Source organism: Achroia grisella, unplaced genomic scaffold, assembly GCF_030625045.1.
Source record: "Achroia grisella isolate CSIRO2021 unplaced genomic scaffold, CSIRO_AGI_Agris_v1 utg3481, whole genome shotgun sequence".
In the NCBI taxonomy this organism is placed as follows: domain Eukaryota; kingdom Metazoa; phylum Arthropoda; class Insecta; order Lepidoptera; family Pyralidae; genus Achroia; species Achroia grisella.
Window position 1 is genome coordinate 46,175 of NW_026712807.1, and position 72,089 is coordinate 118,263.

The 72,089-nt window shown below is 39.8% G+C and overlaps 4 protein-coding genes across 4 annotated transcripts; all 4 read right to left on the reverse strand.

Annotated features, from left to right (window-relative positions):
* Positions 1–24,744: 24,744 nt before the first annotated feature.
* Positions 24,745–25,559, reverse strand: LOC131843815 (uncharacterized). Its single transcript, XM_059192568.1, has one exon. It carries the CDS (start codon positions 25,492–25,494, stop codon positions 24,745–24,747), a length of 750 nt encoding a protein of 249 aa, XP_059048551.1. The 5' UTR covers positions 25,495–25,559.
* A 9,412-nt stretch (positions 25,560–34,971) lies between these two features.
* LOC131843816 (uncharacterized) lies at positions 34,972–39,438 on the reverse strand. Its single transcript, XM_059192569.1, has 2 exons — positions 38,883–39,438; positions 34,972–35,400 (listed from the first exon to the last, which is right to left on the reverse strand). Exons 1-2 carry the CDS (start codon positions 39,057–39,059, stop codon positions 34,972–34,974), a joined length of 606 nt encoding a protein of 201 aa, XP_059048552.1. The 5' UTR covers positions 39,060–39,438.
* A 20-nt stretch (positions 39,439–39,458) lies between these two features.
* On the reverse strand, positions 39,459–40,373 carry LOC131843817 (uncharacterized). The gene has a single exon (XM_059192571.1). The coding sequence runs from the start codon at positions 40,371–40,373 to the stop codon at positions 39,459–39,461; it is 915 nt and encodes a 304-aa protein (XP_059048554.1).
* A 7,537-nt stretch (positions 40,374–47,910) lies between these two features.
* Positions 47,911–53,484, reverse strand: LOC131843818 (uncharacterized). The gene is made up of 3 exons (XM_059192572.1): positions 52,373–53,484; positions 49,889–50,568; positions 47,911–49,763 (listed from the first exon to the last, which is right to left on the reverse strand). Exons 1-3 carry the CDS (start codon positions 53,482–53,484, stop codon positions 47,911–47,913), a joined length of 3,645 nt encoding a protein of 1,214 aa, XP_059048555.1.
* Between the last annotated feature and the right edge of the window lie 18,605 nt (positions 53,485–72,089).

Consider the following 72,089-nt stretch of genomic DNA (forward strand, 5'->3'; position numbering starts at 1 on the left):
TGGAGTGCTTTTTCTCGCCGAACGTGACCCTTAAGAAATCTTTCAATTCTAACCAGTTTTTAAATGTCTTAAGATTACAAGCCGTTTGGGCTTTGCTTTCTAATTGTGATATTATATATTTGCATAATATATTCTGTTGCTCAGGGGCAGCTAAAGAAATTGCACTCTCACAATTTGTGAGGAAAGCAGGGAGGGACTCACGATCGCCGCTGTAGGCCTTTATGAATTTCGTTAATACGCTCAGTGTCACCCTCTCTGCTTTCTCACTGGCCTCCGATTTAGTGGCCATTTTATAAGGTTATATTAGATAAATGTTTCAGTTATATAGAACCTAGTATTAATAATAGTAATGTTCGGTTTGAATTACGTGATTATCACTAAACTGGCACTTCACTGATATAGAAATAGTACATAGTGTCACAAAGCACTTACAGGAGGGTTATGATGATTATCATATCTTCTGATCTGGTGACACGTGGAGTCCGTCACACGTGGTATTGTATGGCTCTGGGTACACGAACACGATGTTGCAATGGACCTGGCAGCCGGTGATCGATGTGGTCCCAGGTTTTGGTAAACAGGGTGTAATGCTGAACTTCTGAAGCGTTGGGGTGCAGGCTCAGATTTTATGATCTGAGGCTTACTGTTGACCCGGGTGACGTGGTTGCGGGGCGCTGGCTCACATACGAGGGGTGGAGACTAACAGTCGGCCAAATTCGTTACGGGGTATCAGTCCGATTGATGCTGTGAATCTCTGCCTGAGATCTTTTCACAGCATCCCACTTCTGACACCAATGTTAGGCGGCTGACCCCGTTTGGTTTTTTAAAAAAAACCTTTTTAAAACACAACACAAAAGTCACTTGATTTCAGATAGTTTATTTCGAAAATGTGGTTTCACAAGTTATTATATTAACAAACTTATCCCAAACTATGTAGGTGCAAGTGCAATGAGTTATCGACGCGGACTCAATTTACTGTCTAAACTGTTTTTATATAACGATGTTAAGCGATAATTATTCAGGCTCAGCATTTTCTTTGTACTGGGCTCGGGCATAACACACCGTACAATAACAATACACGTTAAACATCATACCACAGAGTCATACGCAAGTTAAAAACAAACTGCTATGATATTAATGAGAAAGGAAAATCAACTTTATGGTATTCGAGTTAGGGTCGATTTCTCTCTTTTTTTAAATACTATTTTAATCTTACCAGTTGCCAGTATTCGAAGACAGCTACGATTCGTACTCGATATTTTAAATTATTATGTAATCGATTTTTCAGTACAAATGTAAATAACCAACGACACTAATAATGTACTACTATATTCCGTTCTTTGAAACGGAACACTGCTATAATACAAAATAATGAAAATTTACTGTTCACAACGACACATTAAAAGCATCATCGAATAATGCGCTGTAATAAAATCCTGTTATCGATTATTCAAAAAAATCGATAATACATGTATTTATTTTTAATATGACAACACTTCATACATAAGTATTATTGGAAATAGTATTACTTGCTTGTTCGGCTATTTTTAATTTACTTAAACTTTTTTTATATGTTTAATTTACAATAATAATATATTAAGTGCTTATTATTGGAAAATATAAAAAAGATATTTAATTAAGCCGATACAAATGACAACAATGCCATCTATGAAAGCATTTTGAAAACACTGATTAAAGTGTAATTAAGTACTGGAAAATAACAAAATGAGTAAATATATGAAAATTACTTTTCTAAACGCATTATTTCATTTTAACATGTATATATAACTTTTTAAAAATTGATTAAACATTTTTGAAAACACAGTTTTGTTTTTTAAAACGTTTGCAAAACTATGAAGAATTCCATCGATACCAATCACGCCATCTATATGCAACTTTTAGCAATAATAATGGCTATTTCCTCACGAAGTGCCACTGATAATACAAAAAAAAAAATTCAGGGTAGGCCACCCCTATGACTTAGGGGTATAAAAAATAGATAACAACCCTACCTCAGACCTAGCAAGTATACATATCAAATTTCATCAAAATGTGGGAGAAATATGGCAACTAACACTGTGATACGAAATTTATATATAAGATATAGCGGAATTCTCATTAGGGAAAAGAGGGGTACATCGTAGAATACATGAGGTATATACCAGTAAATTAATTGTAGCTAAAACCAGTCTCTTACACATAACGATTGAAATAAAAAATCATATAGCCCGATTTTGATACGTACGAGTATAAACGTATCAAAATCGGGCTATACGTATAGCGCAGACGCGTTACAACATATCTTCGTCGAGAGAAAAAAATAGGCATGGAATGTAGAATAAACTATAACATAATATATACATTGGCACATAAGCCATATCTGCAGGGTGTCGGCTAACGATATTATACCTACACATTTACATTGAATCTTGAATCGTCCCTAATGAGGTACACGATACAGTTACCTACATATCTATTATATACCTATCTTTGCAAAACAGATGTCATGTAGACTGAATTGACTGCCATCTATTTTCGTGCTTTGTTACTAAGCACCCACTAGTAATCCGAACTGCTTCAGATCTAGAGACGTCTAGCAGCTACGGCGGCGAAATAAAATAGCCCGAAGAATAGCCCGAGTTAGGAAGGAACCATTTTATTGTATGGGATGGGGTATCTGTATGTAATATTATGTTATCTGTGCTATGACCAAATAAGAAATAATCCTTCCGCAGGGCAGTTCAATAGCCAGGTCGGTCAATAGTGTCGGGTGTTTTATATATTAATTATGTGGGGTATATCAATCAATGTAAAAAGAAATACAGTTAGTCTAAAACCTGATCTTGTGCTTCATTGACGTATTCACCTCCCTCACAAAACATAACATGGCACAGCCGGTAGTCGTTTATTTTTAGAAAATATTCAAGTAAATACGTAGTTTGTGCATTAAGTTAATCATTGTGAGAAATAATTATAATATCCAGTAAAGAATACATCGGATGTGCGCGGATTTAACATGGAATCTGTGCTACCACCACTGCCGCCATTTGCTTTCATCAATAATTTGGAAAACGTCACATCTGGAAACATATCGAAAGAATGGGAAAAATGGAAAAAGTCTTTCCTAATTTATTTTGAGGCTTGTGAATTGTCGAATAAAAATCCAAAAGTGCAGGTTAGCATTTTTCTACACATAATAGGAGAACAATGCCGTGAAGTATCGGAGCAGTTTCAAGAGGGTTCACAACAGAATATCACATCAATCTTAAAAGAATTTGATAATTTTTTTTATTGAAGAAAAACATAACCGTACAGCGGCATCGTTTTTCATTAGAAACCAGTTAGAGGGCGAGTCAATTGAACAATATTCTTTTGAACGAAGGAAATTAGCCTCAGAATGTGAATTTAAGGATCTTTGTGATGATTTGATACGAGATCGTTTAATTTGCGGAATAGAAGAAAATGCACTACGTGAAAGATTACTACGAAAACCGGATTTAACATTACAGAAATCATTAGATATATGCAACGTGGCACAATTATCAAAAATGCATGCGGGTAGTATCAAGAAGGAATGCGTTGAACATCGTGCTTATTTTATAGAGAAGGAAGACAAGAGGTTTTGTGACTGTAATGAAGAAGAATGCAGAGTAGACTGGGTGGCATCACACAGGCAAGGGTCCAGACGTGGTCGTGCAGTAGGTCAAGGTTGCCCGACGCAGCGCGGTGCGGCTAGATTCTCGAACTCGAGAATATCACATAATGAAGCTACTACGTCACAATTATACGATAGGACAGTGCAGTTAAGACGCAGTGGTTGTAACAAGTGTGGTGCGGTACATCGGAAATATCAGTGTCCGGCTTATGGAAAGCGGTGTTCGAAATGCAATAAACTGAACCACTTTTCCCGAGTATGTAATGAATATGAGATGAAAACCGAGTCGACCGATGAAGAGTCTCCCGAGGTAATTTATTATCTTAATAAATTCAATAGTGAGTGGTGTGTTAAACTGAAAATAAACAGTAAAGAAATTTCATTTAAAATCGATACGGGTGCAGATGCGAATGTTTTACCGCGTAGCTATTTAAAACAAATAGATATAAATGAAAATGAGCTTATTTCGACAACAGTTAGATTGCAGGGTTATTCAGGTGGTGATATTAAAGTAATTGGCAGATGCAATTTAAAAATTCAGTATAAAGACTATGAATATTTTTTGAACTTTTTAATAGCAGATGTTTCCTCTCCTCCTATATTAGGTAGACAATCCTGTCAAGAATTAAATTTAATACAATTAATTCATGCTGTTACTGCATCAGGAAATAATAATTTAAATAATTATATATTTGATGAGTATTCTGATGTCTTTGAAGGAATAGGTTGCATGCCGGGAGTACATAAAATATGTATTAATGAAAGTGTTCATCCGACTGTTCATCCTCCCAGAAAGTTACCTGTAGCTTTAAGAGAAAGTGTTAAAAATAAATTAGATGAAATGGAAAAAAATAAGATAATAGCCAAAGTGGAGGGACCGACAGATTGGGTTAACAGTATGACAGTTGTTAGGAAACCAAATGGTGAACTTAGAATTTGTTTGGATCCACGCGATTTAAATAAAGCCATAAAACGAGAGCATTTCAATTTGCCAACGTTAGATGAAATCACGGTTAAACTATCGGGTGCTAAATATTTCAGTACACTAGATGCAAAAAACGGATTTTGGCAACAAAAACTACATAATGACAGTACCAACGATTGCCATACGGTATAAGTTCGGCTTCGGAAGTATTTCATAAAAAAATGTACGAATATTTTGATGACATACATGGTGTATGTCTGTTCGTTGATGATTTGTTAATTTTTGGTAAAACTTTACAGGAACATAATAAAGTACTTAAAAAGGTATTAGATAGATGCCGCGAGATAAACCTGAAATTAAATCAAAATAAATGTAAAATAGGTTTAAATAAGATTAAATATTTAGGGCATAAAATTACTGTTTATTACTAATTACTGATTTATCCTGATGTCACATACGTCGGCAATTTTAAATATGAAAAAGCCAAATAATACTAAGGAATTAGAGAGATTTCTTGGTTTAATTAATTATGTAGGCAAATTCGTAGCAAACTTGTCAGAAAAAACATATAATTTGAGACAGTTACTAAAGAAAGATGTAGATTGGCATTGGGTGTCCATACATCAGGCATCATTTGATAATCTCAAAAAATGTTTAACTAGCAAACCAGTTTTACAATACTATGTGTTAAACAAACCAGTGGTGGTATCGGTAGATGCCAGTAAAAAAGGTTTGGGTGCGTGTTTGTTGCAGAATAACCTTCCCGTCAGTTATGCGTCTCGATCACTTACAAAGGCAGAGCAAAATTACGCACAAATAGAAAAAGAATTATTAGCCTGTGTTTACGCATGCGAAAAATTTTATACATATTTATATGGTAGAAATGACGTGATTATAGAAACTGATCATAAACCTCTCGTCAGTATCATTGAAAAACCGATAGCTAATGCACCGGCGAGATTACAAAGAATGTTACTACGTTTACAATTGTATACATTCAAATTGGTATACAAACCCGGTAAGTACCTATTTATCGCAGATACATTGTCTCGAGCGGCGGAACCGGTTTCTTATAGTGAGTTGCAATCGTACGAGCGCGATCATTATGATGCGCAAGATCAGGTGTGCACTATTACGGTATGCAACCCACTGACCGATACACATTTTTTACGTTTGCAAAAGGAAACACAAAATGATTATGAATTAAAAATGGTCATATCCTATATAAAAGAGGGATGGCCCGAACATAAACAGTTGGTTTGTGATGAAATTAAACCGTACTGGTGCTATAGACAAGAATTATCGAGTTCGCATGGTCTTGTATGGAAAGGAAATCGTGTAGTAATTCCAAAAAATATGCGTAGTGAAATGCTTTTGAAAATACACGTTGGTCATTTAGGGTTAGATAAATGTAAGCTTAGGGCATGTGACACAATGTTCTGGCCAAACTTAAATAGTCAATTAGAGGATTATATTGGCAAATGCCAAGTCTGTCTAACGTATAAGAACCAAAATACTAAAGAAACTATGATCCCACACGATATACCAAATAGGGCATGGTCCAAGATAGGGACCGATATCTTTCATTTGAAAGGTAATATATATTTAATAATAATAGACTATTACAGTAAATACATAGAAGTAATTCAATTACAAAATTCAACTTCGGATGAGGTAATCAAACAATTAAAAATTGTGTTCTCTAGACAAGGTATTCCGGATATTGTCATGTCAGATAATGGTCCAGAGTATAACTCTCACGCATTTCAAACATTTGCACGGCAGTGGTGTTTTAGTCACATAACGTCATCACCTTGTTACCCACAGTCGAACGGTCAAAGTGAAAGAGCTGTACAAATAGTAAAAAAGATGTTAAAAAAGACACAGCATGATAAAACAATTTAGACTTGCTCTTTTGGAATACTTAAATACTCCTGTTAGTTCCAACTTAGCTTCACCCACGGAACTGCTAAATAACAGACGTTTAAGAAGCATAATTCCATGTTGTCCAAAATTATTAAAACCAAAAATTCAAAAGCATGTAAAAAGAGAACTAAGTATTCGACAAAGCGCACAACGTAAACATTACGATAAAGGTGCGAGAGCTTTATTACCATTGGTACCGGGACAAAATATTAAAGTTAGAATATATAAAACTTGGAGCAGCGGTGTTGTTGAGTCCTTGGTAGGGAAACGTTCATATCAAGTGAAACTAAAACATGGCGGTACATTAATTAGAAATCGCCGACATTTAATTATCGATAAGTCATCGCAACAGTCACCCGACTGTGATGAACAATTGCATCTGCCATACGATGACGTCACCACCAAATGTACCACACTCAGTAATGAAGGTTCTATACAACATTCTAACACAACGTCATGCACCAATGATATTCTGTCTAACGAAAATGAACCTTATGTTACTCGTTTTGGCAGGACAATAAGACTACCTGATCGGTGGGGCTACTCTTCATCGGTATGAATTTTATTAATTTTAGTTATTTTTTTTTATATATACGATAGTTTGAATCAATAATATGTAATTACATATAATATAATAAAAATAATGTAAAATATATAGATAATAATTTTCCGGAAAACAAAACCAAATAAATAATAATTGTGAATTAATTGTACAAATTTTCCACTAAGTAAATTTTAACTACCATATGTAGGTTTGTGATAATACCTAAATAGTATATATATATATATATAACTAGTCTTCTTGTATTTCTGCCTGGTGCTAATCTAGACATGCGATAGCGTGTCAAGCCGAGTTTCAAGTAAACTGGCCTGCAGCACCGTGTGTATATTTACACGAACCATTTGGAGCCACTTTTGACCCCCTCATAACTTCAAAAACTCTTTCACATAAACCTGTCAAATTTGGTTCATATATTGAGACTTGCGAGATAAATATGTGTTCCAAATTTCATAAACATATCTCAAACGGTTATTTAGATATTAACGTCCAAATATCGTCATTTTTATCACTGATCAACTATAGATCAAAATTATAACCCACTTCCAGATGACCTAGGAAGTTCAAATTTGGCATGCAGATAGGTAATTAGGTGAATATAAAGTGAAAAATCTGAAACTGATAAATTGTTATCATTTTATTATAATTTTTCACTTTAATTGATTCTATTTCAACTTATATTAGACGATTCCTAAAATTCTATGAAAACGTCGATAGCCACCAATTAACTTTGATCCATCACTGGCTACCAGGTAGCTCATCTTGTACTGGACGAGTAATATTGTATGAAAACGTCGATCATTACCAATATACGTTAACCCCTTCACATCAGTGTCGATAACTAGCAAACGTCAAATATTGCATTGAGCGGTAAACACTAGTTGCTATAATTTAGATTCTGTCTAAAATATACTCGTACTTATAACTAAGAGTATAGTCGAATTTCGTATTTATTATGTTATTAACTGAGATTTGGTATTATTTCAATATTTGGTATTGTTTCAATATTTAGCGCACATCGATATTCAAACATTTAAAAGTTACAAGAAAATATAGAAAATGACACAAAAAAAGACAATTATACCCCGTAAACATACAAAATACAGTAATTTATCAAAAATAATTTGGTATTAATTTAGTTATAAATAAGTACCTCGTATAATTTATGTACAAAAAGTAATGATATCCCATCAAAAACATAAATGTGAAATGATAGCCGAGTTTAATATTATGATATATGCCTTGATTGTTGACTTCTACGACAAAAGAGGTGAGATCTAAATGGGTGCCAAGTTCAATGGTCTGTCCTGAAATGTATTTATAACAATATAAAATATCATTTCTTCTTATAACTTAGGATAATATACTGTAGCCTAAGGTCTAACTTGGCTAGTTTTCATATACGAAATATACTGTAGGCTTCGCAAGTTCTAAACATGTTATTTGTAGGTTCTATTTTATTATTAGTAGTAACTAGCAATCGAAAGTAATCATTGGTATATGAGAACTGGCCAAGTCAGACCTTAGGTTTAGTTAGGATTTCCCCCGCTACCCCTGCGGTAATTAGTCGGCTTGAAAGACGCTCTGTGGTTTTTATTTAATTTTGTTGATAAAAATGTCGAAATTGTCTATATCGGATATTGAAGAAGTAGTTCAACGATGTCTACAACCTTTAGTGATAAAGGTTAACGAAATTTCCGAAACACTGGACAAGCTACAAACGAAAATTTGTGTATTGGAAAAAGTGCAATCCGCCATAACATCATCAGAGCAAGAGGGTACATCACAAATGTCAACTGGAATGAAGGTACAACTACAACGTACTCCATTCCCATCAACATCACGAGGTATAACGGTGGGAACTAAGCGACCAATAGTGGCAAGCGAGCGACCAATGATGACGCGAAAGCAACGGGCGAAGACTACGACTGCAACGTCTGTGCTACCCCCCACCCCCGCGCAGCCACCACTATCATCCACGGACTCGTCATTCGGACGCCCCACTACTGATGTCGAACCAGGCCCTGTCGTATTTGTATGGGGCGTAAAGAATACCTAAGGGGGGCAGACTTATGTTGCCATTATTAGAGATTTTATTATCCAGTTATGATATTATTTCAAAGGGCAACTTAGTAACATTTTAAGAATATCATATTGGTATAATTACTTATCATTTAGAAATTATACCAGAGCGTTTCTCCTAGTCCATCAAAAATAAAACAAATGTATATTAAGGGCGGTATACCGAAAAAATAGGCTAAAAATTATAACTAAATCTTTTGTTTTATTACTGGATATTTCACCATCTTTTACAGTTTTACCCTTACATTCAGTTGAGTCTTTATAGATTCCTCCGTAATTGTTAGATACATGTATTTAGTTTGTGTTTATCCTGGTAATAAACTATAATTCGTGACTTTCTTGTTATTTCGTTTAAATTATCAAGTTAGTAACTCTGTAATTGGTTGGACCGTTGTTTTACAGTGAAGGAGAACAAGAGGAAGTGCCTTAAGTGTGGTTCATCGCCTGCCGATAATCCTGAGACAGTATTATTTAGGTTTCCAAAACGACAATATCTCTTAATTATTATAATACACTTTTGATAATATAATTTAATTTGTGTCTTTATGGTCCTTACAATCATTTAAAAAATCAAAATTTATTTGTTATTTATTACATAATGTCTCTGTACACCTGTTCACACTACTGATGTATTTTATATGTTTGAATGAAAATCTAACAATAAATATACACTTTATTCTAATCGTGATTTTTATTATCCGTATTACAGATATAAACTCAAGTCATAAACGGCTTGAATTTATATCTGTAATACAGTAGGCTCCTTTATTTTCTTATTGACGTTTGAGTTTTCCCACTAAGCCATGATCTATGAATGTTGCCTGGGGGACACCGTAAGAGGTCAGCACTATCGTTAATTTTTATGCCATTTTTTTTGTATGGAGTTGACATTCTTTCCGTTAGGATATTGGTGTTCTGTGTGTCGAACAGTTTGCTAATGTGCAACAAACTGAACAAATATCGGCGCACCGTACACTGGACGGTGAAGACGCTCTAAACGACGACTCAAATGAGTGGAATACAGTACGACGTCGGCAACGCCGTCGTCGACCTGTGATCAGAGGCACTGGAGAGGTAGACATTGAAGTATCTGCAGTAGAAAGAACTAGGCAAATACATCTATGGTCAATGCGATGTAGTATAACAGTTGAGCAAATAAAAAAGTACATGGATAAAAAAAATCCAATGCACGAACTGAATGAATATAAAGTTGAGAAACTCAATTTAAAACACAGTGACTACGCATCTTTTGTTGTCACTGTACCAGAGAGTAAATTCAACTTCTTCATGTCCCCAGAGAATTGGCCTCCAAACACAGAATTCAATGAGTGGTTTCGAAGGCGAGAAAATAGGCGGAAATTATAATAAGAAACAAAAAACATCGAATTCAAAAAATAATATAAGATTCATATCTCTTTATTATCAAAATGTCCGAGTAACCCTCGGACGTACTTCGTACGAAACTTCATAACATTTCATCAGCTATGGCAGCAGCGACGGCAGATGTATTCCTGATAACTGAAACATTTTTTTTTTATACTACTATGGTGGCAATCAAGCATACGGCCCATCTGATGGTAAATGGTTACCGTAGCCTATGAACGCCTGAAACCCCAGGGGTATCACTTGCGCGTTGCCGACCCTTAAGAAGCCTTAATATACGCTTCTTGAAAAACCCCATGGCTGTAGTCTCGTGGGAAAACCTCGGCAGGAAGTTCATTCCACAATCTAAGTGTACGCGGGAGGAAACTCCTCTGAAACCGCACTGTTCGGGACCACTTAGGTTCCAGTGTGTGGGGATGAATTCCCTGTCGATGGCGAGCGGTGCGGTGGTAAAAGGTGGCTGTCGGCATCATGTCGAACAATTCCTCAGAACACAGTCCGTTGTATAATCGGTAGAACACACATAGCGAGGCGAAGTCTCGCCTCAAGCTGAGTGGCTCGATACCGTCAGAGAGATTGGGATCATCGACAACACTTATAGCACGTCTCTGAACCGAGTCAAAAGGACCGAGCTGGTATCCAGGTGCTCCCGCCCAAAGATGAGAGCAGTACTCCATGTGCGGCCGAACCTGTGACTTATATAAGAGAAGTCTCTGGTCCGCAGTGAAGTACCGCCTCGCTCTATTGAGCACACCGAGCTTCTTGGACGCCAGCTTTACCTTTTCTTCCAGGTGACTGCGGAACTCAACAGTACTAGAGATGTCGACACCGAGAATCCCAATACTCTTAGAGATGGTAACGGACGTGTTCTGGAATTGAGGAGCCACAGCAAAAGGGGTTTTCTTAGCGGTGAACGCGCAGGCTTGTGTCTTAGTAGGATTGAATTGAACTTAGTTCAGTCGCCCCCAATCGGAGACTCTTGTAAGAATACTCTCGATTTCAGACACAAGCTGTTCGCGTTTTGCCTCCACAATGGAAAGAGGGATATTAGCACGGCCCGTGTAATATGCGTCCCCGGTACTGTCATCCGCATAGCAATGAAGGTTAACTGTGGTTAACAGATCATTGATATGCAGCAAAAACAGTGTTGGGGAGAGAACAGAGCCTTGCGGGACGCCAGCGTTAATGTCCATGCTATCGGAGCAATCACCGTCTACCACGGTTTTGATGCATCTGCCAGACAAAAAACTAGCGACCCATTTGCATAATCCCTCTGGTATTCCGTACGAAGGCAATTTCGATAGAAGATCTTGATGCCAAACCCGATCGAATGCCTTCGCTATGTCAAGGCCGACTGCCAACGCCTCACCTTTACTCTCTATGGCAAGAGCCCAGCGGTGTGTGAGATACGCTAAAAGATCACCAGTTGAGCGATTATGGCGAAAACGATATTGACGATCGCTCAATAGATCGTGATCTTCTAGGTATCACCTTGGAAAGTAGAGATGCAATAGCGATAGGCCTGTAGTTCGATGGGTTTGATCTGTCGCCCTTTTTTGTGCACCCACAAGGGTGGTCTTCCATGATTGCGGAAATTGCCCAGAGGAGTATGAAAACGCGAAGAGGCGCGTGAGTACGGGACACAACTCAGGAGCACACTTCTTTAACACCAATGCCGGTATGCCGTCTGGCCCATTCGACTTGTTGACATCAAGAGACAGTAACTCTCGCCGGACTCTCCGTTGCGTTACGGATATTTCCGGCATAGAGCTACCACACCATGGGATGGTAGTAGGTATGGTGTCCCTAGCGTCTAGAGTCGAATTTGAGGCAAAAAGAGCGCACAACAAATCGGCCTTCTCTTTTGCACTGAGTGCCAAGTTATCATCCTGCTTCCGTAGTGGTGGTAAGGACGACTGACAAAAGTTACCTTCGGCAGCTTTGGCAAGCGACCAAAAGGCACGACTTCCAGAAGGATGTCGTGCTAGTCGCTCTCCAATTTTGCTGACGAAGTAGAATTTGGCGCTAGCAATTATCTTCTTACTAAACCTAGATGCAGCATTTAAATTCCGCCTCGCATCAGATACGCCAATATCTTTGTTAGAACGAGCCGTGGTCCAAGCCTGAAAAGCAGTTTGTTTAGCCTGTCTGGCTTGTCTGCAAGACCTATTAAACCACGGTCGCTTTTTCGCCCCTGAAGCAACAAGAAAGTTTGGAATAAAGTATTCCATACCCGCAAGTATAACTTCAGTGATGGTGGCTGTACAGATATTGACGTCTTCTGATGCAAAGCAGTACTGCTTCCATGGGTACGATGCGTAGAATTCTCGCAATCTATCCCAATCTGCTGACTTGTAATGCCACATGCGACGTTGACACGGAGGTCGGGATGTGGCAGGACTTGTGCACGGTACCTGGGATCGGATAAGACAGTGATCTGAAGAACCAAGTAGTGTCTCCACGGTCGCTGAATATCCGTCCGGATGTGTAGCCAGCAGAAGGTCAAGTAAGGAGCTCGTATGGGTCTCAATATCTGGTATTCTCGTTGGAGAAGGCACCAGTTGAGAGAATCCATATGCCAGAGCAAACTCGTGAGCAGTTCTCCCCGCGCGGTCGGTGAGCCGAGAACGGAGCCACTCGGTGTGATGGGCATTGAAGTCTCCAAGTATCACTAACCTCGCGGAGGGATACTGCTCAAGAACTTTATCAGACGTCAATTGAAGGTGCTCAAACAGTCGAGTCGTATCCTCGTCACCGCTATGAGACCTGTACAAGCACGCATAGATGCCGGTGTTCTCACCGTGATCTACACGTACCCATAGAACAGACAGGTCTTTGTCTTCTAGACCAAGAAGGCGGCGACAGCAGATATCCCCCCGGACATTTTTTTTTTATTGGGTTGTTTGGGCTATTGTCAGATGTGTAGCACCTGTAGCACTGCGACCTACATAGATCTATCGTGCTCGCCCTTTTCAGAGTTCGCTACCTAGACCCGTCAGGGACAAGAATTGAAGGATATTCTTAGGAGCGATCGTTTTTATCTCCTCGGGAAAGAGTGTAAACTTTCCAAAGGAGATATTTCGTTTATGCATGAGTGGGCTACAACCACATAGGATGTGAAGCGGCGTTTCCTCTTCAGTTTGGCAGAATCTGCAGATACTTGTCGTGCATAGGCCTAGCTTAGCCATATGCTTGTTCAATTTGCAGTGTCCTGTGAGGGCCCTAGTCATCATGCATATGTTGTTTTTACTCAATAGCAGTAATCTATTGGAGTATTTGGTCGAGAAGCCCGATATTAGGTCTTTTGAATGTATTAATCCTGGCATTTCTTGCCAGTGATTCAGTGCTTCTCGTTTGGTTATTAATTTGAGATGTCCCAGTTTTAGGCACACCACAGAAGGGTTTGGGGCCCAGTTGGACGGTTTTTGCCCCTAACTTTGCCAGATGGTCGGCATTCTCATTGCCTTCAATATTTGAATGCCCGGGGACCCATCTCAGTATAATATTATTTCTGCTTCCTACTTCATTTAGTAGCAGGATACAGTTTCTAATAAGTTTAGAACGGATTTTGTACGAGTTAAGTGCTAGTAGAGCAGCTTGACTGTCCGAATAAATGTATATGTTCTGATTGATGTAGTTGAGGCTTAGGATTACTTCCAGACATCTAATTAAGGCGTAAGTCTCTGCCTGAAAGATTGAGGCGTATTTTCCTAAGCCTATATAGTTGCAGATTTTGGGTTTTACACCACATATTCCACATCCTACATCATCTCCTATTTTGGACCCGTCTGTAAACCAGACTAGGTCATGCTCTGAGTGAGACGGTGTATGGTTATTTTGCCATTCGTCTCTTCCAGATATTTCGATTTTGTAATATTGTACAAAGTTACACTCTGGTGCCATGTTGTCTTCAGGCATTCAGAATAGGATCACTCATAATCGAGTCTTGTATAGTTTTTATGGCCAGGGAATGCCAAGATATCCTCCTTTGGGAACTTATTCTGAGCATATTGGCTTTCGCCTTTTCCTGTATAAATAAAGGAAGGGGCGTCAAGTCCAATAATGCGTCTAGAGCTGCTCCCGGCGTGGTGCTCATGGCTCCTGTAATAATCAGACAAGCAATTCTCTGTAGGCTGTTTAGCTTGGTGGCAGCTGTAGATTGGAGGGTTTTCCTCCACCAGATTGCGCAGGCATAGGTGGTAAGCGGTCTCACCACTGCTGTGTAAAGCCATAGGGCAATTTTGGGGTTGATTCCCCATCTGGGACCCGCTACCCGTCGGCTTATTCCTAGGGATGTTTTCGCCTTTTGAGTTATGTTGTCCATGTGTGTGTTCCATGTCAGTTTTTGGTCGAAGGTTACGCCCATGTACTTGACTTCTTTGGAGCACTCTAATATTCTTCCATTTACTTTAGGCATGACAAGTTTGTCAAGTTTCTTCCTTTTTGTAAACGGAACAATTACTGTTTTATCAGGATTTACTGATAATTCATTTTCCTTACACCATTTAACTATGATGTTTAGTGCTCTTTGGATGCGGTCTGATATTGTTGTTGCACAGAACCCTCTGACCATGACTACTAAATCGTCTGCGTAGCCTTGTACCTCAAATTGGTTTTTGGTCATAACATCTAAGAGCTGGTCTACCGTTAGTAGCCACAGCAGTGGCGATAAAACGCCTCCTTGAGGGCATCCTTTGGTAGGTCGGATTTCTAACGTACTGTTGTGAAGAGTAGTTTTAATGGTTCGATTTGAGAGCATTGCTTTGATCCATTGAGTGGTGGTTTCATCCACTTTCTTGCGGATGAGTCCCTGTGAGATGGTCTCTATGGGCGTGTTATCAAAAGCACCCTCAATATCGAGAAATGCACATAGAGCTATTTGTTTGTCCTCAAAGGCCTTCTCGACCTTGTCGGTGAGTTCGAGCAAGGCGGTCTCTGTGGAATGTCGCTTGCGGTAGGCATGTTGATTCCTGTGCAGGGGAGCATTTTCGAGGATTGTAGCTCTAATGTGTTGGTCCAGAACCTTTTCCATGGTTTTTATTATGAAAGAGGTTAGGCTTATAGGTCTGTGAGACTTTGGCTGCGAGTAGTCTCTTCGACCGGTTTTCGGTACGTAGGTAACTTTGACCTTCGTTAATGGTTCTGGTATAAAACCCCAGGCAAAGCTGGCTCTAAATATTCTTACCACATAGGGAGATAGGATGTCAAGCCCTTGTTGTAACAGGGCCGGGAAAATTCCATCTTCTCCCGATGATTTATATGGCTTGAAAGATTTTATAGCCCATATAATGACATACAAACATACCCCGGCACGACGTACAAATTTGTGCTCGAGTTTATACCCGGGGTATAGTAGGTATGAAGTATCAGCCGGAGAGGATATCTGGGTCTCCGTAAGGAATAAAAGGGTCGGCTTGGCGGTCTCAAGGTGTTGGTGGACCGCATTGATGTTTCCGTTAAGTCCCCTGATGTTACAGAAATACTGAAAGTGGATTGGGGTGCCGCTGATGTACCAAACTTTCTTCCTTTGCTTCTGGTCATTTTTTTTTGGGTGTTTTTTTTTAAAGGTTAAAAAGGGAACGGTTGTGCTGGTATTAAAAAGGACAAAAAGATTCGTCAACACACCCCAGCATTGCACAGGTTGAGCGATTTGGTGGCACGGCGGCCAGAAGGGCCCTCGGTCCCCCCACTGGTGTAGCAGCCGGGTCCACTCCGGTCTCCTCCTCCGGCACGACTACTACACCAGGGATTATGCGCAGGCGGTGGCTCAGCCTCCCAAGGCGGAGATTACGTAATCCCTGGGTTCGGGAACCCAACAACCTGCGGGCGGCCAGCGGTCAGCCGTTTCACCGGGTCTCCCTGAACGCCGCGCCACCACGTCGCCATTGCAATCCCGCTGCACTGTTGAACACACAGGTCCTCCAATACCAGCACAACCAATCTCCATGGGGCTCTGGTCACATTACTCACAGGAACACAGTGCTGTTGTAACATGGTTAACTTCAAGCATTCACGATTCGGAAGTTGTACAAGTCGGTTTTACAATGTTACGAACGGATCGCGCAGGTGTGCGGCGAGGCGGCGGAGTGGCTGTCACGGCTAGTCCACGATATCAACTGCATAGAATTGACGTGACGTCATCGCTTGCCGACTCGGGCTGTGAACTCGTTTGCGCGGGACTGTACCACAACAATAATTTATTGTTGGTAGTTCTATGTGTTTATATTCCGCCCAATGCCAAGGACGAAATGTATGAAACAGTTTTTACCGAAATAGAAAGTGTATTACCCAAATATGACAGGTTTTTAATATGTGGTGATTTTAATTTGAATTCTGCAAATACTAATATACGTATTAGATTTGAATATTAACTGTCATTCTGCGATCTTCAGCATATAAATGGTGTGTGTAACAGTGCAGGTGGTATGTTGGATTTGGTACTTGTGAATGCATCATTGAGTTAGATCACAGTGCGGAAAGAGGAGGATTGGTTGGTACCACTTGATGACTATCATCCACCGTTGAGCATACAGGTAAGTGACATGTTTGTTCATAATAAGTGCGTGGGCTCGAATGTGGATTCTGCTGTTTTTACCGGTTGGAACTTCAAAAAAGCAGATTTCTGCAATTTATATCGTATTTTTGAGAATACATGCTGGGATTCTATATATGAAATATCTGACCCAGATGAAGCCGTGTCTGTTTTTTATGAGATTATTAAAGATTGTATAAATAATTGCGTGCCGATTAAATCGCGTTTATCAGAGCCACCTCGATACATATATCCTGTGTGGTACTCCGATTGTACTAAACGCAACATTAAGTTGAAAGCATATCATCATCGTTGTTATAAAAAAAATGGCAATGTACATAATAGGCAAGAATTTATGAGGCTTAGGGCAATGGTGAAATTGAACATCAAGGAGGATTTTCAGATTTACAAAAACAAAGTCGAAAGTAACTTAAGGCGAGATCTGTCGACCTTTTGGCGTTATATAACGTTTTGGACGTTATATCTATATATATATATGACGTCGAGTTAAAAAGTCTGAAGTGATATTGTCAGAAGGAAAACCTTTATCTGATGAGGATGGAGCACAATTGTTTGCTCAATACTTTCGATCTGTGTATGCAAACAATTCACCTATTTTGAACGCAGACGAAGCAATTGCGGTGGCAAGTTCAGAAAGTTTGCGCGTTCATATCGACGTCATTAGTCTCGATGATGTGGAGCTGGCATTCAGACGACTAAAAGCAAAATGTTCAGCCGGTCCTGACGGCATTCCTCCTTATATCGTAAAAGACTGTAAGTCAGTATTTTTAAAACCAATATGTTATCTTTTTAACTTGTGTCTCAGTAAATGTATTTACCCGGAAGTGTGGAAAATTTCACGCGTGGTTCCCATTCCTAAAGGTAATTCTAAGTCGGATGTAAGCGATTTTAGACCAGTGGCAATATTGTCTGCCTTCGGTAAAGTATTCGAGAGTATATTACATTTTCGAATTAGTAAACAACTACAGAACCGACTTACTGACTGCCAACATGGTTTCCGGCCTGGCCGTTCCACGGCTACCAACTTACTGTCCTTTTGGACATATGTCACGGATGCAGTGGACTGTGGCAGCCAGGTTGACGCAGCATATTTCGATATAAAAAAGCATTCGATAGGCATAATTATCAGTTAGGTAATACATATTATGTTATCTGTGGTAATACACTGCTAAATAGGGTAAAGTCTATAAGAGACCTGGGGGTTTTGATGAGCGATGATCTTACTTTCCGAAGTCATATTACTGCACTATGTACTCAGGCGTACAGGACTCTTGGATTTGTATTGCGACAGGCACACCAGTTAGACAACATACTTAGTATTAAAATACTATATAATGTCTTCGTACGCAGTAAATTAGAAAGTAACGCAATTATCTGGAACCCACATGAGTCAAAATACATACTCATGGTGGAGAAACTCCAAAAAAAGTTTATACGATATGTATATCAAAGGCAGTACGGTTATAGAGTCACATACCCTAATATATATCCTACTATGTTTTTGTTGGGGATGGTGGGATATGACACACTCGAAGTAAGACGGAAGATTGCATTAATGGAATATGTAGTCAAAGTCATGAAAGGTGAAAAATGTAACCAAGCGGTATTAACATCGGTGTCCATAAGAGCGCCCAATAATTACGTACAAGCAAGAAGACGAAACTTGCTTCATATTCCATGGAGAAGAACAGAGCTGGCCAAACAGGCTCCTATTTCTCTGGCATTGAGTCTACTCAACGGTGTAGTTAGTCGCTTTCCAGATCTAGACATATTTACTTGTAATTTGCTGGAGTTTCGTAGGATGGCAGTAGATTATTTAGGTAGTATGATAAATGGAGATTAGGTATTATTATTATTATTTTTTTTTTTTCTCTTTTGTTTTTCTTGTGTAATTAGTGTTTATAATTGTGTGTATTTGTATATTATCTTCCTAAGTGGGCATATTGGGAGACTGTTAAGCTCACTTAGTACGATGTAAATAAATAAATAAATAAATAAATATTAAATAAAGTATTAAATTATCATTAACAATTATGCTGGGCATAAATGTTTTCTTTAGTAAATTGTATTCTGTTTTGTAAGTTTTCTGATAAGGAAAATATATAAAAATATTATTTTTTAATCATTATTATTATTTAATTTTTTTTTTTTAAAAAGGGGATTGTCGGGTATTTTATATATTAATTATGTGGGGTATATCAATCAATGTAAATAGAAATACAGTTAGTCTAAAACCTGATCTTGTGCTTCATTAACGTATTCACCTCCCTCACAAAACATAACAAATACAGCAATACATAATATAGTAACATTGGTACAGTAACAGTTCTTTATGACAAACAAAAATCTGATTTCTAGCCGGCATTTAACCTCCATTCTCTGTTATATTGATTTGTATTTATTTACTAGATATTACACACTGTTATTTAGACAAACTGCAGTTCTAAATCGCAGTGTCATTGGATTTGAGTGTATATCATAGCTTAATTTTAGATATGTTTTTATTTGCATTATACAGTAAAAGAGAACAGACACTGTTCAACATAAATCTAAAAATGAACGTATGAAAGTATTATGTGTCATCATTATCAAATCAGGAGGGCTACTATGACCAAATAAGAAACAATCCTTACGCAGGGCAGGAGGCTAACTACAAGCTCTTTATAGCAGGCCTTAAACAGAACTGCCCTGCTAAGGGTACTACGAGCTCCTTATAGCAGGCCTGCTACAGGACATTATTACATTAATTACAGGTACATACAAAAAAAGGTGAACGGTTTACGAAAACAATCCTGTAGCAGGCCTGCTATAAGGAGCTTGTAGTACCCTTAGCGGGGCAGTTCTGTTTAAGGCTTGCTATAAGGAGCTCGTAGTTAGCCTCCAGTTTTAAATTTAAATGTACAAACTTTAATAGGTTTACTTGCTATTTAAACTTGGCGAATCTACCTACTAGGTAGATTCGCCTTTCTAGGTAGTACCTAGTAAAAAGTAGGTACTTTTCTATAGTAGTTGTACTATAGAAGATGAAAAAAATCTTGACAGTAGAACTTTCTCTTTTTCCTTTACTATAGTAGTTATCTAGAAAGTGTTATACTATTATGAAATCTGTATTAAATAAGGAAACTCGAAACTAATTGCCAAAAAACTCATTAAATTTAATTTTTAGTATAGTACCACAGATAACATAATATTACATAATAGTACGTTAAAATTGGGCAAAGTATTTTTAAAATTTTTGTTTGGTAGCAACGAGTAATTATCTTCTAAACTAATGTAGATGACTTCAAATTTAAGGGTATAGTTGATAGAAGTATTACAAAATATTCAAATTCAAATTCAAAAATCATTTATTCATGTAGGACATTTTAGCCGCTTATGAACGTCAAATTTTTATATACGTCAAATTATAATTTTTTTTTTCCCTACCGTCCAGTTCGGTATATAGATCCAATTGAGAAGAACTGGCAAGAAACTCAATTGAATTACTTTTTTTTTTATAAGGCTCAGTTTATTTACAATTTATTTTTATATAGGTGTCTATGTCTAACATTAAATGAAAATTCAGTGCATGAACAACTATTGCCATGCACACTCGTCACTCAAGTAATCGTTTAGTGAGTAATAGGCTTTGCTCAGTAAATATGATTTAACAGATGTTTTGAATTTATTTAAGGATAATTCCAACATATCCTTTGGTATCTTATTGTAAATTTTTATACCTATTCCCATAAAAGACCTATTAACTTTTTCTAAACGATACTTGGGGACAGCAAGTTTGTCTTTAAATCTAGTATTAATATTATGAATATTGCTGTTTTTTGGAAATAAGTCAAGATTTTTATGAACATATAGGATATTTTAATATATAAATTGAGAAGCAACGGTGAGAATATTTGCCTCTTTGAATTTCTCTCTTAATGAGTCACGACTCTTCATACAATAGATCGCTCGAACGGCACGTTTTTGTAATATGAATATATTTTTAATATCTGCCGCTTTTCCCCATAGTAATATTCCATAAGAGAGTAAACTATGAAAATAACTAAAATAGACTAATCTAGCAGTATCAGTATCAGTGTACTGTCTAACCTTACTCACGACAAAAGCTGCTGAAAAGTAGTACAAATATTACAAAGTGAGTTATAAAATATTTTCTAATACTACTTACACGTTATATTTTTTATCAGCGTCCCTTGTAAAATTTACAATAATATTAATATATATACTTTTAGGAAAAACAAATCGTGTGCAATTTCAATGATACGTAATAATTCTTTCTAAGTTTCCAGGGCCGTAATACAACTCTATAAAAACAAATTACTTCATTATGATAACAAAAAGTTTTATTAATTTCGGAGTTGAAAAAAGGCGGGAAACGTTAAACTTGGCGGGCGCGTTTTTTCTTTTGATTTAAATTTTATAAATATTTTTCATTATTTAGTGATTGTGATGCTGTATTTAGTTCTTTAATATCTATTATTTAGCTTGTTTATTGTAGTTTGTATATATAGTGTAGCTGTTTTATTGGTAAGTTTTTCGTTTTTTCATTTCTATGGACGATCCCCCCGACCCGGGGGGATTCGTCCCTCCGGCTTCTAACTATGTTACAATTTCATGCGAATCGGGTATGGAAACCGATACGTCTTGTTCAAACCGAGCAATAAAACGCAGTCGGTTACAAAGATTTTGTAAAAGTTGTAATAAAAGGAGAAGAAAAAATTCTTCAGATAAAATTACAGATTGCCACTGTATAGATGACACAAATGATGGCATTGAAATACAAAAACCTCTCACGGAAGTGATTTCCACTCCACAATCTGTAAATTTAGATCCCCCTCATCCATCCACATCTAAAGAAACAAATGAAATTAATAATATTTCTGAACCAGTAGCAAGGAAAATGTATGAACCCACAGACCATGCCCCATACTTAGTTCATGTAGTAAGACAAGAAAAGTCTCCAAATGACGGTACTACACTTCACCCTGTGACATTTGGTAAATTCCTCAAAAAACAGTATTTTAAAAACATTAGTATAGATATTGGATATGGCTTGAGTTATATCTACCAGACCAGCCTGAGTGTAGATTTGGAGATGGTCTGCATAGAGATGGTAGGAAGACTGAAGTTTTGAAGTGATTGAGCTAATAAACAATGCAAATAAAAAGGAGATAAGACACCACCCTGAGGTACGCCAGCTGACGTAAGGCACCACGAAGACAGAGCGTCATCGATGCGAATACGCTGCCGACGCCCCAACAGGTAACTACGAAACCAGTCAATAGCCGTTGGAGATATGTTGAGAGAGGCCTAATAAGATGTCAAAATCCACAGTATTAAATGCGTTACTGAAATCAAGTAAAGTGAGAACAGTAAGCTGAGAGTTCTCCATGCCAAGACGAATATCGTCAGTTATTTTCACAAGAGCGGTAGTCGTACTGTGACCGGGGCGGAAACCAGATTGTAAAGGATTTAGGAGATTATGTCTGGTTATTCGAATGAGGTAGGAATATTTTTTTTTTTTTTGGGAAGAGGAATAATGAAAGCATCTTTCCAATTGGAGGGAAAGACGCCAGAGGACAAAGACTTATTGAAGAGTAAAGTAATGGAGGGCAAAAGGATATCAAGAACAAGCAAGATCATATTACGACTAACGCTGTCAGTACCTACAGCATTTGAAGAAATTGAAAGCAAACTCTTCTCAACATCACAATCGGTCAATTGATCAAAGAAATAAGGAGAGCAGTCAGGGGTGGATAAGGAGGAAAGATTACGTAGTGCATTAGATTTTACAGTAATATCTATAGCAGGAGAAGAACAGAAATGTTGGTTGAGACATTGGATATCCATAGTAACAGGGCTATCATTACTTTTTTTCCCAACCCCCAGTGACTTGAGAAATTTCCAGACTTTAGCTGGATCACCGTTTTCAACGGATTTGTGAATGTGGCGTCTTTGTGCTTCTCTACACATCCTATTACAGAGATTCCTGGCGCTGATATAATCATTCCGACATCTGTCCGGGTCTGACCTAAATTTGGACTTAGCTTTATTCTTTTTCAGTATCATAGTCTTGATCTCATCTGTAAGCCAGGGTGCAGGCAAATGCTTAACCCTGACAGGGCGGACAGGAGCATGTTTATTGTAAAGATCTGTAATTAATTTATTAAATCGTTCAACTTGATCGTTTACGTCAGATAGAGTACCAATAGTAGACCAACTACATTCTGAGGCGTCTTTGCGCAAACAGTCCATATCGATAGCACCAAAATTGCGCTGCATAAGGATTTTACGTTTAATTTTAGGAGGACGAATTTTATAGGAGAGGTAAATAAGGTTATGGAAGGAAAACCATCAGCAGGCAGCTGACCAAAATTAGCGACAAGGTCAGGAGATGAGACGAGGATTAAATCGAGCAAGGAAGGATTGCAGCTAGGAAAGAAATGGGTAGCATTTAGAGGTAGGATATGCAGGTTGCAGGCGTTGACTACAGATTGAAGACGATTTGCCCGGGAGTCATTTTTTAAAAGGCAGGTGTTAAAGTCACCCATAATAATGGTATGACTATAGGAAGGAAGGAGCCTCTCTAGGAGTTGCTCAAATAAGGAAAAATAGTCAACCGTAGGTGACGGGCTATAGAACACTCCTAGAAGAACTTTAGTATGGGAGAGTGTGACTTCTATAAAAAGATGCTCAGGTTCATGGGAAGGATTAGTGCTGAAAGAGGAATTAATCAAAACGAAAGGGATATCGGAACGCAGGTATATGGCAACACCACCGCCACCTCCGCCAGTGCGATCACAGCGAACAAGATGGAAACCAGGTAAAGAGTAGGAAATTGAAGGAAGACACGGCTTTAGCCATGTCTCGGAAATGAAGATAGCGTGAAGATTATTTACGTTAAATGTTGAAAGCATTTCAGGAAAGTGTGCAGGAATACTTTGCGCGTTAATGTGAACGGCATTAAAGTTTTTAGGTACTTCAGAAAAGGTATTATTTAAAAATTCAATCCCTTGGATTTCACAGCTGAAAGCTGTCATCGCTGGTATGATCCGAAATATAATTAAACGTGTTATCACCATCACTATCAATATACATGTGTGCATAAAAATATAAATACAATATGCTATATATATATAAAAGAAAAACAATAATATACAAACAAAAATTAAACTAATATTCTTCTCTGAGCGTCTACTTGCTAGTAGTTGGAATTTGATAATAAATATATATATGTACATATGAAAAGAGAAATTACATCATAATAGTACCAAAAATAACAATGACTTAAAGATTAAATTTAGGTGGCAATATTAAAAACTATGGCTGTATCAATATAATGCCAAATGGGCTAAGTTGGCTATTTTAGTCTAATCTACCATAAATACTTATTTCAATATAACAACTGTCAACGTCAGTTCTGTCAAAGTCATAACTGTCAGAAATGCCGAATCTCAACCAAGTGAAAATAATTGAAAATGTTTTTAATGTGGGTTGATAATAGAAAAAGTAAAAATTTTGAAAACGTCACAAGATACAAAGAAAATTAAAAAATACATTAGTTAAATTTACCTACCCACTGAATTTTGTAAAATATAGAACAAACCCTTCGTAAATAATACCGCCACCACGACCACTACAACAGTTTGCCGAGGAACAGATTATTTCTTCAAAATGCGCTTAGATCGCGTTGCCGTATCGGATGTCTTCTGGGCGGTGACGAGCTGGGAAGTTGTAGGCAGCGTCGTATTATCACACACAACACTCTGAGACAAATTAATGAGCCGGTTTAGGTCGGCACCTGAACTGACTTGATGTTTTTTACCGTCAGTTCCGATGATCAGCACAGCTCCATTTTGTGTCCAGCACTTAGATATACCAAAGTGTTTCCGCGTATTCATAAAAGCCTCATGTCTGACTTTATTGAGGAATTCAGACAATGTGATACCACTGCTTTTAAACCCAGTTTTCGCTGTCCACACTTTATTGCGCACCTCAATGCTGCGAAATTTAACAAGGACGGGACGAGGTTTCCCTCCGGTTACACGGCCCATACGATGAATTCTACTTATATTGTCTAGTGAGATGGATACTTTAAGTTTCTCAGCAAACAACTTAGTTACTTGAAGAGTCAAATTAGCGTCACAGTCTTCACGAATCCCATGAATCAACAATATCTTGCGCCGACTGTGCATTTCAAGATGATCTTGCTGTTGTGCCAAAACTTGAACTTGATGTTGGAGATTAATCAATGAGTCTCCGATCAAAGACTTAAAATTAGAGAAATCTGCAGCAAGTGAAACCAAGGTAACTGGAGCACCACTGGCTTTCTCAAGGTTATCCTGGAAGGCTGCCATCCTTGTATTAAAGTGCTCCATCATCTGCTCCAATGACTGCTGTATAGTGTCCATTGATGATGTAATTTAAAGTTGTTTAAAGTGAAAGTGCGAAGGAGATAACACTACTGCAGGTAGATCACCACTATACTTATACTTTATGCATAAAATACAATACAAATTAAAGAATACAACCAAGTTGAGATCAGAAACCAAACTGTTTATTTCACATTTACCCTCAATATACATAATTATAAATTGACCTTCTATTAACATAATCAATACATAACATACCTTTCTCTCCTAATGATTGGCTAGCAATATGACTACTATTAGAATATTTATTGAATAGGAATAATACTTAATTAATTAATTATCTAGGTAATCTCAATCATAATTTAGATGCTAGAAATACATATCAAATCAGTTATTAGATTTTGTAAATTTGACAATAACAATCATTCATTAACACTCATTGGGTATCCCTATAATTTCTGGCCATAATTCAGGAGGTGGAATGACTATGGATGGATCCTGTGATAGCTTAGAGTCAGACTCCTTCATGAGGTGACTGTCTAACTCGGAAAGTGCTCTTGTAGTTGCGCTTGCTGGTCTTGCTAGAATTTGGTCTGTATGACGCCGATGCAACTCTCCATCTTCCGTTCTCACCCTGTAAGTTGCAGGTCCTTCCACTATCTCCACAGTAGCTCTGTGCCATTTGTCTCCTGGGCCATACATATGTATCAGTACTGGTTGGTTCACGGTAAAGTTCCGGGCAGGTGGATGGAGTGCTGCCGCTTCACGCTGATGCTCACTACGACTCATAATCGAGTCGGGATGTAGGGCTGAAACTGCAGTTCTATATCTCCGCCCATTGAGTATTTCGGCTGGTGTTTTGTTGGTGGAACTATTAGGAACTGTTCGTAAATAATATAAAACTTTACAGAGCTTTTCTTGCCATGGCCAATTTTGGCATTCCAATTTTTTCATTTTATTTTTAAAAGTTTGGATAGCCCGTTCTATCTGCCCATTTGTTTCAGGGTGATATGGTGGTGAATACAAATGTCTAATTCCATTATTTTTCAAAAAAATATTGAACTCCTCAGATGTAAAGGCGCGTCCATTATCAGAAACTAATACATCGGGAAGACCTTGCGACGTAAAGATTTTTCTGACAACATTTATCACCGTACCACTATTCATTGAAGGCACTATTTCAGCTTCAAACCATTTACTGTAGCTATCTACTAGGACTAAAAATGTTTTCCCCTGGAAGGGTCCTGCGAAATCAACATGTACTCGACTCCAAGGCTTTTCCGAGACAATCCAAGATTGTGGGTCTTTTGGTGGCTTATTTCGTACCAGTTGACAGTGTTGACATGAGGCTACAACGTTCTCAATCTGACGATCCATATCCTCCCACCACACGTACCCTCTTGCATATGCTTTGGTTTGAACCATGCCTGCGTGTGGTGCATGCAACAATTTTAACACCTTCTCCTGTAAGGATGTCGGTATTATTACTCTATTACACCATAATAAACAATCTTTATTATGCGAAAGAGCTTCTCTCCTTGTCTAATACGCTTGTAACCTCAAATCTGTGTTTTTGCGCGGCCAACCATGCAACACATAGAACATTACTTTTTGCAGAACCACATCTTTTTTGGTCTCCTCAGCAATTTTACAAGCATCCAGTTGCCACTCGCTCAATTGTTCTTCCATCAACAACATATCTCTGGTCTCTTCTGTCTTTATGCATGATGTATTCGGAGCAGTCCATCTGCTTAAAGCATCCGCATTGCCAATTAATTTACCTGGTCTGTACTTTATTTTGTAATCATAACATGCTAGTTTTAGTGACCAGCGTAGCATTCTAGGTGAAATTTGCTCCGGTATAGGTTTTTCTGGATTGAATAGACCAACTAATGGCTTATGATCCGTCACTATAATGAATTTACGACCTGATAAGAACTCATGGAATTTAGTCAATCCAAATATAATTGCCAAAGCCTCTTTATCGATCTGACCGTACCGCCTCTCATGGGCTTGTAATGTTCTTGAGGCCATCATCACCGGTCTTTCTGATCCATCCTGCATAACATGCGCAATAATTGCTCCTAGTCCATACTCCGAGGAATCACATATGAGAATTAGTTCTTTCTGCAAATCATATCCCACCAGCGTGAGATCGGAAGACAGTAATCGTTTAGCTTCCAAAAAGGCTTTATGTTCTCCATCACCCCAGCTCCATGGCCTTTTAGATTCTAAAAGTCTATACAATGGCTCTAATATGGTGCTCTTACCAGGCAAAAATTTCTCATAGAAATTGTATAAACCCAGAAAAGCTCGCAGGGTTTCTCTGTTCGTTGGAGCTGGTTTCTCTTGAATTTCTTTAACCTTCGCAGGTGACGGGTGGAGCCCCTCCACATCTAACATGTGGCCTAAGAATGTAATGCTATTCGCTGCAAACACACACTTTTTGACATTCAGACGCAGTCCCATTTCTTCCAGTTTACATAAGACCTTCTTAAGTCTCTGGTTGTGTTCTTCGACGGTGGTGCCAGTTACGGCTACATCGTCTAACAGGCATGCTACTCCCTCCATACCTGCAAGCGCAGTTGACATAAGCCGTTGAAAAATAGCTGGCGCTGCGCTTACGCCGAACGGTAAGCGATTCATCTTCATTAGACCAATCGGAGTATTAAGTGTTAGCAGCATAGCTGTCGCATCATCTACTTTAAGCTGTGTGTATGCTTGCTTTAAGTCCAGTTTGCTAAATATCCTGCCCCCACTCAATTTCACAAATGCTTCATTCGACTTTGGCAATGGGTATGTATCTGTATCTATCGCGCCGTTTACAGTCACTCGATAGTCACCACACATTCGTATTGTTCCATCTTCCTTCATGACTGGTGTCAGTGGCGTGGCCCATTCCGAATATCGTACAGGTGTTAGTATGCCTGCAGTGACCATCTTGTTTAATTCCTCTATTACCTTCTGCTTGAGTGGGTAAGGCACCGGGCGGGCCTTTAAGAAACGAGGGATGGCATCTTGTCGTAAATGTAACGAAACTTTAGGACCCTTGTACTCTCCCAGACCTTCTTTAAATAACTTAGGATATTCTCTTTTATACTGTTCTATATCCTCTTCAGACCAGCACAGTCCAGAAACTTGGAGGCCTAGTGTTTGAAACCAATTTCTACCCAACAGGTTCGGCCCATTTCCTGATACTACTACAAGTTCACACTGTGCTTCTTTATTTGCTAATATAATTCGTACATTAGCTACTCCCAAAACTTTTATAGGATCTCTAGTCCATGTTACCAGCTTCAATGTAGTGGGTCTTAAAGGTGGGGGTGTCGACCATAGCTTTCTATATGTCTCTTCCGACATAATAGACCGAGAGGCTCCCGAGTCCACTTCCATTGATAATTGCACTCCGTCTATAATAACATCGGTAGTTATAGGAGGTGTGTAATTATTTGTACAGACATAAATCCCCATCATCTTCTCTGCCAACACGTCGTCACTTCCACTACATTCTCCACCCTCGTCAACTAGGTGTGTGCGTCTTGGCCTCTTATCGCATGCTGCTGCAATATGCCCGAATTTCTTACAATAGAAGCATTTTGCTTTCCAGAACGGACAGCGTTTGCCTGGCTTATGACCGCGTGTACACCGTCGACATTCATTGGATCTCACAATACCAATATCCATAGGTTCGGTTTCGGTAACATTTGGTGGAGTTTGGTTTGACGCACTAGCTGCATACGCAGGGTACAAATCAGGGAATGTCGCTTGATAATCCAGACAAGTCTGTAGAGCGACTTCGTATGTTAAATCCTTCTTCTTTAATAAATCGCGCCGTAAGCGATCATCCCGCACCCCCAGCACTAGTCGGTCCCTCAACTGGCGTTCCAGGTCTACAAAATTGCACTTTGCACCTAGTCGGCTCATAGCCGCTACATAGTCCTGTACACTTTCTCCTTGCAACTGTTGCCGTTTATGAAATTTTTGTAGTATTTCATTAACTTCTGGTTCAAAAAACTTATCCAAAACATTGAAAATATGCGCTAACGATACTTCAGTCGGCTGTTTAGGAACTAAAAGAGATGCGATTAACGCAAAAGTGTCTTTTCCACACTGAGAAAGGAACAGCGATCGTCCCCTATTGAGGTTATCTTCACTGACGCCCGCCGCGTCTAGCGCACACATTAATTGCTCCTTGTAATCACACCACTTATCAGTTTTTGGGTTAAATTGTCCGGGAAACACAATATTCGACACAGTTGCTGCCATTTTCACGTTAAATAATTTTAATTTATCTCGTCGCCAATAAAGAATACAACCAAGTTGAGATCAGAAACCAAACTGTTTATTTCACATTTACCCTCAATATACATAATTATAAATTGACCTTCTATTAACATAATCAATACATGACACAAATAATTGGTAATTTAAAATTAAACAATTAAATAAGTAAGACCAAAGTTCCTATGTGTTTAGTGCTTCACAGCTACCCTAAAAAAAAAGTTTTATTTAAATTGTTATGTGATAGTTATAGATTTTAGCTATAATCAATTGATGTACATATGGATACCTCATTTAATTTTCAATGTATAATTATTTCTCTAATAAATATTTCTCAATATATAGTTAATTATGGTAAACTAGCAATTTGTAAAATCGAAAATAATACCTGCAAACCATGAATCTGTTATATAGGTTCTTTCAGGGATACTACATCGGTGCTAATGACATGTAGGTACTTATTTTGAGTTATACCTATTTGTAGAACCTTCGATATCTACAATTGTTTTTTTTGGTATTTATGTAAGTTGTTATTCAGTTGAAATTAAGCTGCGAAATTACAGGGTATTTGGACATAACATCTATGTTCTTCAGAATGACAACGTATGAGGGATATAGCGGGCACAACATGATGACGTAATGTTTGTAATGCTGTTTAATAATTTATGTGTATGTATATACGTCGGATAGCGTCGTGGTTGGATGGATCGTCAGCTTATTTACCATTTCAATTAATAATAGTAGCTACTAAGTAGATGAGGGAGGGTAAGGGTGATGATGATGTGACCACCATTCTGGTGGTGATGATGAGATCAATAATGACTGTTAACGACGGTGACGGTGGTATTTATTTATGACCACCATAAAATTCATCTTTGGCAGCATTCTCAACATAATCATCATTATGATAATTGAGATCAAATTAATTAATTGATTAAAAAAGTAGCATTAGGTAGGTACTAAGTCCTTATATGACTTAAATACAAGGTTCTGGGATGCTGTGATATACTATAGGCTCTAGATTTTGTTTCTTATTAGTATTCCACGACCAAAGTCTATAGACAGAGAAATATTATGTATAGAGAGAAATATAGATCAACACAAAGTTTTTTTGATGAAAATGGAAATTATTATACACATTGCATTAAAAAATATATATGATTACCATCTAATACAAAATCATTATGTAGTAAATTATTCCTGACATTTTAAATCGAATGAGGTGAAACTAACATTGCATGAACACAACACTTGAAGATCATAAAATTTTTATTTCAGGTAACAAAGCACTTTTAAATAATTTATTAATCACAGAATAAACAATTTTTTAATAATTTAAAATAATATTTCTTTCAACTTGGTTGTTATTTTTATATTATATTCCAAATAAATCAATATCAAAACAATTATTGCATTAAAATCATTTCATAATTAATTCCTGGTACACAAATATTTTGTGTACCAGGAATTATTGTGCTGGACTTGTTGATGAATCAATATAATAAAAATCATAAACTTATTTGCAGTCGGTTACACATAATATAATAACTTGGAATTTCTTCTCATCCCCAGTCCATTGCTTTCTTACTTGTTTAATTATATTATTAATTGCATTGTGATTAATAATTTACAGATTTTTCTTCTGCTTTTTTCTCTTATTTTTACTTACATTATTATTTTATACAGTAAAATGTATATATATTTCTTATTCTTTTGAACTCCTGTTCTTTACAGTAAAAATGTTCTTTATCTTCATCTAACTTAAACTTTGTACAGTATTAAGTTGTTGTCGGGAAAATCTGAAAACAATATTATATATGTTACATTTTCATGAACTTGAATGAATTTACATGAAATTAACTAAACTCTAACCTTATTAGCACAATAAACATAATATTCATACATCATATTCATTCAGTTCTAATAAAATATAATAATAATACTACTGTTTAGCACTTTATATTAATTCATAATTTTCAGTATTTTCTCAATCAATCAAAAATTATAAAATCAATGTTAGTTTTTTGAACTGACATTCATAACAATAATAAAACCACATTATAGCGGTTACCAAGTACCTATGTTTATTTTATTTTAATATGAAAGATACACACGCATACATATGCAAGTTTTTAACAACTTATAGTTATACCTGGTATGAGATAATCCTCAAAGACACGATAGTTTACTAAATATTTGTAGTAAGTAGTCCTTAGACACATTTAAATTATTGAGTTTGACAAAAAAATAAGAAGTTCAATGAACTCTGAACAGGAACAATTCAAAAGTTGAAGTGAAGTACCTACTTATCTTAAAACATGAAAATAGAGAAAAAATCCAATGCTAGTGAAAATATGTTTTAAGCATTTGACGTAAAGTCGATTATCCTATTCTGTTATTCCTATATTTTATATTTTTAACCTTTCTTTTATGTTGCCAGTACTCGTTGTCGTTTCGATATAATAAAAAAATATGGACCAACCTTCGATTTTAAATCGGTATTTTTATTTGTGCTGAAATCTAATAATATAAATTATGAATAACCTACCCTCGAATGGAGAAATTAAAAAACTAATAGTAATAGAATCAGTAATATATCATTGTATTGTGTATGATTTTCGTTTCTAAACTTTGTACAAATTTGTATGGTTGAAAATATCCTTCTACAAAACAAAATGCGAGTATTTGTAAAGTTTCTTATGAGTATTTGTAAAAATTCGAAGATCCACATATTTATTTACCAATGGCAGTAATTTAGATATTATATAACACTTGTTTTTTGAGGTTTAATAAATGTATAGCTGACCTTATATACTCTATACCACATTCAATTCTCATATATTAAATTACAATAAGTAGGTATTTAATTTTTTAATAGACGTACAATGTCACTAATATAATTAACTTCAATAATTACCAGGCAGACCGCGTAGAGGTCAACATAATAGAGTACACTTGTATGAGATTAATCCAATTAATATTTCCGTCTTCTAAGTTTCGAAGTTATGAGCGAACAAATAAATATACTTGCATACCTGTCAAATATGATTTTCACAGGTATGCAAGTATATTTATTTGTTTCCCCTTATTTTGCTTTGCGTCGTCCAGTAAAAATTATACATTGCTCCACAAATAAGAGTATAATACAAAATAATGAAATTTTACTGTTTGCAAAGACTAAAAACATCATCGAATAATGCGCTGTAATAAAATCCTGTTATCGATTATTTGAAAAAAATCGATAAATACATGTATTTATTTTTAATATGGCAACATTTCCTACATAGGTATTATTGCAAATAATATTGCTTGCTTGTTCGGCTGTATATACTTAATTTTTTTTATATGTTTAATTTATAATAATAATATATTAAGTGCTTATTATTGGAAAATATAAAAGAAACATTTAATTAGGTCGATACAAATGAAAACAATGCCATCTATAAAAGCATTTTGAAAACATTAAACTCCGTATTAGCACTGATTAAAGTGTAATTAAATACTGGAAAATAACAAAATGAGTAAATATATGAAAATTACTTTTCTAATCGCATTATTTCATTTTAACATGTATATATAACTTTTTAAAAATAGTTTAAACATTTTTGAAAACATAGTTTTGTTTTTTAAAACGTTTGCAAAACTATGAAGAATTCCATTGATAGCAATCATGCCATCTATATGCAATTTTTAGCAATAATAATGGCTACCTTCTCACGAAGTGCCACTGAATAGACAAAAACAAATAAAGTTGTATATGGCTGAAAATTGTATCTCATATGCTGAGGCCTCAAAATTGCACCCTGCTGTTACAAAGCCTTTTGCTGAAGTCCTTTCCACGCCATCAGCACATTTAAAAAATATATCTGAATCAAAAACTTATAATGATACTGCTTTTAAACAATCTTATAAAAAAAACCGTATTCTTAAAACCTAAATCTCCTCGTCCATCCTATGTTGGGTATGATTAAGTTGCCCATGAGAATATTATAAAAGATTTTAATATGCCCTCCCCTTCTAATGGCTGTGCACTTAACAGTTAGTATAAAAATGAAAGTCAATCTAATATTACAGAAGTTATTATTTCATTAATCAACTTACTTGTAAGTTCTAATATAATACCGTCCCACGTTGCCCCATTTATAGAAATATTAAAAAATCTACTCCATAATGGACCAAGTAGTCCAATGGAATTACAGAAGTGTACTTAGCAAAAAAAAGAGAAGAGAAATTCTTTTTACAAACATAAGTTAAATAATAATAATAATTGGGATAAATTCCAAATTGGCGTACAAAATAAATTATCATCTCTCCCTCCTATTATTTCTGGTAATGAATCGGACTGTTCTGAAGCCCTCAGAAAAATTTTGATACAAGTCGCTGATGAAGTTTTTCCTGTAAACAAACATAATAATAGTAAAATTCCTTCTCCACCTTGGTGGGACCATGAATGTACTACAGCTATTAAATCCAGGAAACAGACAGAAAGATTATATTGTAATGATATGACTTCAGAAAACTTCACCAATCTATCTGCCCTACTAGCCTCCACCCGGAAACTTTTAAAGAAAAAGAAGTCAGAAGGATGGAAACGTTTCTGTTCTTCTATTTCGCCTCATACTCATCCTTCCCTTGTATGGCGTAATATAAAAAGATACAGATCTGCTTTCCAAGATTCTCCTTTTTTTACATTATCAGAGACTACAGCTAACGAGTTTCTAGATCGTTTAGCACCACCCTACGTGTCTCATATGGATCCCATACCTCGGCCACTTTCCACCAATAAAAATATAAACTCTTCAGCTCTTGACAGTCTTTTTACATTTACGGAACTGAAAACCGTTCTGTCTCATACGAAAGATTCATCTCCAGGAAATGATCACATTCCATATTCATTTTTAGCGAATATTAGTGATGAATGTATGTTGTATTTAACATTACTGAATTTATCAGATTAAGGTAATCTCATAAATTCAGTAATGTTAACTGCATGCATCCGGTACATACAGATCACACATCAATGCATACGTCGCTTCACCGACCACCGTTATTAACATCGGTACTTTTAACTCCGGCTTTATTTCGTTGAGAATAATAAATTGATTGACACGTCTTACGTATGCCGGCCATTGTTTACAATTTAGATCGAACGGTTCTATTTTACCAATAGGCATATTGTAATTTTATTTATGTTTATGACGACCCGAACTCAGATTAAATTCACAATATTATTGATTAGGCCCGGTTAGGGTGGTGAAATGATATCACGTTGTGGACTGTATGATTATGTATTTTAGAATACATATTACAAGTGTTAAGAGAAGTGCGTGCGGTACCCAATGCACGGAATGGCCGAGTGAGGTGTCGCGGCAGATCGGGCTCGCTGCCGGCTCGGATGCCCCGCGGCGCCCGCAGACCCCGCAGCCGTCCACTGTCGTCGCGTGCGCGCCAACAGACTCCCGGGGTTGAAGTGATGTCTTCAATGCTCAGGAAGAGGGCAGATGCAGTTGAAGGCACGGCCACCCTTGTGACGCCGTCCACGCCAGGGTAGATCTTTACGACCCGACCCAGGCACCACAGTAGCGGAGGTGCTGTCTTGTCCTTGATCAGGACGAGAGCTCCAAGTTTCACCTCGTCTGATGAATGGAGCCATTTTGTTTTTGCCTGAAGTATGGAAATGTATTCATTATGAAATCGTCTCCAGAAATGTTGTCGTATGTGCTAAATTCTACGCCATCTGTCCAGTCTCGAGAGGTTGACGTCAGTGTCAGTCACCTGTGGTTGTGGCACAGATAAGAGTGGCCGTCCAATTAGGAAGTGTGAGGGTGTAAGAGCCGAAAAATCATTAGGATCTGATGAAAGGGGGTGAGGGCGACAATTTAGAACTATTTCTATTTGAATGAGACAAGTTGTCATCTCTTCATAGGTAAAATGAGTTAATTTTAATATACGTCTTAGGTGATGTTTAAAGGACCTTACGGCAGCTTCTGCTAATGAATTAAAATGAGGAGAGTAGGCAGGCGTGAAAATAAATTCGATGCCCTGTTGTACCGCTTCAGATGCGACATTCGAGGTACGCAAAAACCTTTGCATTTCATTGGATGCGCCAACGAAATTCGTACCGTTGTCGGATGTAATACTTCGAGGCTTACCTCGACGTGCCACAAACCGATTTAAAGCGGCCATATAAGCCTCGGTGGTGAGATCTGTGACGAGCTCCAAATGTACAGCTTTCACTGCAGAGCAAACAAAGATGCACATATACGATTTTGAAAGTTTGCTCCCGCGGCCCTTACGATTAGCTATCAATACTGGTCCAGCATAGTCAACATAACAATGTAGAAATGGGAATTCAAGTTGTGTCCTAGCTAACGGCAGCTGACCCATTATAGGCTGGACATTTTTAGCCTTATGTCTGAAACAAGTAACACATTTCTTTACAATTAATTTAGACAAGAGTCTGCCTCCTAGAGGCCAGTAAGTATGACGAATGTGAGACAATAATAATTGAGGACCGGCGTGGAGTAATTTAATATGCTGCATTTGAAATATAAGTCTTGTCAATTTATGTTTGCTGCATATAACTATAGGATGTTTCATGTTAAAGTCGTAAGGGGAATTGTCAAGTCTTCCGCCCACGCGGATAAGGTTATCATTATCTAAAAATGGTGTCAAAGCAAGTAGTCTACTTTTGTGTGGCAATATCTGACCAGATTTTAGAATTTCAAATTCGTTTGGAAACATATCAATTTGTGACAAATGTAAAATATAAATTAATGATTCTTGCAGTTCTCTCGTAGAGAGATTGCCGCACAATTTGTTACTATTATGTTTTAAATTATGAATAAATCTTTGTATGTATGCTATTATTCTTTGTATTTTAGTTAAGCTTGAATGATTTTCTAATAAATGTTGTATCAATAATGAATGAGTGTTACTAGATGATGAATTACTACATGATTGATTGTCACTACTAATAAAATGAGTTACTACTTCCGGCAAATCATGTTTCGTTTTGTTTGGCATTATTGGCCACTCATTTTCATTTTTAAGTAAAAACGAAGGTCCGGACCACCATAAAGGGGTAGTTCCGATAACGTCGGCCTTTACTCCACGCGAAACAAGATCCGCCGGGTTGTCCTTCGACGGTACGTAGCTCCAAGTATGACCGTATGTGCTTTCATGCACTCGGTTTCTAACGAAAGGATTAAGTTGGTTAGCAGGAGTCGACAACCAACCTAATACTATAGTCGAGTCACACCAGAATCTACATTTATGGATAGGTATATTCAATGATTTTGGAACTTTGATACACAGTCTTGCACCTAACAAAGCTCCACAAAGTTCAAGCCTCGGCATTGTCGTTGGTTTAATTGGCGCTACGCGGTTTCTAGAAGCTAGAAGCTGTACACCTATCGAACCACTACCACTACACGTTCTAATGTATAGACACGTTCCATACGCCCTTTCGGACGCATCGGTAAAGACGTGTACTTCGTGAATGATAGAGTCTTCATACAAAACCCAACGAGGAATCTTTAAACTATTAAGCGAGGACATGCTATTTTGAAATGTAGACCAAAGGTTACTGATCTCGAGAGATACTTCATCGTCCCAGTCATATTTCTCTAACCATAAACGTTGCAGAATGATTTTAGCTTCGACTACGCACGGGCCGACGAGTCCCAGTGGGTCGAATATTTGACTTATTACTGCAAGAATATGACGTTTAGTGACCTTATTTACTGAATTAATGTTAATTCTAAAGGTGAGCAAATCCGAATCGTAAACCCAATATAAACCTAGTGTTTTAGATTGAGAAGAGATTAAATGTTGCTCAGAAAATTCTAGGGGTGTATTCATAGTGTCATGACTGTTAGTAAGTTGTGCTAAAATAGTGGGATGATTAGAACGCCACTTACGTAAGTTGAATTTAGCAGAGGAAAGAATAGACTGCACTTGTTTAGCTACTTCGATGGTTTCCGAGATTGTACTTCCCCCACTTAAGTAATCATCAACATACATATCTCGTTGTATTGCACACTTGACTCGATTATCCTGAATGTCATCCGCCAGACTAACTAAGCATTTAGTAGCTAAATAAGGAGCGGAAGCGGTACCATATGTAAGTGTGTTTAATGTATAAGTTTTTAGGGGTTCTTTATGGTCAAACCGGAATACTATTTTTTGAAGAGATCTTTGGTCTGGATTCAGTTCTATTGCTCTATACATCTTTTCAATGTCACTCGAAAATACATACCTAAGTTGACGAAAACGTATTAAAATGGATAATAGATCGTCTTGAACTACAGGTCCTACCATCTGAATGTCATTAAGTGACGTGCCAGAACTGGTAGGAACTGATGCATCAAATACTACGCGCAGTTTGGTAGTAGCACTAGATTCACGAGTGACGCCATGATGTGGAATGAAGTGAGTGACTACGGTATCCTCAGTTGACGTAGTATAGTTTGAATCCGACGTCATGTGACCTAATCGTTCATACTCGCGCATAAACTCCAGGTATTTATTTTTAAATGATGGATATCGTTGAAAGCGTCGTTCTAGGGACAGAAAACGATTTTTTGCTGTGTCATAAGAATGACCTAGTTTTTTAAAGGCATAGTAACTACAAAACGACCGTCATTTTTGCGATAAGTAGTTGTTGCAAAATGCTGCTCACATATTTTTTCTTCAATAGACAAAGAGTGATAAGGTGATATATTATCAAACTCCCAAAATTTAGTAATATCTGGTGAATTTGAAATATTAACATGATTACAAAACTGTGAGTACGAACATTCCGGTTGTTTAATCCTACCTGAAACTAACCATCCGAATTTAGTTTCACACAATGTCGGTAAGTGTTTGCCTAAATGAATAGAATTATTGCCCAGGACATCCCAAAATACTTCGGCCCCTACCAGAATGTCTACGACCGACGGAATATTAAAATTCGGGTTCGCTAACTGAAGACCTGCAGGGATAGGGACATGCCTGACATGCACAAACCAAGACGGTAAGACCTTTGTAATTTCAGGCAAAATGTGACACTCGATATCAATTTTGTAAGCACAGCATAAAGACTCTATGGTGAGGTTGCAAGACTGTGTACTTATAGATACGTGACTATTTATACCCGTTACCTTGGTGCTCGTACCGCGTTGTGACAAACCCAGTTTCTCCGACAGGCTCTGCGTAACAAAGTTCGCCGTGCTACCGTTGTCCAGCAGTAGACGTGCCGTGCACTTGTTGCCCGTAGCGTTGGTCACGTTCACCAATGCTGTGGAAAGTAGACAATGCGCAGAAGTAGCAAGCTGCATAGTATCGGCTGATAAAGCGACATCATTTGACAGAGAAGGCGATGCAGAAGGCAGAACATGATGAGATGGGATTGTACTATTTATTTCTATATGTAAAAGTGTATTATGTTTAACTTTGCAATATTTGCAATGAGTTAATTTGCAATATTTTGCGTTATGGCCTAAGCGTAAGCAATTTAGGCACACTTTATATTCTTTCGCCTTTTGAATGCGATTTTCTATAGATAAGGCCCTAAAAGATTCACAAGAATATAATGAGTGTGCTTGAGAGCAAAGTGGACATTTAATGACAGATTGCTTATTATAAGAAATTGATTTCTTATTATGAGTAATGATAGATTTATTATTATTAGTTTGATTATTTAAAGCGACAATTGAAGTACTGCAATTAATGAAAATTTACTCGACAGACTCCAATAAGTCAGCCCTTTTATTTAAAAATGTACAAAATAATGATAAAATGGGATCAGTAGCTAATGAGTTTTTGTGTTCCTCCCAGTTACGACTAGTTGTGACGTCCAGCTTTTTTGCCATTATAAAGATGATGAGGGTATCCGAATGATTAGTGGGCTGATTTAGAGTTGTTAGTGCCCTTATATTTTTATTAATGACATCAACCAGACCTCTAAGTGACACACTTGATTCCCTCGATATCTGTTCAACATCAAACAACGCTTGAATGTGATTATTCACAAGGACACGGTTGTTGTTATATTGCTCACACAAGTCCCACGCAATTTTATAATGCTCTGCTTTGAAGTCTATATTTTGAATGATTGAAGCCGCGCTATCCTTAAGTGAGGCACGTAAGTAGTGGAACTTGTTGATGTCGTCGATACATGCATTGTTGTGAATCAGTGAGATGTATGTGTCCCTATACTCCAACCAGGATTGATAACATCCGTCGTAGCAGGGTAGGGAAATTTTCGGCAAACGAACAAAATTCTGTTTTGTATTGAGTGCACCTGAATTAGCATCTTTAGAACCCGCCACAGACCCAGCACCGTCGCGCGAAGTCGCCAGTAGGCTGCGAGCGAGAGCCACCACACGAAAGAACTGGCTTTCGAATTCCTCACGGTCGGCCAGAGTGGACTCGGCCTCGGCGTCGTCAGAAAGCACCTCGATGTCGGTCTGTAATGCATCAAAATCGGAATACACGGCCTCGAACCTATTAAAACGCTCCTCCAAGTCTAAACGTTGCAAATGAGATATATCCGCATTACTACTGATTAAATTTAAATAATTGTTAAAAACTGTAATTTTAGACTTCATAGAACTAGGTTTTTTAATTAATGTTTTAATAGAATCTGCCATATTAAAGTCTTAAGAAAATGCTGAAGCCGAAAGAAGGGGCCGAAGGTCGCGTACGGTCAATGACACGTTCAAGTGCAAGGTCAATGCACCGTACCGGCTGTTACTAAGAGCTATGTCCGTAGCGCAAGCGCAGGTAAATGTCACGCACGGTCAATGACGGTCACGGTCGAGTGCAAGGTCGATGCACCGGACCGGCTGTTACTAGCTGCTTCTAAGCGCGCAAATTAATAGAATGCAATGTATATAGTAATGTAAGCTATACGTGACTGTGTATAAGAAAATAAGGGCAAAGCTAAATAATAAATGATTTAAAGAGGGATAGAAATGCAGTTTTGAATAGTAAAGAATGAGTTTTTCGGCAACGTTAAGAAATAAGAAAGTTGTCTAGTTGGAACGGACTCACTCAAATACAATGCAATACTCCCACAAGTGACATCGTTTTCTATGTAGGCTGTGCGACGACTCCACTCCACGAAGAGATACTCGAAGTCCAACTCGCGACCGTTATTCACGACGTGTTGGTCTTCAAATTTCTGACTTGCATATATACAGCTTGGCTCTGCTTAAGACGGCTTGTATACCGGTGCAGAAGGACCATTGATTAGGCCCGGTTAGGGTGGTGAAATGATATCACATTGTGGACTGTATGATTATGTATTTTAGAATATATATTACAAGTGTTAAGAGAAGTGCGTGCGGTACCCAATGCACGGAATGGAACCCCTACCGTCCCAGTCGGGTACCGTGCGGCGAAAGCCTTCACCCCCTCCGCGCTCACCCTCCCCCCCGCCGGATAGCGGGAGCGAGGAGGGAGGGGAAGACAGGCGTTTTTACGGCGACGTACATGCGTCGCCTGCGACCTCGCCTGAGCCTTCGCGCGCGCCTTCGCCTGCGCCCTCGCCAGCACCCTCGCGTGTGCGCTCGCCGCTACCTCGCTCCTATACGCTAGATAGGGGCGAGTATGACGCCACGTCATATGCGGCACTCGAATCGGTGCCACAATCGCCCGAGCCGATGCTCCCCCCCGTCCCCTCGCCTAGAACGAGAACCCCGCCGTCATTCGCGGCAGTAGCGGCGGGTCCCGCCACCTCGGCCCCCGCCACCCCAGCCCCTGCCACCTCGGCTGCCCCGGCCCTCGCTCCGAAAATCCCCTCTCAGACGAGGAACGCCGACGCAGGCGCTGAACCCGCCACAGGGCGAGGAAAATACCCCCCCATAGTGGCAGAACGCCTCCCAAATTGGACGCGCCACTTCGAGCAGCTTAGGCGCGTCCTGGGGGAGGCTCCAAATGCACGACCCTTCGGCAGTGGGGTCAGATTCCTGCCAAGGACGGACGACGAATTCCGAGCCGTCCAGAGATACCTTATACAAGCCAGCGAGAAGGACCCAACTATAAGTTGGTACTTCTACAGTCTGGCCTCGGAACTGCCCACCAAGGTGGCGATACGGGGCCTCCCCGCCGACACCCCCAATGAGAGGATAGTGGATGCCCTACAGGATAAGGGATTCGGAGTGCGACTGGTGCGGGGTATTCCTGCCCGTCGCGGTCGTCCCGGCTGTATCTTCCACGCTCAACTCGACCCCATGGACAAGGATGAGCTCGCACGCTTATATGCGGTGGACGAGCTCCTGTACATGCGTGGCGTCGTCGTTGAAGCGTGGAAGCCGGCATCTGTGTTGCCTCAGTGCCACAGATGCCAGGCATTCGGCCATGCGTCGGCCAATTGTCACCGGCCCGTCAAATGCGTTCGCTGTGGTGGGGAGCACCCGGCGGCGAACTGCGACAGGCCGCGTGACCAAAAGCCGACCTGTGCCAATTGCGCAAAGCCGCACACCGCCAACGACCGGAAGTGCCCGGTGTACAAAAGAGAGGCCCGGCAGAGGGGAATCAAACCCCGTCCCCCCGTCCCCACTGCGACGTCGACGGCGCCCACGGCGCAGCAACGGCGGCGCAACAATCCCACCGCGGCGCCTCGTACATACGTCGCCCAGGCTCCCCCTCCCGTAATAACGGTCGAGGAAACCGCTGGCGCCAACCTAATGGCGCCGGCTAACGAACCGACGCAACGAGGCGCCGACGCCGGTGCTACGAAAAAGCGCCGCCGCCGAAGACGCGGCAAGAAGAGGCGCGGAGATGAGCCCGTGACGGCATCAACCCCAATCCCCTTCCTACCTGATCCCACCCCAATATTTTCGTACAACGCACCCCCCTCCCTTCCCATGCATGCCGTCCCAAATCAGGGCCCGCGTGCAGCGCCACGTCGCCGCCAGGCGGCGCCACCGGCACACAATGTGCCGAGAGTGGCTTTCAAGCCGCTTTTGGCGGACGTAAGACGCGCACCTCCCGCGCCTACCACATACCCCGAGTCGCGTTCGGCACACGCCGCGCCCGCGCCCTTCACACAAGCGCCCGTCGACAGAGCACTGAACATGCTTATTAGCCTGTTGACGGAGCTGCTTACTACGCTCGCGGCCGGCGCGGACACAAAGTCGGCGGCATTAAACGGATTGGCCAAAATCCAACAATACAGAAATGGCGGGTACTAGCCTGCGCATTGTGTACTGGAACCCCGGGGGAATAAAGGATAAAGTCCAGGACCTCCGTCTCCTAGCTCGCACCCAGGATGTGCACATCATACTCCTGGGTGAAACGAAGCTCACAGAAAAGGAGACGTTGAGGGTGCCTAACTACCACGTGTATAGACGCGACGAAACGTCATCGGCGGGCATTGCGTACCGCGGTACGGCGGTACTAGTCCGTCGAGACGTGGTCCACGTGGAGTTAGAGCGCCCCGAGTTCCGCGTCATGCGCTCCATAGGAGTAAGCATCAACGTCGACGGCGCGGAACTGAAGGTCCTGGCAGGTTACCGTCCCCCGGGACCGGAATTCAGCCCCTCCGATGTCCGGAACGTTCTGGATGGGAGGAGTCCCACCCTGCTTATGGGCGATCTAAACGCGAAGCACACGGCTTGGGGTTCCCGTTTGTGCTCGCCGATAGGTCGAAGACTCCTCCAGGATTCGCAGATCCACGGGTACGAGGTGTTGGGCCCAGCGCACCCAACCCACGTACCCTCAAATCCCACACATAGCCCAGACGTTCTGGACATTGCCCTAGTGCAGGCTGTGCCTTGCCCGGTCTTACTGGAGGTGCTGTACGACCTTGACACGCAGCACCTCCCAGTTCTAGCCACGCTTGACCTCTCCACCACCACCACACCGACGAGACCGTCGAGGCGGCGGATGGATTGGCGTGTTTTTCGCGCAGAATTGGAGCATCTACACCTCGACGGCGAACTATCATCGCCAGAGGGTGTCGAAGCCGCCTCCACACTCATAACGGAGCGAATTCGCACCGCAGTGGAGGCGGCAACTACCACAATAAACGTGGCTTCTCGCCGTCGAGAGGAATTGCCACACCATCTGCGCGAAAAACTCGCCCGGAAAAAGAATCTCCGTCGCCTATGGGCCCGAACCCGCTGCCCGCGGGTCAAGCGTGGGCTCAACTGCCTGGCTGCAGAGCTGTCGGAGGGAGTGCGGGATTGGCGTGGAGCCGCCTGGGAGGGTGTCATATCCCGGGCCGGCGAACACGAAACCAACCTGCACCAACTCAATCGACAGCTCACCAATGCACGACCCCCCGTCTGCCCGTTCCTTGACGAGACGGGCAGACGTCGTTACGCAGCCCAAGACCGGGCAGAAATCCTGGCACAGCACTTGGAGGGGCAATTCACGGCCAATCCAATCGCCGCCGACGCACCCAGCACTGTCGTCGAGCACCACGAGCGAGTCGTACGTCGCGTATGTGAATTCCGTACCGCTCCGTCGCCGGACGTTACCGAGGTGAGCTTCGTCTCGCCCGGCGAGGTAAGGCGGCTAGTCAGCCGTCTACCGAAGCGCAAAGCGCCCGGAGCGGACGGGATCAGCACCGCAGCGCTCGCACAGCTGCCCCGTAGAGCCCTAGCGTGTCTAGCGAGGCTCTACAACGGCATACTCCGGACCGGCCACTTCCCTACCAACTGGAAGTTGGGTAGAGTCATAGTCCTCCTGAAACCCGGCAAGGACAAGCGCCTGCCGGCAAGCTACCGGCCCATCACTCTGCTCTCGCACGTAGCAAAGTCGTTCGAGCGCCTCCTGCTCCGCCGCCTGAGACCGACTCTGTCGCCTCGCGACGAGCAGTTCGGTTTCAGAGGCGGACACTCGACGAATTTGCAGCTGACGCGCGTACTCCACCACATGGCTGTCGAGCACAACCACGGCCACTACACGGTCGGCGTATTTCTTGACATAGAGAAAGCGTTCGACCGCGTTTGGCACGACGGTTTGGTGTCAAAGCTGCTCGACACCAACACGCCGTCAGCATACGTGCGAGTAGTGGACTCGTTCCTCTCGGGCCGGAGCTTCTACGTTTCGGTCGAGAACTGTGACTCTACCACACGCCCAATCGCCGCCGGAGTCCCGCAGGGCAGCTGCATTTCGCCAGCGCTCTACGCGACGTACACAGACGACATCCCCACCTTGAGGGATGAGCTCCGAGAGGGAGAGAGGGATGTCGTCCTCGCTCTGTTTGCCGACGACAGTGCCTTTCTTACGTCGTCTCGCCGAGCCTACGCAGCCGCTCGCAAAATGCAGCGGCTGTTGGACCTGCTCCCCGAGTGGCTGGATAAGTGGCGTACCACCGTTAACGTGGGTAAAACGGTGGCGCTGCTTACCCGCCCCGGGTGCAAATGCCCGCCGCCCCTCTTACTGAGAGGCCAGCCCATACAGTGGGAACGCACAGTGCGTTACCTTGGGGTAGAAATCGACCGGTCGCTGCGTATGACGCCGCAGGTGGACCGGGCCGGTGACCCAAGCCAGGCCGCGCGCGCTATGCTGCTACCGGTCCTACAATCCAGACTGCAGCTGCGGACGAAGGTAGGCATCTATATGACCTACATTCGTTCGCGGCTCACATATGCTGCCTCCGCATGGTACGCACTGTACTCGGCCTCCAGCGACGGAGACTGCAGGTCCAACAAAACGCTGCCTTCCGTCTGTGCACAAATGCCGGACGGTACGTCCGTAATGACGTGATCGCCCGCGACCTCAAGGTCCCATCGGTGGAGCAGTTCGTCGTCCGGTTGACGCGCGCCCACGACGCCACTCGCGCGCTCCCGCGCGACCTACTCTCCGAGTGATCACGTCATTTACGTGACGTGGCGGCGTTACGCCGGCTCGGCGAGCGAAAGAATGATTCCCGCCACACAACGCCCACAGGCGGCTGCTAAGGAGCAGCCGCTCTCCGGCCGGCCGGCAGGTCGGCCGGTAAAAGAACGACGCTGGGGTGGTTCACCCCAGCAGAATGCCCGGGCAAGGAGCGCAAGCTCGGGGCCCGTACCCAGCGGTCCAGTTAGGACCAGCGGACGACCCGGATGATGATGCCCGGCGGCGCCCGCAGACCCCGCAGTCGTCCACAGTCGTCGCTTGCGCGCCAACATTATAGTGTCACAATCGCGTATAAACTTTAAAAGTAATCACTTTAAACGTATTTAAATGCCGACTGCGCCAATGGAGTAACAATGAAAGGCCGAGTTGGATGCTAACTGATTTATTTTCCAAGTACCCTACAGGAATATTCCGTCGTCATGGAAAGATCACACGATAAAAAAAAGTAAAGACAAAAATAAAATTTTTAGGCATAATTCTCGATTCTAAATTATCTGGTTTACCACATTGTAAATACGTTTCAGCTAAATGTGAACGACTTCTTAATATTCTAAGATGCCTTACGAGTGTGTGGTGGGGATCCCATCCATTTCAATTAAAATTAATATATAATGCTCTGTTCAAAATCTACCCTGTATCATCGTAACCACAGATTATTATATTAGAGTCCGTTAGTTTTCTGTTCCCGCGCTTTTCCTTCCCCTCCCTTACACAGTACTGAACTGAGCGTACAGCGGCCTTGACGCGCGCGCGCATTGGGTTGTGAATTAAAATAAATTAGAACTGTGTTAAACCTACTGTGAAACTGGAAAGCTAGCGAAGATATCTTCGAGACCCTGAAGCTCAAGAAATCCGCAGAACCATACAGGTACGAGACAGACGTTTCCAAATATTTTTCCCTATATATATACATAGTACTTTCCCTAACATTTTGGTAGCAGAGAGTAAATTCCCTAACATGCTCTCATAAGGAGTGTTATGGATTACGGTACATTTATTTTGGAACCTACTAATGCTACAGCCCTAAAAAAATTGGATAATATTCAAGCTAAAGCTCTAAGGATTATATTGGGCGCCATGAAATCTAGTCCCAATAATGCGATGCAAGTAGAATGTTGTGATCCTCCATTGTATTTAAGGCGTCAGTATTTATCTAATAAATTTTTATTTCGTGTTTTACAGTTTTCTAACCATCCTCTGATCCCTAAACTGCAATCGCTCTCTGATCTTGTTTCTTCATCATCCTATTGGTCTCATAAATCTCTACCTTGCTTAGTAAAAAGTTACAGAACTTTTACTGCCATCCGAGCTCCCACTCATCGATCTCCCTGTCTTCCATTATTTAGTTCAGCATATGAATCTTTAACTTTTACCCCTGACGTTCATTTTGATATTAACATAGAAAAAGAACATCCTAATCTAAATGCAATGTTTAATCAAGTAGTAAACTCTAAATGGGAAAGCCATCATCAAATTTATTGTGACGCATCGAAACACTCACATACAGGAAATATTAGTGTAGGAATTTACCACTCACAATTTCATATAATTCAGAAAATTAAATTTCCACCAGAGACCTCTGTTTTTACTGGTGAATGCAATAGAATTTTTAAAGCAGTAGAATATATTAAAATTTTTAATCTTAAGCAAACTGTTATATTTACGGACTCTAAAAGTGCTCTTCAAGCTCTAATTAAATGTCCATTCAAATCATCTAAACAGTGTCCTCTAATTTTTTATATCCGAGATATGTTGAATAGCATTCGTCTCAAAGGACATATTGTATCTTTCGTTTGTATTCCGGGTCACTGTGGCATTCGGGGCAACGAAAAAGCAGATTTGCTTTGGAATGAAGCTATATTATCTGAAGATCTTTTTCCTTATAAAAACTTTTGCCATGATCTAACTGCCTTGTCTTCATGACTCATGGAGTCAAGATTGGACAATAAGTAGCAAAATTAAAGGGAAACAGTACTGTTTAGTCCAACCTGATGGTGACAGGACTATGTACTATAGGATCCCTAGTCGTATGGTCGGACGGCGAAGTAAAAATGCTCGGTTGTTTGCACTTAGTAGGAAGGCACCTATCGCGTCGCTGTCTCGCCAGTGAATGCGGACCGCTGCGCGGCCGCGCTCTTTATATAGACGCCCGACGGTTGGCCTTCCCTACTGCAACTGTACGTTGCGTGTGATTTATTATTATTAAAAAAATTATCTTACTTATATACAAATTCTGCTTATACTAATTACTTATATCTAGGGCAATAAAAAACACTATATTATATATTTTATTGAGGATAACTTTTTATACTAATTACAGCTAAAACTTATTTTCTAATTGATTCCGTCGTGTACATTTCTCCCGCCGTCGCAATCCTGCGATTCTACTGGTAACACGACGATTCGTTTTGTTGGTCTTCTCAGGGTGCGCCCGTTGCTCGTTGTGATGTCTACCACTCGCACCGTGTTGGGGTTATCTTTCCCGGGGTAGGTCTTCACAATGCGTCCCCGTGGCCATGTATTTCGGGGTAGGTTGGGGTCGCATATGATGACTATGTCGCCAACCTTGGGGGGGACACCGGTACCTCGGGGCTTCCGCCGGTGTTGAAGTAAGGGTAGGTATTCCACCACCCAGCGCCTCCAGAACTCATCTGCTAACGCTTGTGCTCGTCGCCAATGATGTCGTGCGTTCATGTCTCCTTTGTTGAACACTCCGGGATTAGACACGTGTGAGTTAGGGCCGATCAGGATATGGGTCGGTGTTAATGCCTCCGGATCGCTCGGTGTGACGGACACGTGAGTGAGAGGTCGGGAGTTGACTGTATTCTCCACCTCGGCTAGCAGGGTCACCAATGTCTCGTCTGTGGGATAACGCTCGTGCAGCGTAACTCGTAAGGCTTCCTTTACTGACCGCACCATGCGTTCCCATACCCCGCCCATGAAGGGAGCAGCGGGTGGGATGTACCTCCACGCGATGCTGCGGTTGGTGGCCTCCTCTTCTAGTGCTGCCATAGCCGCCTTGAGTTCCTTTTTAGCTGCCTTGAAACACGTAGCGTTGTCGCTCCATATTTCCGTCGGACAACCTCGCCGAGCCATGAATCTCCTTAGGGCGGCGATGGCTGAATGAGTGCCGAGGGTATGCACCACTTCAATGTGTATGGCTCGTGATGTCATACACGTGAAGAGGGCGCCGTACCGTTTTTCTCGGTGCCGTCCGACTGTGGTTTCAATGGGGCCGAAGTAGTCCAGCCCTGTGTAGGTAAAGGGGCGAGCGTGATGCGCTAGGCGGGCGGCAGGCAGGTCACCGGTCGATGGACTTGCTGGCTTCTTTCTTCTTATCTGGCAGACCAGACACCCCTTGATGACGTTCCGTACTGTGGGTCTTATGTTTACAACCCACAGCCGCTGCCGTAGCTCATTCACTACCGCTTCTATACCGCCGTGGTGCATTGTTTCGTGTATGTGTTGTATATACAGACGTGTATATCTGTGTTTCCCGTCTAACACGGGTGGGTTGAGTACATATTTTTCTACGTTCGATGTTGCTGTAATTCGTCCTCTTAATCGCAGCATTCCGGTTGTGTCGATGTAGGTACTTAGCGCTGTCAGTCTGTCTTGTTTATTAAATGGACTTCCCTTTTTTATTCGTAATATTTCATTCCCGAAACTATCTTCCTGGCAGGCTCGCATCCACATTCTCTCGGCTTCAAGTAGGTACTGCGCTGGCACCGGGATGCTGGGCGTCGTTATTTTCGTTCTTCCATTTCTTGTTATGATTTTTTCATTATTCTTTTTTCTCCAGTCAACATCGCCCTTTTCATTCTTCTTGGTTCGTTTCTTAGTGGCGGCTACAATATTTCTTTGAGGTCGACAGAGATCAACAAATTGTAGCACGCGCGCACTCCATTTGATGAGCGGCAGCCACCGCGAGAATCGGTCGATGTCAGGTAAGTGTGCGTGAGCCGTACTTGTAACGGTCACATGGCATCTCTCTCGCTCTTCGCCCTTGACTGATATCGCTGTCCTCGTTTCTCGCGGCCACTCGTTTTCTGGCTGATGTAAAAATGATGGCCCGTTGAACCATCTGTGCTGTGGTCCGAATTCGCTTGGTATACCTCGGGTGGCATCATCAGCTACATTTTCATGTGTAGGGACCCACCGCCATTCATTTTTCTTTGTTGTGTCTTCTGTAATAGAAGACACAACAAAGAAAAATGAATAGCCAGGCGGTGAGCCACAAAGGTCTTAAAGGCCCTTGGTTCTGACCTTATCCATGCTAGGACTGTCCGAGAGTCGCTCCAGTATGTTTTACTCGCTATTTCGTAGTCGTGCTCCTCCGCCACGGTATGTGCGAGGCGCGCACCCATTAACGCAGCTTGAAGTTCAAGTCTCGGGATTGAGACGGGCTTGAGCGGTGCGACGCGACTTTTAGCGGCGGCCAAGGTGACATGTGTGGTACCGTCGGCTCTTTGTGACAGCCAGTACACTGCCGCGGCGTACGCCTCTTCACTGGCATCCACGAAGGTATGTAGATGATGGGTGACCACTGGTGTGACGTCATAGCATCGTGGTATGCGTATCTTGTGTACAGTGCGCAATGATGTCAACCAAGTACTCCATGCTGGCTGCAGTTCTTCTGGTAGCGATTCATCCCAGCCTGTTTTATAGCGCCATGTATCTTGCAGTAATCTTTTCGCTGGCGTTGTGATGGGTGATATGAGGCCAAGGGGGTCGAAGAGAGCCATGATGATGCTGAGCGCTTCTCTTTTCGTTGGTATCCGTTTGTTTTCTAATATATCTTGCGGCGTTTTTATTTTGTTAACTTGAAATCCAATTATGTCTTCATTTATATCCCATAACAAGCCGAGAGCTCGCTCAGTATCGCTCCCGCCAATCAGAACCGCTGTACTATTTGTCCCGCTTTCTGTAGTGTTGTCTCGCTCGCTTGCTATAAACTCGTCGATAGTATTGCGATTGTTTGATGCCCATCCGCTGAGTACGAAGCCGGTTTGTTTATGTATATAATCGACTTCTCTTGTTATTTTTCTGGCTTCTGAGATTGATGAGAAGCTTTGTAGATAGTCGTCCATATAATGATTTCTTCGTATAGCGATTGCGGCGTCGGGATATATATGCGCGTAGTCTTCTGCGTTGCGGTTTAAATCCGACCCGTCCAGTTATCGTCCTATCAGCCTCCTCAAGGCTATAGGCAAGCTGTACGAGCGACTCCTCTTCGCCCGCCTAAAAGAGTTTATATACTCCAAAGGCCTGCTCATCAATGAGCAGTTTGGCTTCCGAGCCAAACACTCATGCGTCCATCAAGTGCACCGCATTACGGAGCACATTCACAAAAACACTCTGTACTTCGCCACCAAGTCCCCCAAAGGCGGTACAGGCGTCCTATTTTTCGATGTGGCTAAGGCTTTCGATAAAGTCTGGCACAACGGCTTGATTTACAAGCTTCATCAGTTAGGTGTCCCCGACAGGCTAGTACTCATTGTACGAGACTTCCTGTCGAATCGCTCTTATCGCTACCGTATAAACGGAGCGTTATCCGACCCGCACCCCATACAAGCCGGCGTCCCTCAGGGCGCCGTCCTCTCTCCGATGTACACCAACTCTACTCGTTGTACACCAACGACATCCCTAAATTCTCCGACTTAAAAGTAGAAATATCGCTGTTTGCGATGACATGGCTCTATTTACATCCGCCAAGTCCCATGCGACAATAGCCAGACGGATTCAGAAAGCCGTAACCATGCTGGGCGAATGGTTCCGTCGGTGACGCATAGAAGTCAATCCCGAAAAAAGTGCAGCAGTGTACTTTAGCAGGGAATTCGACTCTATGAATCACCCGATCGAACTATTCGGCCAAAACATCCCGTGGGTTTCGAAAACGAAATATCTCGGCGTCACCCTAGATAGGAAACTAACGTTTCGTCCTCACATCAAGCGTGTCCGCGACCGAGCCGCCTTTATACTAGGGCGACTCTATCCTTTTATTAACAAGCACAGTAAAATGTCGCTTCGCAACAAGCTGACATTATACAAGGCTTGCATCCGTCCCATCATGACCTACGCTAGTCCCGTATTCGCCCACATACCCTACTGTTTAATCAACAGACTACAGGTCATACAGAATAGGTTTCTGCGTCGAGCCACCGGTGCGCCGTGGTTCGTTCGCAGCGTAGATCTCCAACGTGATCTTAATCTGCCCTCCATCAAGCAGTTTATGAAGGAAGCGTCTCAACGCTACTTCGACTCTGCCCAATCCCACCCTAACCCGCTTATAGTCAGTGCGGTCGACTACGCCCGAGGAGTAATATCCGACATACGCGACAACGTCGCCCAAGGCACATTCTCATTGATCCCGACGACCCCATAACGGCAGGTAACCTCACCACGGGCCCACCCGTTCCACCCCGACCACACTTTTACACACATACGACACCGTCCTCGCCGGTGAATACGACGACCTCAAACACACCACAATATCGCGCATTCAACCGGGCGCTTGCGCGCCCGGGCGCCCCTCCGATCGATCCCCCGTCCAATTCAAACGGGGATCGAAATTACGACGGCCTGAGCCGAGGTTCGAACCCCTAGTGGTGCCCTCAGACTAAAGTCGTATCCGTCGGGCAGGAGTTGGCCTTCAGCCGCTCCATAAGTCCTTCCGCGGGTTTGGAGTGCCATCTGCACTCGCCCCATAACGTCCGGTGAAGCTGTAAAGGCCAGCTACGGCCAACAGCATTAGAGTAGTCCGAAAAAAAAAAAAGCGTTGCGGTTTTTTATATACAGAGCGGTGCAGGGTGATGACGTCGCTCCGAATATTAATGACGTCATGCGGTACTCGTGTGGGTCGCCCTCCCGCCGGTCACCTCTCCACAGGAAACGGAGCGCGTCGCGGTCTTCTTTCTTAATTTTTACTTGCATAAACATCTCTTTGATATCTGCAGAGACTCCGTAGGCGTACTGTGTGAACCTCATCACCACCCCAGGCAGTGATTGCAACAGGTCAGGTCCAGAAAGCAGCAGGTCGTTTAGGCTGAGACCTGCAGTCTTAGCGGAGGCGTCATGCACCAGTCGCGGCGGCTTGTGTGGCTTCGCTGGGTTCGCAACCGGGAAGTGTGGCAGGTACCATGTTCTGTCTTCAGCTGGCGGTGTCTTGGCGTGCTCTGCATACCCCGACGTGATTAGGTTATTGATTCGTTCGTTGTATTTAATTTTCAGGTTTTCATCTCTGTCTAATCTCTTTTCGAGGTTATGCAGGCGTTTTCTTGCTTCGGTGTAATTGGTCGGTATTTTCATGCTGTCTTCTCGCCAAAGTAGCCCAGTTTCATATCTTCCATTCGGAAGACGGCGACTTTCTCGTTCTAGTATTTTCAAAGCTCGCTGCTCTGGATCATTTTTTGGTTTTCTGGGTTCGATGCATAGTGACTCCAGCTTGAAGTAATTTTTCATCATTTCTTCTATGTTGACGTCATCTTTCTTCTCCACCAGGTGCCCGCAGAAAGTCACCGGGTTGCTGAGAGACGTCTTGCAACCATGCAGAACCCAACCTAGTAGCGTGTAGGATGCTACCGGTTGGTCACGACGTCCCGCCCGTACTTCTCTTGACACGATGAGATCCCAGTTATCTTGTCCTATTAATAACTTGGGGGAGGCACGGTGGTAGACGAGTTCTTCTTGTATTTCTTTCAGGTGACCACACTCCTTTATGTCGCTGTCGACGACCGATTGGGTAGTGATATCCAGTCGATCCACTGTGCGGACTTGATCTAGCTTGAAGATGGTTGAAGAGTGTTTGCCCTTGATTTTCACGCTGGTTGTCTTGCTGTGTTCATGCTTGACCATGGCGCCGACGCCCTGTATCCACATCGTGTTTGCCGGACCATCAATACCCAGCATGTCAGCCACCGATGTATCGATGAGTGTCACGGTGCTGCCTTCGTCGAGAAGAGCGTATGTTTCTATCTTGCTCTTCGGCCCTTGCAATATGACAGGTACTATTTTCAGATAGGCGCGACGTCGGAGTCATTCTTCATTGCCTTCCATCGTAAAAGTTACCACCCCATGCTCTTCTGGTGGTTGTTGAAGCTGGTCCTCTTCTTTTCTGTCATGATGCAACAAGTGATGGTGTTTCATGTGGCATCCAGATTTGCCACACCATGGAGCTCTGCAGACGGCGCGTCGATGTTTACTTCTCAGGCACTTGTAGCATATGTTATTCTTCTTTGCAGTTTCCCATCTTGAATTAACGTGGATGTTATTGAATTGCTCGCAGTCAGGCAGCTGATGGTTGCGTTTGCACAGCGGACATACATTTTCATTGTTTTGCTTCATATTAGTAGCAAATGAATGTTCGATCTTCCGTCTCGCTCTCTCCCTTGTTGCCGTCTCGCTCTCAACGAGACGTTCCGGCGCGGCGTACGCTGCACATTTGTCTGCCTCTTCGTTTAGGAAGACAGACATTTTCTTCAATTCCGGGATGTCTTCCTTTTTCAGCGCGTAGTCGTACCATTTATTTTTTATTATAGGTGTGAGCTTCTCTATGATGAGACGTGTCATTTCTGGGCTGTGTAGATATTGTGTTTTCTTCAGTGCTTCAATCGTAGCGACTGTGTTCGCTATTTTGTCGGCGAACACGCAGAGATCCCGTGGGTTATCGGTGATCTTGCTCAGTGACTTGATTCTATCCATCTCGATGAGTATGAGTGCTTTTGGTCTTCCGAATCTTCTTTCCAGTGCTTCTATGATGACATTTGGTTCATGTTGACTCAGGAGTAGGCTGCTCACGGCGTCTAGTGCTGGTCCCTTTATACATTTTCGCAGGCGTGCTACGTTTTCTATCTTCGAGAAGTATTGCTGTGTATCTTCGTAGCTTGCCTTGAATGATAACCATTCATAAGAGAGGCCCCTGAACATAGGCAACTCTTGTATATATGCAGGCGGCTCCCCGATAGTTTTACGTATCGCCGATCGACCTCCAGCGCTCGCTCGTTCTCCCCGTACCACGATATCACGAACACGCGTCCGTGTCGCAATGTAACGCGTGAAACAGGTGGACGAAGCTTCGGTCCCCAATTGAACAAAACTATTACGGAGTCTTCCCATTGATATTTTAGAATTTACAATACAGTGGAACTAACTACGATACGAATTAATTAAAAAGATTCTTAAAGTAAAGAATTAAATAAAAATATTGAGGTAGAGTTACATATTCACGTGATTATAATTAACGTAAACTAGTGCTTTTATCTTTGAAAGAAACACCATAAAACAAACTTTGTGTTTTCCGTATATATTGTAATTGATAATTACAACGTGTAATACACTACGTAAGTAGATATATATATATATATATATATATATATATATATATATATATATATATATATATAAATATCCCCTTGGGCACTTTGTGGCTCAGACGTGCCGTATAGGTAGTTTTTTGTTGATCCATTTTCACTTGTTGATCCGGAGGCCTTTTGTTGATCTAATGCCAGCTGACCATATATAAATGTTGATCCGTTTTGAGCCACAACTGTCACGACGAGTAATAATAATAATTAAGCGATTTATACACGATTTTATACAAATCCACCTTTTTGGCATACGAGCAGTTCTTGATCCAATTCAAACGGGCCAATCAGGGTGCAGCATTTGCCAAGGGCTTCCTCATTGGCACGTTTGGGCTACTACATTATGGCTACAGTAACTTAATAATGTCTAGCTAGTATTTCAAGAATAATAGTCTATCTAATCTAAATATTTATAGAAATCAGTCTGGAGTAACGTGACTCCAGATCAAACCTCAATACTTATTATTTTTTGGACGGGAATCTTTTCTTTTGTAACAAAGTTACTGAGCGAATAAAGAGAAGACGCAACGGCGGATCCAGGGGGAGCGTCATGGAGGTCATGGGAGTCATGGGGGCGTCACGACTCTCCCCCCCTTAGCCCAGGACTTAGGTAGACCACTAATTGAACTAAAAAATAATGAAACAGCAAATTTTTTTGCACGATCGGAGTGTTGGTGCAGTAGTATTAATTATAATTAAACATTGTTACTTAAAACATAACAGTTAAAGTACTATAACACTAAAAGCAAAATAGGTATTTTCAAAATACTTTTTCAAAATAAATTACCCTTTGAGTTTTTGTCCAAACCTCAGATATTTTATTTATTTTAGGTATATCAATCATTACATAGTATAGTATAAAACAAAGTCGCTGTCGCATCTAACAAGTACATAAATAAAGAAACAAGACTTTTTGGCTCTGAATATATTTCAAAAATCAATTACTTGTGTTAATCAATTTATATACTCGTTCTTATTTCATAGTACTTGTTTTGATCCGAATATATACAGATACCGTAACGGTCTATTAATTATGAATTTATTATACCTAACCTAGATATTTTATTTTGACGAAACTCCGTGTAGTAGTAGTATCCGATAAGGGTATGCGAACCCTAAGTATTATTTCAAAATGACCAGTAATTTCGAAGAAATAAGCCTTTGAATTTCAAATCAACTTACCAAACGGACGCTCAAGGTTCGATTCCCGCCACCGATTTTTTTTTTGTTATTTTTTTTTTGTCTTTATTCTAATTTTAAATTAACTATTTTAATAATTAAATGAATTTAATCGAACAAAACGTTGTTAAGTATTCAATTAATTTTAATTTACATTACCTATTGTACTTTCTAAATTGTAAAGCAGCTAACAATTATAGTAAGATCTTATAAATAACTAACACAACAAGTAAAACATTTTAAATGTATTTTCTTTATTATTACAAATATTTTTTATGCATAATATAATAGTTAATATCTAATAAATACATAATGATCTGATAATCAAATTATAAGTACAGTCTCAAATTGAAAGTAAGAAAAACAGAAAATATAGAGAGAACTATAGGGATATAACAGAAAGATGTGAAAAATGGAGAAGGACAGTAAAAAAGTTACAAATTTAAATAATGTTGCCGCAATTTCTGTTTAAATGAATTTATTACATTATTATATATATTAGGCATACGACTAGCCTTATGACTGTTACTTTTTTTTAATCTATACATCTATACATGTAAATAAAATTGGAGTGTCTGTTTGTAATATTGAAATAACCGTTTTTACTACTTGCATATGAATATAAATCCGGTACATACACCAAAATAACATATTTTACAAGTTTTGTCTGTCTGTCTGTCTGTTTGTTCCGGCTAATCTCTGAAATAGCTGGACCGATTTTGACGGGACTTTTTTTGGCAAGTAGCTGATGTAATAAGGAGTAACTTACGCTACTGTTATTTTAGAAAAATAAAATAAAATTTCACGCGGACGAAGTCGCTGGGGCCAGCTAGTCTATAGATATACCGAGATTTAATATTTAAGTTGCTATTATGTTGTTGACAAAATTTTACTGTAATGTTACTATTACGTTATCCTACACAATTTGTATTATTTTGGATGAATAAATAAATAAATAAATAATAATCTATACATCTATACATATAAATAAAATTGGAGTGTCTGTTTGTAATATTGAAATAACCGTTTTTTACTACATGCATATGAATATATATAAGGTACATATACCAAAATAACAATTTTTATAATTTTAGTCTGTCTGTCTGTCGGTCTGTTTGTTCCGGCTAATCTCTGAAATGGCTGGACCGATTTTGACGGTACTTCTTTTTGGCAGGTAGCTGATTTATAAGGAGTAACTTAGGTTACTTTTATTTTAGAAAAATAAAGTTAAATTCCACGCGGACGAAGTCGCGGGAACAGCTTGTTTTTAATAAAAACATCTTTTTTGTGGTACTTGAGAATGTTGAAGCCTGTTGTTTGTAATATTGAAATAACCGTTTTTTACTACTTGCATATGAATATAAATACGGTACATAATACACCAAAATAACATATTTTACAATTTTTGTCCGTCTGTCTGTTTGTTCCGGCTAATCTCTGAAATGGCTGGACCGATTTTGACGGGACTTTTTTGGCAGGTAGCTGATGTAATAAGGCTACTACCTAGTAACTTAGGCTACTTTTATTTTAGAAAAATAAAGTTAAAAACCACGTGGACGAAGTCGCGGGAACAGCTACTGTATAATATATTAGAGATACCTACGTGTTTTTTTATTGATGACTAGCTGTACACGGGATTTCGTCCGTGTGGAATTTAACTTTATTTTTCTAAAATATAAGAAGTTAAATTCCACGCGGTACAGCTAGTTGTCGGTAGTCTAGCGATTTAGCTAGCACACTGCTTTGATTCCTGCTTGGTGGTCGAGGGTTCGATTCCTCGCACGCTGCAAACATTTGTATTCATGAGTATGATTGTTTGTAACGGTCTGGGTGTTTTCTATGTATAGATAATATATATGTATTTACGAAAAAAATCTTTGTATTTATATCAGTTGTCTAGTACCCATAACATAATCTTCAGCTAGCTTAACTTGGGTCTAGATGAAGCTGTGTGAATTGTCCTGAGATTACTATTATTACTATAATAAATCTTTTCAAATCAGCCGATGTTTATTTTTGCCATAATACGTGCTGTTACCATGTGATAATATTACGTACGTACTTATTAAACTATTAACTTATTATTAAATTATTAACTATTTATACTGTTTTAAATGTGATGCGTTCATTATTTATATTTCCTTTGAATTAAAGACAAATGTATATATATATATATACATTTATATAAACTTGCACACTTAGTTGATCCAGCCACGATCCGTAGATATTGCTGATTCCACTGTCTCTCTCTTTCTATCACTATCTTTGTATTCTAATATGCGATGTTGCCGTTCCGGCATGGTCTCGGCCGGAACGGCAACATCGCATATGTTGCGCGTTGTTGCCAAATGTATTCGTCGATAGTAGTAGATACCTATACGCGATATATATTTTTTCAACAATTTCCTGCAATAGTGAATCCGTATCGGCAATTTTTTTTAAATGCACAAAGATTTTTTGGCTCTGAATATATTTAAAAATCATTTACTTGTGTGTTGATGAATTTATATACTAGTACATGAAGTACCTAATACTTGTTTTGATTTGAATAGGTAGCGATATTATGAATTTATTATACGTAATCTAAAGATTTTGACGAAATAAAAGTAATTAGTTATCTGTTAACCTTGACTTCATGCTGGCACCAGTATTATCAGATGATGAACATACTCTTCGAAAACTTACAGCAGAAATATCGTGTTTGGACTCATTAGATAGGTCTCGATGAATAGAGTTTAAAAAACTTAAAATAAATGGTAAATTAGAAATAATGTATAAATACCCCTTACGTAAAATTCAACCACTTTAAACTTAATAATAATAATAATTAGGAAAAGAGAAAAGCTATACATGTACTGAAAGTAATTGATGTCTTCCACACAATATTTTCACTATTAAACAACTCTGTTTGTTCAGTAAAAGTGTAAATACACTGGTAACCTTTAATCATATTTTATATGCAAACATTACATATACAAACCCTAAAGTTTTATTTCAGAATAGCCAGTAGTTTTGAAGAAATAAGTCTTTGAAATTGTACGTGTAACTTACATATATACTAGTTTTTTCACCATAACAAACAACACCAATATGGCCTAGTTAGTAGTTTACCTGTGTACCAATTAATAATAATAGTAATCTCAGGACAATTCACACAGCTTCATCTAGACCCAAGTTAAGCTAGCTGAAGATTATGTTATGGGTACTAGACAACTGATATAAATACAAAGATTTTTTTCGTAAATACATATATATTATCTATACATAGAAAACACCCAGACCGTTACAAACAATCATACTCATGAATACAAATGTTTGCAGCGTGCGAGGAATCGAACCCTCGACCACCAAGCAGGAATCAAAGCAGTGTGCTAGCTAAATCGCTAGACTACCGACAACTAGCTGTACCGCGTGGAATTTAACTTCTTATATTTTAGAAAAATAAAGTTAAATTCCACACGGACGAAATCCCGTGTACAGCTAGTCATCAATAAAAAAACACGTAGGTATCTCTAATATATTATACACTAGCTGTTCCCGCGACTTCGTCCACGTGGTTTTTAACTTTATTTTTCTAAAATAAAAGTAGCCTAAGTTACTAGGTAGTAGCCTTATTACATCAGCTACCTGCCAAAAAAAGTCCCGTCAAAATCGGTCCAGCCATTTCAGAGATTAGCCGGAACAAACAGACAGACGGACAAAAATTGTAAAATATGTTATTTTGGTGTATTATGTACCGTATTTATATTCATATGCAAGTAGTAAAAAACGGTTATTTCAATATTACAAACAACAGGCTTCAACATTCTCAAGTACCACAAAAAAGATGTTTTTATTAAAAACAAGCTGTTCCCGCGACTTCGTCCGCGTGGAATTAAACTTTATTTTTCTAAAATAAAAGTAACCTAAGTTACTCCTTATAAATCAGCTACCTGCCAAAAAGAAGTACCGTCAAAATCGGTCCAGCCATTTCAGAGATTAGCCGGAACAAACAGACCGACAGACAGACAGACTAAAATTATAAAAATTGTTATTTTGGTATATGTACCTTATATATATTCATATGCATGTAGTAAAAAACGGTTATTTCAATATTACAAACAGACACTCCAATTTTATTTGTATGTATAGATGTATAGATTATTATTTATTTATTTATTTATTCATCCAAAATAATACAAATTGTGTAGGATAACGTAATAGTAACATTACAGTAAAATTTTGTCAACAACATAATAGCAACTTAAATATTAAATCTCGGTATATCTATAGACTAGCTGGCCCCAGCGACTTCGTCCGCGTGAAATTTTATTTTATTTTTCTAAAATAACAGTAGCGTAAGTTACTCCTTATTACATCAGCTACTTGCCAAAAAAAGTCCCGTCAAAATCGGTCCAGCTATTTCAGAGATTAACCGGAACAAACAGACAGACAGACAGACAAAACTTGTAAAATATGTTATTTTGGTGTATGTACCGGATTTATATTCATATGCAAGTAGTAAAAACGGTTATTTCAATATTACAAACAGACACTCCAATTTTATTTACATGTATAGATGTATAGATTAAAAAAAAAAGTAACAGTCATAAGGCTAGTCGTATGCCTAATATATATAATAATGTAATAAATTCATTTAAACAGAAATTGCGGGAATATTATTTAAATTTGTAACTTTTTTACTGTCCTTCTCCTTTTTTAAACATCTTTCTGTTATATCCCTGTAGTTCTCTCTATATTTTCTGTTTTTCTTACTTTCAATTTGAGACTGTACTTATAATTTGATTATCGGGTCATTATGTATTTATTTATACATTTATGGGTTATATATTTATGTATGTATATTGTTATTTTTTTATAGAAATGTATATTTTGCTTTGTATTTATATATCTTTTTTTGACATTTCTTATTTATATTAGTGCACCGCCAATAATCTTTCGCTGCACCACTCATGGTTGCCTGGTAAATAACGCGGCAAGATATTAAGTCCGCCACATGTACAAATTTTTTTGTGCATTAAAGTTAAATAAATAAAAAAAATACAATACTGTTTAATGAAAATGCGTATTGTCTAGTGCTTTGAGATGTATCAAAATAAGGTCAACAAAAAAGTCCGTGATGGTATATGTCTATCTCTCAAGGATAACCAACAATAACCATTTTTTATCTTTTACATTTTACGGGAATTTTTTTTATCGTATGTTTCCCTTAAAATCATGTAAACTATGCTATTATGTCATAATCTAAAGAAATAATAATATTTTATAGTGAAATATCCACTATAAAATAGTAATGTAAGTAGCAATGTAATTCGTTAGGCGCGAATCAGCTGTTATAAGGTCAAAGGTCGGTGCACCCCGCGTATTAAACTTGTCAATTTATTGCTTTAAAAGTAAAAGCTTTGTGTTGTTTTTTGTATAAAAAATATATTATAGTTTTCTTATTACTGTCTTAATTATTATTAGTGCTGCTATATTGTACATCAGTGAACATATTTGTATACTGTATCAATCCTTCAGTCACAGATATTTATGTAAAATACTAGTCAATTTCTTATGTTTACATTTCTAAATTCCAGTTAAATAAATATTTTTAAGTACAGTACTTACGTACATTAATATAATACCTACTTTTTACTTGTATCTATTGTCATCAAAATTAAATTATAAGTTCTTAACTTGACCACGACTATGTGACCCTCTCTTGGCGCCAAAACGAGTGAAAAAATGAACAGCATACGACGACGACGCATACCTATAGAGTGGAGCAACTGCTTATTCAGTTTTATTCAACTATTTAGTCCCTCCACCGTTACAATGAATGGAGGCGGATATTACAATGTATGTAGCATTGCGAATATAAAATATCTAGATTAGGTATAATAAATTCATAATTGATAGACCGTTACGGTATCAGAGCCAAAAAGTCTTCTTTCTTTATTTATGTACTGTTAGATGCGACATCGACTTTGTTTTATACTACACTATGTAATGATTGATATACCTATGTAAAATAAATAAAATATCTGAGGTTTGGACAAAAATTCAAAAGGTACTTTATTTTGAAAAAGTATTTTGAAAATACCTATTTTGCATTCAGTATTTGAAATACAAAACACAAAACTATTTTTGTTTTTAGAGTGACATTTCTATGAATTCACTGTCGATAGCGAGCGGTGCGATGGAAAAAGATAACCGTTTATAAAAATATAATAAATAGCGCTGGACAATTAACACAGACTGATACTGAACTGATATAAATAGATATTTTTATCTTGTAAATACATATATAATATACATATAAAACACCCAGACCGATGAAATCAATCGATGACCGATGAGTACATATGTTTGCACCGTGCGAGAAATCGAACCCGCGACCATCGGATGTAAAGCGGTGTGACCACCGAGGCAGTCGAAATACATAAATAATCTTATGAATTTAATTTATTCTAATTTGTTTGTGTGCGCGGGGTGCGGTGTACGGTGCTCCCCCCTGCCTCCACCGTTGCTGGAGCTTGCATGTATGGAGCATTGCGAATATAAAATATCTAGATTAGTAAATTAATAAATTCATAATTGATAGACCGTTACGGTATCTATATATATTCGGTTTAAAATAAGTATCGCAGTAAGGACCAGTATATAAAGTGATCAACACAATTAATTGATTTTTGAAATATATATACGGAGCCAAAAAGTCTTTGTGTATTCAAAAAATATCTAATTTGTTTGTGTGCGCGGGGTGCGGTGTACGGTGCTCCCCCCTGCAACGGTGGAGTTACTATGTATGGAGCATTGCGAATATAAAATATCTAGATTAGTAAATGTAATAATTGATAGACCGTTACGGTATCTATATATATTCGGATGAAAATAAGTATCGCAGTAAGGACGAGTATATAAAGTGATCAACATAATTAATTGATTTTTGAAATATATTCAGAGCCAAAAAGTCTTTGTGTATACCAAAAATTTAGCCGTTCGGAGCCAGTCAGTCACGAATTATTAGTAAAAAAAGTGTCGAGTATATCGTACTATCGACGAATATATATGGCCACATCGCAAAATAGAATGCGACGTTGCCATACCGCCTGAGATATACGCAATAGGAGTCAAGTTATTCAGTGCAAAAGGTGGAATCAGCAAGTGTTTAGCTTGTGGCGTGATCAACAAAGTGCCCAAAGAGGTGTTTATATATATATATATATATATATATATATATATATATATATATATATATATATATATATAGCGGCGCACCCGCCGGTAGCCTCGCGCTGTTGGCTCGTTGCTAAGCAACGGATACCCCGGTAGCGGTTGGGCAACGGGAGGCCGGCGGCAGTTGGTCGTTGAATACCGCACGCAGCGCAATAGTCTTACAACTTATTTTAATTATTTTTATGACGATCCAACAATTGGCTTCCCAACTCGGGCAATAACAGTGATTATTCGTAACGAACTCACGTCGACAAAATACTTATCGTACATGTTCGTGTCTATAAGGTCTTTGTCTTACAGCGGTTTTGAAAAGTGAACTGTTACCAAGTGCGTAGTGCGTATTGTTTTATAGTGAAACTGTTTATAAATCATATTGTTAACAATGCCGCGTAATAATGCCCGTCGTAAAAGTCAGATTAGTGACAGTGAAGAAGTGGCAGACGTTTCCTTCTCCAGTGAGAACCAGTTCGCGTCACTATTGACCGCTTTCGCAAAGGTTCAAGCGGAGTCCAATAGTCAACTCGTAGCAGCTATCCTAGCAGCACAGTCAGGCGGCGCTGCTGGTTTCGTTTCGCCACCACCTTCACCACACACATCACCTGCGACATTGGGTAACTTCGCCAAATGTACGGCCCGGTTCCGCGGCGACACTGACGCCGACCCTGCGGTCTTGGAGGCATTCATCGATAATATCGAAATTTATAAAGAGTGTATGAGTATACCTGACACTATAGCACTAAAGGGCTTGCCGATGCTCCTAGAGGGAGATGCTGCCGTGTGGTTTAGAGGTATTCGAACCTCAGTAACTTCGTGGGAAGAAGCTATGAGTCGCTTGCGTGCTATGTATGGTACGCCGCGGCCACCACACAAAGTGTTCCGTGACATATTTAAGTCCGAGCAAGATGCTGATCGCACAGAAGTGTTCGTGGCCCGCCTGCGCGCCCTTCTCACTACGTTACCTTATGTATTAGAAGAACGAGTACAGCTAGACATTATATATGGGTTACTAAACAGATCTATAAGGAAAAGAGTTACGAGAGAGAGTGTAACTACGATAGAAGAACTTATATATAAAGCCCGTAATGTCGAAAAAGCGTTAAGTGAAGCAAATAAACTGTCGTCGAAGTCGTCGTCAACTGTTACGCAGTCAGCGCGCGATTCCATAAGTCGTGCGCATTGCGCGCCAACAGCGCGCGCCATAACGCCTGTGCGCGAGCAGCGCGCACCGCCGCACGCAGCGCGCGCGCCGCCCGGTGCGCGTCCACCCGCCGAAGCGCAGCGTTCCGCCCCTACGGCGCCGGCCCCGCAGCCGGATAGTGCCGACTTCGCGCCTTCTACGTCCAGTGCTCCGGTAGTAAGTTCTACCAAACGAGGTAAATTTTGTGTCTACTGTCGTAAATCAGGACATGATAGAAGTGCTTGTGATAAGAAAAAAAGTGATTTAAAGTGTTACGGTTGCGGTACCAAAGGTACCATTAGATCCAATTGTGAAAACTGTAAGTCTAAAACATTTTACTCTCTTTCTGAATATAATAGACTAAGTAGTAATTGTAATGTAGGTAACTTTAAATCGTGTGACTGTCGTCAGGCGTCAAAGAATGAAAATTTGTGTTTAAATAGATGTCACACTCAGAGGTCAAAGAATATAAAACTGTCTCTGAGAGACACTTTTCATAATAGTACCCAATGTTGTAGTAATAAGTTGTGTGATTGTTACTATATGTCAGAGAATATAAATGTGTCTCCGAGAGACAATGTTAATGTAGGTAGCAATGTTAAAACTGATAATTTATGTAATCAATGTTTAAATGTATCGCGAGCGGATTTTTGCTTTTCACCGTTGTGTTTTATGCGGAATGACGACTCAACGCGCCGACCTCTATTAAATATTGAGGTATATGGGTTTCGTGGTACGGGTTTAATAGATACCGGTGCTAAATGTTGTGTTGCTGGTAGCACTCTTTATTTTTTACTTCAACAGCAACAGCATCCCTTTCGAGAGGATTTGTTGACAGTTAAACTTGCTGATGGTTTAATTCGCGATGTAAATGTAAAGCTCGTGGATGTAAATGTTCAACTTGCAGGTATGCTAATACCTACCACTTTTGTTATTTTCCCCGACGCGAGTAATAATGAAACATTGTTAGGCATTGATTTTTTGCGTAAAGCCCGTATAGTCCTTAACTTACCTGAGAATTACTGGTTCACAGCTGATCGCCCCGAGGTCATTCGCCCCTTGTGTTTTGAGTCATGTGGTGACGTAGTTGGATGTGCAGCCACAAATGTTTTGCGGCCAGATGAGGGTTCCATGCTATCTTCACCAGAGAAGATTAGACTCAGTGAGCTACTCCAAGAATATGAAGACATCTTTGGAGAAGGGGAGGGCCTACGCCTTTTGCGGAGCATTGTATAGAGACTGGGGAGCATGCGCCTATTGCTGTACCTCCGTACCAACTTACGCCCGCCAAGAAAGCTGTTATGCAAGAACAATTGGAACATATGATCCAACAAGGTATTATTGAGGAATGCGAGTCTGCATGGGCGGCGCCAGCTCTTTTAGTACCTAAGAAGGATGGGTCATATAGATTTTGCGTAGATTATAGGAGACTGAATGCTATTACAAAGAGTGACGCTTATCCGTTGCCTGTTATCGACGATTTGCTGCAGTACACAGGTAAGAGTTGTTACATGAGTACTGTGGACCTGCGGTCCGGTTACTGGCAGGTTTCCGTTCGTATGGAGGATCAGGATAAAACTGCGTTCGTGACTCCCTTCGGAATGCATAGATTTAGGCGCATGCCTTTTGGCTTACGCAACACACCAGCCACCTTCCAGCGGCTCATCGATAGATTCCGGTCGGGAGCAACTCTCAAAGACGTTACCATTCTAGGATACATAGATGACCTCATTATAATCTCAGCCAGCTACGAACAACATCTTCGGGATCTTCGTGCCGTATTTGAACGTCTCCGTACTTTCTGCCTGCACGGTAATCGCGATAAGTGCATGTTTGCGCGTGACAGTGTCAAGTATCTTGGGCACGTTATTACACCCAAGGGAGTATCACCAGATCCAGACAAGGTCGCTGCCATCTTGGAGATGAAGGAGCCACGTAACTTAAAGCACCTGAAAAGTTTCCTACAAACTGCTTCTTGGTTTAGGAAATTTGTTCCGAACTTTTCTAAAGTCGCGCAGCCGTTGACATTGCTGACAAAGAAGACCCAGCCATGGATATGGGAGGAAAACCAAGCCGCTGCGTTCACGGAACTGAAGAAATTACTTACGTCCGCTCCGATACTTACGCAGCCAGACTACAGTCTTCCTTTTGTTCTCAGGACCGACGCTAGCAATTATGCCTTGGGGGCTGTTCTACTCCAGGGGGAGTCTCAACACGAAGAGCGTCCTATTGAGTACGCCAGTCGTCTTCTAACTCACGCCGAACGAAACTACTCGACAACCGAGCGAGAGGCACTCGCTGTTGTTTGGGCCGTTGAGAAGTTCCGCGGTTATATTGATGGACATCCGGTGCACGTCGATAGCGATCATCTGCCACTCAAATGTCTGCTCACTGTCAAGTCGCCCACGGGTAGACTGGTCCGCTGGGATATGAAGCTGCAAGCCTTTGACCTCAAAGTAGATTACACTCCGGGTAAGGCTAACCTTATTGCAGATACCCTCAGCCGACCGCCATGTGACGAAGTTGCTCGTGACATCTGTGAAGTGTGTACCGTTGTAGTGGAAATTCCGCGCTGGGATGCTGCTACGCTCCGTGACGATCAACTTGCTGATCCTGAAGTGGCGAAGATAGTCTTGGACCTGGAAGGAAAAGAAGAAGTATCGATTAAAAGATGGACAGAAAGAGGGTATCATATGTCAAAAGGAATACTTTACCGTTATGCTGATCCGGAGACAGAAGAACCACAGCTTGTTATACCTGAAAAGTTAAGAGAACAGGTTATGAAAGAGTATCACGATGCTGCTACTGCAGGTCAGGGTGGAGTAGAGAAGACACTGCAACGCATTTCGCAAAGATTTTATTTCCCTGGAATGAGACGGTTTGTGGAAGATTATTTAAAAACTTGCATTAAATGCCAAAGGTATAAGCCCTCCAACTGTAAACCAGCCGGACTTATTCAAACGCCCGTACCTGCACAAAGATTTGAAATCATAGCCGTCGATCTTTTCGGACCACTAACAAAAGGACCTAATGGTGAGAGGTGGATCCTTATCATTGAAGATACGGCCAGTAAGTGGGTGGAAATATTCCCACTCGTAGAAGCGACATCCGAAGCTTGTGCCAAAATATTTGTTGAGGAAATCTTCTTAGGTTATGGGGTGCCTCGTCGGGTTGTTTCTGATAATGGTGTCCAGTTCGTTGCAGACGTTATGCAACAGACTATGTTTGTTCTAGGAGTGAAGCAGAATCTCATCCCGCTTTATCATCCAGAGGCGAACCCCGTCGAGAGGAAGAATCGCGAGTTAAAAATACAACTCGCCATTCTAGTCGAGAAAGAACATGGACAGTGGCCATCCGCGCTACCTGCAATACGTTTTGCATTAAATACTGCGTCGTCTAAAAGTACCGGGTACACGCCGTCATTTTTAACGTTTGGCAGAGAGTTACGCTCACCTTTTTCCGCTCGGAGTGATCTTCGAGCCATCGTCGAAGCTGAAAATTATGTGCCGCAGATAACACCGTACCTTTTGAAGCTGAATGATGTTTTAAGGACAGCTAAAGAGACCTGCGAAAAAGAAAAAGATGTTGGTAATATATCAAAAGATAAAACACGACGAGAGGCTGAGGTATTTGAGCCTGGTGATCTCGTACTTCTGAAGACTCACACGTTGAGTAACGCTAGCAAGGGTATCAGCTCCAAGTTTAACCCAAGGCGTGATGGACCTTATCAAATCTCAAAGAAAGTAAGTCCCACTACCTACTTACTTGAACATTGTAAGGAACCTTTAGATTTTGTAAGAAAGTATCAGGTCTCTGATTTTCGGCGTTATCATTCGCAATCCGAGGGTGATCCTGTGGAGCCAGTGGTACCAAAAAGAGGGCGTGGCCGTCCGCGTAAGATCAATGCTTTATTTTTTTAATATCTTGTGTATCCTTAAACTAAACTGTTGTGGTGTTGATTTTTCTTGATTTTGTTTGACCTATTGTGAGGACACTGCTTAGGTCAAAAGGGGGAGTATGTAATACACTACGTAAGTAGATATATATATATATAGCGGCGCACCCGCCGGTAGCCTCGCGCTGTTGGCTCGTTGCTAAGCAACGGATACCCCGGTAGCGGTTGGGCAACGGGAGGCCGGCGGCAGTTGGTCGTTGAATACCGCACGCAGCGCAATAGTCTTACAACTTATTTTAATTATTTTTATGACGATCCAACAAACGTTTATTTATTTGCCAACGACATTTTTTTGAAACGGCTAAATATTTTAATGTATACTACACTAGCTGTACCCGCGACTTCGTCCGCGTAAATAATGAAAATATATTTAACTCAATTAACACAATATAAGTCAAATAAATAAGTTTCATCATTTTATCTTAAAAAATGATAAAAAATAAAAATAAATATTTAATCAATAGGCTAAAAAATAAATTTCAAGCTTCTAGCTTTAAACATGACGATACATCTATATGACCTTGGATCTACCCTTTCAATCCTCTTGTAACCCTTTTTCACATTACAAAGTAACCTATGTCCTTTCTCAGGATCTAATCTATCTATGTCTCTTTCAAATTTCATTTTAAATCGGTTCAGTATTTTTGGCGTGTAAGCGAGATAAACAGACAAAGTTACTTTCACATTTATAATATCAGTAAGGTATTTAATAAACTCTAAAAAAACAAAGACAAAAGTTTAATCGTTCTAGCTTCCACAACCACACAAACAGCAAATTTCCACAATAACTTTCATTCCCTATTTTATTTTACTAACCCCCCTAAGAGTAAAAATTTTACATACATTGAATGTCATATTTATTGATATTTAAACAACAGCCTAAAAATGAGTCTCAAACTTCTAGTTTTAAACAGTGACGATTCTTCCATACAGAGTACCATTGCAACCCCCTTACAATCCTTTTTTCACATTCAAAAGTACCCTATATTCTTTGTCCGGCTGTAAACTAACTGTGTACCAAATTTCATTTAAATTTTTGTTTTGTTTTGGAGCGTAAGACTGACAGAAAGACAAACAGAGTTACTTTCGCAGTTATAACATTACTGGGGTATTTAAAAATCTACCCCAAAAAACCAATGAAAATAGTTTCATCGTTCTAGTTATTTTATTGTATTTTATTTTACCCCCTTAAGGGTAATTTTTTTACAAACAATGAATGTCATATTTATTTATATTTAATTAACAGTCTCAAAAATAAGTTTCAAGCTTCTAGCTTCAAAAATGACGATTTTACATAAAAACTTGCATCCCCTATTTTATTTTGCCCCTTTAAGGGTAATTTTTTTACAAACAATGAATGTCGTATTTATTTATATTTAATCAACAGCCTCGAAAATAAGTTTCAAGCCTCTAACTTAAAAAATGACGATTTTACATAAAAACTTGCATCCCCTATTTTATTTTACCCCCTTAAGGGTAATTTTTTTACAAACAATGAATGTCATATTCATATGTATTTATATTTAATCAACAGTCTCAACAATAAGTTTCAAGCTTCTAGCTTCAAAAATGACGTGTTTACATAAAAACTTGCATCCCCTATTTTATTTTACCCCTTTAAGGGTAATTTTTTTACAAACAATGAATGTCATATGTATTTATATTTAATCAACAGTCTCAACAATAAGTTTCAAGCTTCTAGCTTAAAAAATGACGAATTTACATAAAAACTTGCATCCCCTATTTTACTTTACCCCCTTAAGGGTAATTTTTTACAAACATTGAATGTCATTTTTATTTATATTTAATCAACAGCTTCAAAAATAAGTTTCAAGCTTCTAGCTTCAAAAATGACGATTCTTCCATACAATCTTTCATCCCCCCTTTTAACCCCTTACAATCCTTTTTTCGCATTAAAAAGTAGCCTATGTCCGTTCTCAGGGTCTAGACTAACTGTATACCAAATTTCATTCAAATCGGTTCAGTAGTTTTGGCGTGAAAGCGAGACAGACACACAGAATTACTTTCGCATTTATAATATTAGTTTTTGTCGCAGCACAAAAATGTATTTTAATCGTTTCCGTACAAATAGTAATTTTACAGTATTAATCTACAAACCAACATTTTGTTTCTTACAATCAGCTAAATAATTTAAATAGTTTCATAATATATGACACAATGAAAAAGTCATTTATTTTATAAAAAAGGCAGTTAGTTTTTATTTTAGTGAAAAATAAGAAAATTATATTTTGATACAACAACCATATATTTATTAATACCTATACTTTATTAATTTTGTGTTAATGCTTTTAAATAAACACCCACACATTATTTCTGTATAACCTACAAAAATGGGTAAATAATTTAATTTCGGATAGTGCCACACCACACCATTCTTTAAAAAATGTAAATAATAAAATGTGAAGAAATTGTTATTGTCATTAAGTTTTTTTTTAATAAGTTCGTCAGAACAGAGAAACAACATTTGACATTTATTATTATTTGACATTTGACATTGACTTTAATTTTTGTAATTTATATTGTAAAACTTTAAGTTGGGCTAAACAGGACTTGTATCCAGAGCCGTAAAACAAATTAACAAAAAAAATCTCCAAATTTGTCTCGCATTTCATTATTGTCTTGCATTTCTTTATGTTTTAGAAAGTATATTTTTAAAAATTCATAAGTAATTTAACAATATATGTAAGTAAAGTACGTAAAGATATACACTTTATGACAAAATAGTAAAACTTTTACAGTAATTTATAAATTATTATAATAAATATTAATTACATGTAAAAAGGACGTGAACAATTACAACCTAATCATAAAAGATCTATTAACTTCATACACATGAAATTATTGAATAATTTGAACATGATTATTTATATTTTTATGCATAATTTAAATAAAAAAAATATGACTATTCTGCAAACCTTCTCTATATAAACTATAAGTACGCGAAATTTCATATTCATCCATCAGCGCTGTTTATCGTAAAAAGGATACAAAGTTATTACTTCACGTATTAATAAATTTATATAAAACTTTTCATTATTTCCCTTTTCTATTTATTTATTTCCTTGGACCTACCAAGGAATCTTAATTTTACGACAAAATAATAAGAGAGATGGATAGTGGACATGTTTGCCATGAATGAGCGAGACAGATAGTGATGCCATTTTTACCAAAGTAAATAAAATAATTAAAGTAAAGAAAAATCTTAACCTAATTTAGGTTTATTTAAATAAAATCTGCCGCCGAATCCACACGCCACACATCTTTTTAAAAATTGTGTAAGTTTATGTAACATCTTTTTTAAATGTAGATTCATCTTACCAGAGAGAATTTTTGGAAGAATTGGGGATTTTCATTATGCCTCAGTACCATTATTCTACAAAACGAAATCCTTTCAGGATAATCTCGAGGAAGAAGACTTTGAACTCGTTGTACGTGAAACGGATGCATTTCGGGTCTTTGTAAAATACGATGTGCTGTGCTATTCCCGTTCTTTCTTTTTACACAAACGAAAATACTTTGGTCATCTGCGTCCTCGTAAGGAAAGCGAGTTCTACCTCCAGCCCGTATTTGATTCGGGAAATGGCCGCCCTCCGTGAGT

Coding starts and splice junctions, on each gene's coding strand:
- LOC131843815 (XM_059192568.1), bottom strand. CDS start 25,494: ATGGACACTATACAGCAGTCATTGGAGCAGATGATGGAGCACTTTAAT.
- LOC131843816 (XM_059192569.1), bottom strand. CDS start 39,059: ATGCAGCTTGCTACTTCTGCGCATTGTCTACTTTCCACAGCATTGGTG. Junction 35,401..38,882: donor AACGCGGTACGAGCACCAAG/GTAACGGGTATA, acceptor TCCATACTTCAG/GCAAAAACAAAATGGCTCCA.
- LOC131843817 (XM_059192571.1), bottom strand. CDS start 40,373: ATGGCAGATTCTATTAAAACATTAATTAAAAAACCTAGTTCTATGAAG.
- LOC131843818 (XM_059192572.1), bottom strand. CDS start 53,484: ATGCTGGGTATTGATGGTCCGGCAAACACGATGTGGATACAGGGCGTC. Junction 50,569..52,372: donor TCATCACCCTGCACCGCTCT/GTATATAAAAAA, acceptor CTTCGTACTCAG/CGGATGGGCATCAAACAATC. Junction 49,764..49,888: donor GCACGACTACGAAATAGCGA/GTAAAACATACT, acceptor CTTCTATTACAG/AAGACACAACAAAGAAAAAT.